This window comes from Triticum aestivum, chromosome 7A (assembly GCF_018294505.1).
Source record: "Triticum aestivum cultivar Chinese Spring chromosome 7A, IWGSC CS RefSeq v2.1, whole genome shotgun sequence".
Classification (NCBI taxonomy): domain Eukaryota; kingdom Viridiplantae; phylum Streptophyta; class Magnoliopsida; order Poales; family Poaceae; genus Triticum; species Triticum aestivum.
This window is the reverse complement of record NC_057812.1, coordinates 67825789-67897225: the sequence shown is the minus strand read 5'-3', so window position 1 is coordinate 67897225 and position 71437 is coordinate 67825789. Positions and strand designations below refer to the sequence as shown.

The 71437-nt window shown below is 47.8% G+C and overlaps 4 protein-coding genes across 4 annotated transcripts; 2 read left to right on the top strand and 2 right to left on the bottom strand.

The window, feature by feature from the left end:
- Positions 1 to 26447: 26447 nt before the first annotated feature.
- On the top strand, positions 26448 to 27989 carry LOC123153030 (phenolic glucoside malonyltransferase 1-like). Its single transcript, XM_044572351.1, has 2 exons — positions 26448 to 27855; positions 27976 to 27989. Exons 1-2 carry the CDS (start codon positions 26448 to 26450, stop codon positions 27987 to 27989), a joined length of 1422 nt encoding a protein of 473 aa, XP_044428286.1.
- A 7841-nt stretch (positions 27990 to 35830) lies between these two features.
- LOC123151096 (uncharacterized) lies at positions 35831 to 40341 on the top strand. The gene is made up of 10 exons (XM_044570872.1): positions 35831 to 36172; positions 36445 to 36507; positions 37305 to 37383; positions 37491 to 37601; positions 38128 to 38206; positions 38360 to 38405; positions 38974 to 39068; positions 39150 to 39219; positions 39708 to 39790; positions 39980 to 40341. The coding sequence occupies exons 1-10, from the start codon at positions 35936 to 35938 to the stop codon at positions 40008 to 40010; spliced, it is 894 nt and encodes a 297-aa protein (XP_044426807.1). The 5' UTR covers positions 35831 to 35935; the 3' UTR covers positions 40011 to 40341.
- Positions 40342 to 40950: 609 nt separating this feature from the next.
- On the bottom strand, positions 40951 to 43031 carry LOC123151095 (NAC domain-containing protein 68). The gene is made up of 3 exons (XM_044570871.1): positions 42745 to 43031; positions 42324 to 42616; positions 40951 to 42199 (listed from the first exon to the last, which is right to left on the bottom strand). Exons 1-3 carry the CDS (start codon positions 42917 to 42919, stop codon positions 41168 to 41170), a joined length of 1500 nt encoding a protein of 499 aa, XP_044426806.1. The 5' UTR covers positions 42920 to 43031; the 3' UTR covers positions 40951 to 41167.
- Positions 43032 to 58652: 15621 nt separating this feature from the next.
- Positions 58653 to 60432, bottom strand: LOC123149942 (coniferyl alcohol acyltransferase-like). The gene has a single exon (XM_044569737.1). The coding sequence runs from the start codon at positions 60234 to 60236 to the stop codon at positions 58803 to 58805; it is 1434 nt and encodes a 477-aa protein (XP_044425672.1). The 5' UTR covers positions 60237 to 60432; the 3' UTR covers positions 58653 to 58802.
- Positions 60433 to 71437: the final 11005 nt, after the last annotated feature.

The following is a 71437-nucleotide window of genomic DNA, read 5'->3' as shown; positions in this document are numbered from 1 at the left end:
GAAAAAAAAGAGGAGAAGAAAGAATAGAGGAGATCTTCTCCTCTATTCTTTCTTCTCCTCTTTTTTTTCTTCTTCTTCCTCTTTTTTATCGGGAACGAGGGTCGTCGAGGGACATAGATGTAGTGTCGTCGTTGTCGATATATACCCCCTCCCTATAGCTTACTATGATTAGGTAGCTAGTTCTATGTTTGGCACTAATATATCCATCTATCATGTTTGAATAATAATTGCCATGTTGTAAATATTTGTAGAAACTATGGACAACGCCCTAGACGAAGCAACAAAAGAAGCATTGTTGAGGGACATAATCGCAGAAGGAAGTGATGCCATCTCGTTGTTTCTCAACGAAACCGATGGTCTGGAAGGAGAGGGTGAACAAGCTGGCTACGGTGACCTAATGCCGGTGCAAGAAGAAGAACATGAGGACGGCTCCGGTGACCCAATGCCGGTGCAAGAAGGAGACCGTGATGACGGCTCCGGTGACCGAACCGAGTCCGGCCAGGTATATATATTAGTTAAGCCTATGCTGACTAGCTGACTGATGCATTCATTGTTTTAGTATGTACACATATTCATTAAGTCTTTGTTCTTTTTTCTAGCCCTCCGAATCGAGCACAACTTCGGTAAAGAGACGAGGTCCGAAGAAAAAGTTGAGCTCGGATGAAAAGTTTGAGATCATAGCAATCGCGCCCGACGGCCAACCTATTGAACCCCTCCGGACAAAGAGCGCATTTGTTTCTCAGTGCGGGGTTCTGGTTAGGGACAAGATCCCGATAAGCATCCATCAATGGTTTAAGCCGGCTACAGAAGACCCTAAGGTGTCTTATGTCAATGATATGTAGAAAATGATCTTTGGACCGAGCTGAAGTCAAATTTCACCCTACCGCCTGAGGATAATCCAGAGAACCCAGTTAAAGAGAAATTAATCAAGTCTTTTGCTCTGAAGAGGATGGCAGAACTATTCAGGAGGTGGAAGAAAGAGCTGAATAAGTTTGTCGAAAATAATGAGACACCAGAATTCAAGGGCGGATATGAGAAGATCAGAGATCACTGGCCCACATTTTTGGCCCACAAGACATCAGAAAAGAGTAAGAAGATGTTGGCGACAAACAAGCAAAATGCTGCGAAGAAGAAGCTTCACCATCGCACGGAGTCAGGTGGCTACCTCGTAGCCCGGCCTAAGTGGTCCAAGACTGAGAATGATCTGGTTCATAAAGGGATCGAACCAGAGACAATTAACTGGCCAGACCGTTGCCGGACTTGGTTCTTCGGGGCTGGCGGAACACTGGACCCTGTAATAGGGAAGTGCATTTGGACGAACAATCAAATGGACATACCAGTCAGTAAGCTTAAGCAGTATATCGAAGCAGCGCAGGAAGGGACGTTCTTTCCAGACAGAGAGAACGATGAGCTCACAATGGCCCTCGGGAATCCTGAGCACCCTGGACGGACACGAGGCACGCCAGGCTCCATTCCGTGGAAGGTTGGGTTTCCGGACGCAGGCGGTTACAAATCCCATGAGAGGAGGAAAAAAGTGCAGCAGACCCAAATACAGGCGCTGCAAGCAAGGGTAGACGCGATAGAGGAACGAGAAGCAAATCGCAGCAAACGTACTGCCAAAGCCTCCCCCGAAGCTACCCCGCCATCTCAGCGCAGAAGCAGCGTGGCTTCCACCGAGCTGCTTCAGCTGGAGCATGCCTTGACGGCTCCTGCCAGCTATCCCGTGGATGCTATAACGGAGTCTCAAAATTGCCACCTTATGACGCAATGGATGAATTTGAAGGTCAAGGCGGCTGTTGGCTCTGTTTATCCTACTGAACCCGGCGCAACTTTTCACTGCCGGCCGATTCCAGAAAGATATGCTAGGGTGATGGTGGATGAGATGACGGAGGGATTTGAGGACCTCTAGCTTGACCACCATACCGGTGAAGGGGAGACTCGGCTGGGGTGTGCTCTGAAGACTCCATGCCTATGGCGGAAGGAGCTCATCAACCTTCCGAACTGGACGCCACCACCTCCTCCTCCACCTCCGGCAAGTCGGGGCACTCCGCCTCCACCGCCTCCTCCTCCGGCGAGTGACGATCAGGGCCCTCGGCCGGCTCCTTCTCCGGCGCGTGGCGGCACTCCGCCTCCTTCTCCGCCTGCGCCGACGCGCCCGAGCAGCCAGCCTCCTCCTTCTCCGCCTCGTCAGCAAGGGCGGAAGAGACCTGCCGCCGCTCCAGCTGCTCCGGCGCATCGTAGTCCTTCTCCTCCGCCTCTTAAGCAAGTATAGAAGACAACCGCTCCGTCTGCTCGGTCGGCGTCTAGCAGTACAACCAGAGGCGGGAGGACATACAGATTCGGTCCTTCTCTGAAGACTCTAGAGAAGTTACCATATGAGAGGACCCTGGAGGAGAACGCCGAGATCGCGTGAGAAGAAGTGAGGAACTTCTTTGAAGGGGTGAAAGCAAAGAAACATCCACCTCCGGAGAAGAAGGTAGATCGGGTGAAAGTGAAGCGCACTCTGGCTGCCCTGACAAAACCACCGAAGTCTGATCCGCCGAAAGGAAACTATGACCGCATTATTGGAAAGGAATTTTCCGAAGCGGAGCGGTCGGGAAGTACTATCAGTGATCAAAGGCTAAAAGAACGACGAGCTGGGAAACAAATTGCCCAGCTCGGTGAACAAGCGAAGCAATCGTGCCCCCCGCTCAAGGTGCCTAGCCACAATGTCGCTAATGATCCGAGGATGGTGCCCGGTTATGGCAATCTTGCAGATTACCTGCCCGACGAAGTACATTATGAACCCATGGACGTGCAGATACAAAGATACGAGTACGGGAAGCCTCTTGTCAAAGATGAAAGATCTCTATCAACGATGATGCGAAGATTGCATGATTGGTACTTGAAAATCTGCAGAGACTCTGGGGGAGGAGTACTTTGTATGTGAAAGTTAAAAAGGAGCATGACCTCGTTGGAATTGATCTGTTGCCTATTCCATTTGAGGAGTTCTATCAGTTTTTCAATCAATTGGCCCTCGATAAAACAACGGTCGCCTGCTACTGTCTGTAAGTAGTACTACTTCTGTCATTAAGTTTCTCTATATAGCTTAGCTCTTTCATTGCATGTATTTATAATCATCCTCACTATATTATGCAGATTGAAGATCGCCGAATTGAAGAAAAGACAAGTCAGTGATATTGGGTTCATTAACACATATCTCATAGATGCAACTCAGGTTAAACTTCATGCCGCAGCTACCGAGACCAACTTGCTAGGATCGTTCGTAATAAATCAAAACAAAGATATAATACTCTTTCCTTACAACTTCAGGTGAGTGTTACTGTCTTGTGCGTATTTGATTTCCCTTATATATTAGTCAAGGTTATAGTAATGTAATTCATGAGTTATGCATGTGTGTGCAGTTTCCACTATATTCTCCTAGAGATTAAGCTTGAGCAGGGAGTAGTAATCGTCTTGGACTCTAAACGAAAAGATCCCAAGGAGTATGCGGACATGACTGAAATCCTCAAGAAGTAAGTTAAATCGATCATTATCCACCATATCAGCAACTTTGTTCATTTCCTGATATTGAGTAATTGTTTTCTTTGTCCGGCAGGGTTTGGAGAAAATTCACCAAAACAGTTCCGGGACTGCCGAAGGAGCTGGAATTTAGACACCCGAAAGTAAGTACTATAGTAGCATGTTCCGCGCATCTCCTAGTGATTCAAGCGCTAGTTTCATCAATACCATTTAGCATTCTTGCTTATCAGTTTGATTGACCTCTATTTCTTGTAAAGTGGTTGTGGCAGGAACAAGGGAATGATTTCTGTGGATACTACATCTGCGAGTCCATCCGCCACACGACCTGTGAGCGGGGCGGGTACTCTAACGAACAATATGAAGTACGTAAATAACAACATTCACAATTTTATTTTATTACCATCATTTGTGTTGAGTTTCATTCATTTATATATATATGTATTGACCCCCTTCTTCAAATTAGATGTTTCGGAAGCGGGATGAACTCCTAGCACCAGCTCGCATGCGAGCAATTCAAGAGGAATTGGCGGCATTCTTTCTTGACCACGTGATCCCTGAAGACGGAGAATTCTATGTGGACCCTGAGTTCGTATGATTATATTTGTAAGAGATAATTATTGTATATATGTAGCCGGTAGTGTCAGATAGATATACGAGAACTTGTTGTTCGACCAATCTCTCGGAGAAGGATAGGTGGTCGATATCACTTCTCTCTGTATGCATATATGTTCATGACGATCTTCTGTTTCCTTCGTTTGCTTACTAGCTAGCTAGCGTGTCTAGTCCTCTCTATACGTATGTATAGTACGTAGCGTCGACCAAGCACGGACATAACAGAGGACACTTCTCTCTATTAATTATAGCTAGCTAACACAATATATGAAACACCTAAATTAACCCCCCAAAACCCCCAAACCCCCCCCCCTTTCAAAAAAAACAAAAACCCCAGCCACAGAAGTGCTGACGCGTGGATGCCTATTAGTCCCGGTTGGTGCCACCAACCGGGACCAAAGGGTCTCCTGACTGGGCTCTGCGCACTGCCCATGTGGAGGGCCTTTAGTCCCGGTTCTGGATTGAACCGGGACTAAAGGGGGGAGGTATTAGTACCGACACTTTAGTCCCGGTTCCGGAACCGGGACTAAAGGCCCTTACGAACCGGGACTATATGCCCTTTTTCTACCAGTGTGAATCCTCGACATCATGGTTCATCCGATAAGATCATCGAGGAGCATGTGGGAGCCAACATGGGTATGTAGATCCCGCTGTTGGTTATTGACTGGAGAGTCGTCTCGGTCATGTCTGCGTGTCTCCTGAACCCGTAGGGTCTATACACTTAAGGTTCGGTGGCGCTAGGGTTGTTGAGATATTAGTATGCGGTAACTCGAAAGTTGTTCGGAGTCCCAGATGAGATCCCGGATGTCACGAGGAGTTCCGGAATGGTCCGGAGGTGAAGAATTGTATATAGGAAGTCTAGTTTCGGCCACCGGGAAAGTTTTGGGGGTCACCGGTATTGTACCGGGACCACTGGAAGGGTCCCGGGGGTCCACCGGGTGGGGCCACCTATTCCGGAGGGCCCCATGGGCTGAAGTGGGGAAGGGAACCAGTCCCTGGTGGGTTGGTGCACCCCCCTTGGGCCTCCCCCTGCGCCTAGGGTTGGAAACCCTAGGGGTGGGGGGCGCCCCACTTGGCTTGGGGGGCAAGCCACCCCCTTGGCCGCCGCCCCCCCTTGGAGATTGGATCTCCTAGGGTCGGCGCCCCCCTAGGGGTCCTATATATAGTGGGGGGAGGGAGGGCGCCTAGGGGGGCGCCGGCCCCTTGCAGATCCCATCTAGGGAGGGGGGCGGCAGCCCTAGGGGTGGCTTGGCCTCCAAGCCAAGTGGAGGCGCCCGCACCCCTTAGGGTTTCCAACCCTATGCGCATGGGAGGCCCAAGGGGGGCGCACCAGCCCACCAGGGGCTGGTTCCCACACCCCTTCAGCCCATGGGGCCCTCCGGGATAGGTGGCCCCACCCGGTGGACCCCCGGGACCCTTCCGGTGGTCCCGGTACAATACCGATGACTTCCGTAACTCTCCCGGTGGCCGAAACTGGACTTCCTATATATAAATCTTTACCTCCGGACCATTCCAGAACTCCTCGTGACGTCCGAGATCTCATTCCAGACTCCGAACAACTTTTGGTTAAACGCGTACTAATATCTCTACAACTCTAGCGTCACCGAACCTTAAGTGTGTAGACCCTACGGGTTCGGGAGACAAGTAGACATGACCGAGACAACTCTTCGGTCAATAACCAACAGCGGGATCTGGATACCCATGTTGGCTCCCACATGCTCCATGATGATCTCATTGGATGAACCACGATGTCGAGGATTCAATCAATCCCGTATTCAATTCCCTTTGTCTATCGGTACGATACTTGCCCGAGATTCGATCGTCGGTATCCCGATACCTCGTTCAATCTCGTTACCGGCAAGTCTCTTTACTCGTTCCGTAACACATCATCCCGTGATCAACTCCTTGGTCACATTGTGCACATTATGATGATGTCCTACCGAGTGGGCCCAGAGATACCTCTTCGTTTACACGGAGTGACAAATCCCAGTCTCGATTCGTGCCAACCCAACAGACACTTTCGGAGATACCCGTAGTTCACCTTTATAGCCACCCAGTTACGTTGTGATGTTTGGTACACCCAAAGCACTTATACGGTATCCGGGAGTTGCACAATCTCATGGTCTAAGGAAATGATACTTGACATTAGAAAAGCTTTTAGCATACGAACTACACGATCTTGTGCTAGGCTTAGGATTGGGTCTTGTCCATCACATCATTCTCCTAATGATGTGATCCCATTATCAACGACATCCAATGTCCGTGGTCAGGAAACTGTAACCATCTATTGATCAACGAGCTAGTCAACTAGAGGCTTACTAGGGACATGGTGTTGTCTATGTATCCACACATGTATCTGAGTTTCCTATCAATACAATTCTAGAATGGACAATAAACGATTATCATGAACAAGGAAATATAATAATAATAACTAATTTATCATTGCCTCTAGGGCATATTTCCAACAGTCTCCCACTTGCACTAGAGTCAATAATCCAGTTCACATCACTATGTGATTAACACTCAAGATCACATCCCCATGTGACTAACACCCAAAGAGTTTACTAGAGTCAATAATCTAGTTCACATTACCATGTGATTAACACTCAATGAGTTCTGGGTTTGATCATGTTATGCTTGTGAGAGATGTTATAGTCAGCGGGTCTGAACCTTTCAGATCCGTGTGTGCTTTACAAATCTCTATGTAATTTTGTAGATGCAGCTATCACGCTATATTTGGAGCTATTCCAAATAACTGTTCCACTATACGAATCCGGTTTACTACTCAGTATCATCCAGATTAGTGCCAAAAATTGCATCGGCGTAACCCTTTACGATGAACTCTTTTACCACCTCCATAATCGAGAAAATTCCTTAGTCCACTAGTTACTAAGGATAACCTTGATCGTTGTCCTGTGATCCATTCCTAGATCACACTTGTACCCCTTGACTGACTCATGGCTTGGCACACTTCAGGTGCGGTACGCAACACAACATACTGTCGAGCCCACGTCTAAAGCATAGGGGACGACCTTCGTCCTTTCTCTCTCTTGTGCCGTGGTCAGGTCTTGAGTCTTACTCAATACTCACACCTTGTAACACAGCCAAGAACTCCTTCTTTGCTGATCTATTTTGAACTCCTTCAAAATCTTGTCACGTTATGTATTTATTTGAAAGTACCATTAAGCATTTTTGATCTATCCTTATAGATCTTGATGCTCAATGTTCAAGTAGCTTAATCCAGGTTTTCCACTGAAAAACACTTTTCAAATAACCCTACATGCTTTCCAGAAATTCTACATCATTTTTGATCAACAATATGTTAACAACATATACTCATCAAAAATTCTATAGTGCTCCCACTCACTCCTTTGGAAATACAAGTTTCTCATAAACTTTGTAGAAACCCAAAATCTTTGATAATCTCATCAAAGCGTACATTCCAATTCCGAGATGCTTACTCCAGTCCTTAGAAGGATTGCTGGAGCTTTGCATACTTGTTAGAATCTCAGGATTGACAAAACCTTCTGGTTGTATCACATACAACCTTTCCTCAAGAAAAACATCGAGAAAACAATGTTTTGACATCCTATCTGCAAGATTTCATAAATAATGCAGTAACTGCTAACATAATTCCAACAGACTCTTAGCATCGCTATGAGTGAGAAAGTCTCATTGTAGTCGACTCCTTAAACTTGTCGGAAAACATCTTAACGACAAGTCGAGCTTTCTTAATGGTGACACTTACCATCATTGTCCGTCTTCCTTTTAAAATCCATATGTACCCAACAGCCTTACGACCATCAAGTAGTTCTTCCAAAGTCTACACTTTGTTTTCATACATGGATCCTCTCTCGGATTTTATGGCCTCGAGCCATTTTTCGGAATCCGGGCCCACCATCGCTTCTCCATAGCTCGTAGGTTCATTGTTGTCTAGCAACATGACTTCCAAGACAGGATTACGTACCTCTCTGAAGTAGTACACATCTTTGTCAACCTATGAGGTTTGGTAGTGACTTGATCCGAAGTTTCATGATCACTATCATAAGCTTCCACTTCAATTGGTGTAGGTGCCATAGGAACAACTTCCTGTGCCCTGCTACACACTAGTTGAAGTGACGGTTCAATAACCTCATCAAGTCTCCACCATCCTCCCACTCAATTCTTTCGAGAGAAACTTTTTCTCGAGAAAGGACCTGTTTCTAGAAACAATCACTTTTGCTTCCGGATCTGAAATAGGAGGTATACCCAACTATTTTTGGGTATTCTATGAAGATGCATTTATACGCTTTGGGTTCAAGCTTATCAGCCTGAAACTTTTTCACATAAGCATCACAGCCCCAAACTTTTGAGAAACGACAGCTTAGGTTTCTCTAAACCATAGTTCATACGGTGTCGTCTCAACGGAATTGTGTGGTGCCCTATTTAAAGTGAGTGCGGTTGTCTCTAATGCCTAACCCATAAACGATAGTGGTAATTCGATAAGAGACATCATGGTATGCACCATATCCAATAGGGTGCAGTTGTGATGTTCGGACACACCATCACACTATGGTGGTCCAGGCGGTATTAGTCGTGAAACAATTTCCATAATGTCTTAATTGTGTGCCAAACTCGTAACTCGGATATTCATCTCTATGATCATATCATAGACATTTTATCCTCTTGTCACGACGATCTTCAACTTCACTCTGAAATTACTTGAACCTTTCAATAATTCAGACTTGTGTTTCATCAAGTAAATATACTCAGCATCTACTCGAATCATCTGTGAAGTAAGAACATAACGATGTCCACTGCATGCCTCAGCACTCATTGGACTGCACACATCAAAATGTATTACTTCCAACAAGTTGCTTTCTTGTTCCATCTTACTGAAAACGAGGCCTTTCAGTCATCTTGCCCATGTGGTATGATTTGCATGTCTTAAGTGATTCAAAATCAAGTGAGTCCAAACGATCCATCTGCATGGAGTTTCTTCATGCATATCTACCAATAGACACGGTCCGCATGTCTCAATCTTTTCAAAACGAGTGAGACCAAAGATCCATCAACATGGAGCTTCTTCATGCGTTTTATACCAACATGACTCAAATGGCAGTGCCACAAGTACATGGTACTATCATTACTATCTTATATCTTTTGGCATGAACATGTGTATCACTACGATCGAGATTCAATGAACCATTCATTTTAGGTGCAAGACCATTGAAGGTATTATTCAAATAAATAGAGTAACCATTATTCTCCTTAAATGAATAACCGTATTGCGATAAACATAATCCAATCATGTCTATGCTCAACGCAAACACCAAATAACAATTTTTAGGTTTAACACCAATCTCGATGGTAGAGGGAGCATGCGATGCTTGATCATATCAACCTTGGAAACACTTCCAACACATATCGTCATCTCACCTTTAGCTAGTCTCCGTTTTATTCCTAGCCTTTTATTTCGAGTTACTAACACTTAGCAACTGAACCGGTATTTTAATACCCTGGTGCTACTTGGAGTACTAGTAAAGTACACATTAATATAACGTATATCCAAAATACTTCTGTCGACCTTGCCAGCCTTCTCATCTACCAAGTATCTAGGGTAGTCCTGCTTCAGTGACCGTTCCCCTTATTATAGAAGCACTTAGTCTCGGGTTTGGTTCAACCTTGGGTTTCTTCACTAGAGCAGCAACTGATTTGTCGTCTCATGAAGTATCCCTTCTTTCCCTTGCCCTTCTTGAAACTAGTGGTTTAACCATCAACAATTGATGCTCCTACTTGATTTCTACTTTCGCGGTGTCAAACATCGCGAGTTGCTCAAGGATCATCATGTCTATCCATGATATGTTATAGTTCATCACGAAGCTCCAATAGCTTGGTGGCAGTGACTATGGAGAATCATCACTATCTCATCTGGAAGATTAACTCCCACTCGATTCAAGAGATTGTAGTACTCAGACAATCTGAGCACATGCTCAACGATTGAGCTTTTCTCCCTTAGTTTGCAGGCTTAAGAAACTTGTCAGAGGTCTCATACCTCTTGACATGGGCACTAGTTTGAAATCCCAATTTCAGTATTTGGAACATCTCATATGTTCTCGACGTTTCAAAAACCGTCTTTGGTGCCACAATTCTAAACCGTTAGCATTACGCACTGAACTATCATGTAGTCATGAAAACGTGTATGTCAGATGTTTCCCAACATCTACAGACAATGCTCGAGGATCAGCACACTGAGCGGTGCATTAAGGACATAATCCTTCTGTGCAGCAATGAGGACAATCCTCAGTTTACGGACCCAGTCCGCATAGTTGCTACCGTCAACTCTCAACTAAATTTTCTCTAGGAACATATCTAAAACAGTAGAACTATAGCGCAAGCTACGACATAATTTGCAAAGACCTTTTGACTATGTTCATGATAATTAAGTTCATCTAATCAAATTATTTAATGAACTCCCACTTAGATAGACATCCCTCTAGTCATCTAAGTGATACATGATCCGAGTCAACTAGGCTGTGTCCGATCATCACGTGAGACGGACTAGTCATCATCGGTGAACATCTTCATGTTGATCGTATCCACTATACGACTCATGTTCGACCTTTCGGTCTTCCGTGTTCCGAGGCCATGTCTGTACATGCTAGGCTCGTCAAGTTAACCTAAGTGTATTGCATGTGTAAATCTGGCTTACACCCGTTGTATGCGAACGTTAGAACCTATCACACCCGATCATCACGTGGTGCTTCGGAACAACGGACCTTAGCAACGGTGCATGGTTAGGGGGAACACTTTCTTGAAATTATTGCGAGGGATCATCTTATTTATGCTACCGTCGTTCTAAGCAAATAAGATGTAAACATGACAAACATCACATGCAAATCATAAAGTGACATGATATGGCCAATATCATCTTGCGCCTTTGATCTCCATCTTCGAGGCGTGGCATGAACACCATCGTCACCGGCATGACACCATGATCTCCATTATCATGATTTCCTTCATCGTGTCTTCATGAAGTTGCCTCGCCAACTATTACTTCTACTACTATGGCTAACGGTTAGCAATAAAGTAAAGTAATTACATGGCGTTTTCATTGACACGCAGGTCATAAATAAATTAAGACAACTCCTATGGCTCCTGCCGGTTGTCATACTCATCGACATGCAAGTCATGATTCCTATTACAAGAACATGATCAATCTCATACATCACATATATCATTCATCAGATCCTTTTGTCCATATCACATCACATAGCATACCCTGCAAAAACAAGTTAGATGTCCTCTAATTGTTGTTGCATGTTTTACGTGGCTGCTATGGGTTTCTAGCAAGAACGTTTCTTACCTACGCAAAACCACAAAGGTGATATGCCAATTGCTATTTACCCTTCATAAGGACCCTTTTCATAGAAATCGATCCAACTAAAGTGGGAGAGACAGACACCCGCTAGCCACCTTATGCAACTAGTGCATGTCAGTCGGTGGAACCTGTCGCACGTAAGAGTACGTGTAAGGTCGGCCCGGGCCGCTTCATCCCACAATGCCTCCGAATCAAGATAAGACTAGTAACGGCAAGCAAATTGAACAAATCATCACCCACAACTACTTTATGTTCTACTCGTGCATAGAATCTATGGATAAACCTGGCTCATGATGCCAGTGTTGGAGAACGTAGCAATAATTAAAAAAAATTCTACGTGTCACCAAGATCAATCTATGGAGTAATCTAGCAACGAGGGGAAGGGGAGTGCATCTACATACCCTTGTAGATCGCTAAGCAGAAGTGTTCAAGAGAACGGGGTTGATGGAGTCGTACTCGTCGTGATCCAAATCACCGATGATCCTAGCGCCAAACGGACGACACCTCCGCGTTCAACACACGTACGGAGCGGAGACGTCTCCTCCTTCTTGATCCAGCAAGGGGGGAGGAGAAGTTGATGGAGATCCAACAGCACGACGGCGTGGTGGTGGAAGTAGCGGGATCCTGGCAGGGCTTCGCCAAGCACAAGCGGGGAGGAAGAGGTGTCACGCGAGGGAGGGAGGCGCCAGGGCTTCAGGTGTGGCTGCTCTCCCTCCCCTCCACTATATATAGGGGCCTAGGGGGCTCCGTCCCCTTGTAGATCCCATCTAGGGAGGGGGCGGCAGCCCTAGGGGTGGCTTGGCCTCCAAGCCAAGTGGAGGCGCCCCCACCCCTTAGGGTTTCCAACCCTAGGTGCATGGGAGGCCTAAGGGGGGCGCACCAGCCCACCAGGGGCTGGTTCCGACGCCCCTTCAGCCCATGGGGACCTCCGGGATAGGTGGCCCCACCCGGTGGACCCCCGGGACCCTTCCGGTGGTCCCGATACAATACCGATGACTTCCGTAACTCTTCCGGTGGCCGAAACTGGACTTCCTATATATAAATCTTTACCTCCGGACCATTCCAGAACTCCTCGTGATGTCCGAGATCTCATCCGAGACTCCGAACAACTTTTGGTTAACCGCATACTAATATCTCTACAACTCTAGTGTCACCGAACCTTAAGTGTGTAGACCCTACGGGTTCGGGAGACAAGTAGACATGACCGAGACAACTCTTCGGTCAATAACCAACAGCGGGATCTGGATACCCATGTTGGCTCCCACATGCTCCACGATGATCTCATTGGATGAACCACGATGTCGAGGATTCAATCAATCCCGTATTCAATTCCCTTTGTCTATCGGTACGATACTTGCCCAAGATTCGATCGTCGGTATCCCGATACCTCGTTCAATCTCGTTACCGGCAAGTCTCTTTACTCGTTCCGTAACACATCATCCCGTGATCAACTCCTTGGTCACATTGTGCACATTATGATGATGTCCTACCGAGTGGGCCCAGAGATACCTCTTCGTTTACACGGAGTGACAAATCCCAGTCTCGATTCATGCCAACCCAACAGACACTTTCGGAGATACCCGTAGTGCACCTTTATAGCCACCCAGTTACGTTGTGACGTTTGGTACACCCAAAGCATTCCTACGGTATCCGGGAGTTGCACAATCTCATGGTCTAAGGAAATGATACTTGACATTAGAAAAGCTTTTAGCATATGAACTACATGATCTTGTGCTAGGCTTAGGATTGGGTCTTGTCCATCACATCATTCTCCTAATGATGTTATCCCGTTATCAACGACATCCAATGTCCATGGTCAGGAAACCGTAACCATCTATTGATCAACGAGCTAGTCAACTAGAGGCTTACTAGGGACATGGTGTTGTCTATGTATCCACACATGTATCTGAGTTTCCTATCAATACAATTCTAGCATGGATAATAAACGATTATCATGAATAAGGAAATATAATAATAATAACTAATTTATTATTTCCTCTAGGGCATATTTCCAACAAAAACTACCATCATTAATCATCCTTCTCCGACGGATAGCATTAATGAACTTGAGGGAGCTAATGTGGAGGCAAATGAGTTTGAGGCCTTTATGGGCAAACTTAAGGGAAAATCCAAGAAGCACTTTGTTGCTCTCTTAGAACAACTTGGTGAAGCCAATGACATGATCGAGGCTCACAAAGACACCATCACTAAGATGGAAGGGCATAGTCGTGACTATGCCGATGAGATTTCGGATCTTTCCAATGCTCTTGAGGAAGAGTGTGGTCTTCATTTAGATCTTGAGGAGTCACACAACGTTGATCATGCTAAGTTAAGGAAAGATTATGATCATGTCCTCATTGTTTCTCATGTGCTAAACTCTGAGAAGGCCGAACTTGAGGTTGATCTTGCTAGACTCAAAGAGGAGTTTGATCTACTTGACAAGTCTCACAAGGTCTTGAAGGGTGCTCATGCTAGCCTGAAAGAGTCTCATGATCAACTTCAAGTAAAGCTAACCAAGGAAAAATCCACTTTTCCTCGTATGATGTTAATTGATAATGCAAATGCTACTAACCCGTGTTGTGAGCATGTGCATCTCGTTGAGGAGAACGCTAAGCTAAAGGGTTAACTTGAGAAAGGTCTTGCGACTTGCATACAAGGCAAGAAGAACCTCAACGACCTCTTGATCAACCAAAAGGGAGTTGTGGCCAAGGAAGGGGTTGGGTACGTGCCCGAGTCCAAGAACAAGAAGAAGAATGACAAGACCAAACGACCTCCTCCTCTCATGCAAACCTTTGTGAAGGAGGGAGAGAGTGCCTCCGAGGAGAAGAAGAAGAACAATGCGAAGGGTGGCGTTGTCAAAAAGGGCAATGCCACTCCTCGCACCAAAGCCGGCGACTTTAATCCTTCTTATGTGTTATGTCATGCTAGTGATGGGCATGTCTATGCCAAATTCGTTGGTTCTCCTCATGAATACATTGAATGGTCTATTTGGGTTCCAAAGACCCTTGTTACTAACATCAAAGGACCCATTACAAAATGGGTACCTAAAACCAAGCATTAATCTCTTGTAGGTGTTTGCTTCCGGTGGGGGGTCATGGTTGCTCGATAGCGGAGCTACAAATCATATGACCGGAAGCAAGGACTTGGTGGTGGACGTGCACAAGATTCCATCTATGCCCACCAATGTCGAGTGGGGTGACACCTCATCCTCTAAGGTATTGGGACTTGGCAAGGTGGTTATCTCTCATGATCTCACGATCGAGAAGGTCATGCTTGTTGAGTCCCTTGCATACAATTTACTTTCTGTTCGTCAACTTGCAATCATGGGCTTTGCCACTTTCTTTGATATCGATACCGTGGCCCTCTTGTGGAGCAAGACTCTTAAAGTAGCCTTTGTTGGACGTGTCAAGAACGGTCTATATGTGATTAACTTTTCGGAGCGACCCACTAAAACCGCGACATGCCTAATGGCTAAAGTTGATGTGGGATGGCTTTGGCATCGCCGTCTAGCCCATGTCAATATGAGATCTTTGCAAAGTCTTCTCAAGGGGGACCATGTCCGTGGACTAATGAATGTTAGTTTTGCTAAAGATCGTGCTTGCAGTGCTTGTATCGAAGGAAAGCTACATGAGAAGGCTCACCCTCCCACGACTATCATTTACTCAAAGAGGCCTTTGGAGCTCCTTCATATGGATCTCTTTGGGCCTCCATCCTTCGATAGTCTTGGGGGTAGGAAGTATTGCTTGGTGATTGTGGATGACTACTCAAGATACACTTGGGTGTATTTCTTCAAGAGGAAGAGCGAGACCCAACAAACCGTCATTGACTTTGCAAATGAAGCACAACGTCAACACAATGCAAAGATATTGACAATAAGAAGTGACAACGGCACCGAGTTCAAGAACTACACCTTGGATGAGTTTCTCAGTGATGAGGGGATCAAGCATCAATATTCCGCACCTTACACCCCTCAACAAAACGGTGTTGCGGAGAGGAAGAACCGGACATTGATGGATGTGGCAAGGACCATGATGGCGAAGTTCAAGTCTCCGTACAACTTTTGGGCCGAAGCCATCAACACCGCGTGTCATGCATCCAATCGGCTCTACCTCCGCAAGGGCTTGAACAAGACTCCATATGATATACTCACCGGTAACAAGCCCAACCTCAAGTACTTTCGGGTGTTTGGGTGTAAGTGTTTCATTCTCAAGAAAGGTGTTTGGTTGTCTAAATTTGAGGCTAGAGCTTATGAGGGCATATTTGTTGGTTATGCTACAAACTCTCATGCTTACCGTGTCCTCAATAAATCCACGGGACTTATTGAGGAGACATGTAACATGGAGTTTGATGAGAATAACGGCTCCCAAGTGGAGAAAAGTGGCACTTGTGATGTAGGTGATGAAATTCCTCCTCAAGCCATAAGAAGAATGGGTGTTGGCTTTATCCTACCCATTGAGGAACCCCTTGTGGCCGAAGAAGAAGGACAATGCTCCACTCAAGTGGAGCCATCACCAACCCAAGGACCACGCTTTCGAAGAACAACATGAAGGCCCTCATCCTCAAGAACATGACCAAGGACAAGATCATTCTCAAGACGATGTTGACACATCAAGTGATGCCCAAGGTCAAGTTCTCTCCTCCAAGCAAGTTCAAGACCAAGAACAAGCTCAAGACGACGCTCAAGATGATCAAGTGACCACTCCTCGTCTCACCCCCGAGGAGGAATTGGAGCATCGTGCCGCCAAGGTTGCTTCCAAGCTCTCCACCAAGGATCATCTCATGACGAATGTGCTTGGAAGCTTAAGAAAGGGGGTAAGCACTCGTAGACAATTAGCAGACTATTGTGAGCATCACGCGTTTGTCTCTTGTGTCGAACCCCACAAGGTCTATGAGGCGCTAGAAGATCCAGATTGGCTCAATGCCATGCATGAATAACTCAACACCTTCGAGCGCAACAAAGTGTGGAGATTGGTGCCAAGACCGACGGGGAACCACAATGTAATTGGAACCAAGTGGATATTTAAGAACAAGCAAGATGCCCATGGGATTATCATTCGCAACAAGGCTCGTTTGGTAGCACAAGGCTACTCCCAAGTCGAGGGTATCGACTACGGTGAAACCTTTGCTCCCGTTGCTCTTCTTGAATCTATTCGCATGTTGATTGCTTATGCTTCTCATCATAACTTTAAGTTACAACAAATGGATGTGAAGAGTGCTTTTCTTAATGGTCCCACTAATGAATTGGTTTATGTCAAGCAACCCCCCGGGGTCGAGGATCCCTACTTTCCCGATCATGTGTATCAACTCGATAAGGCACTCTATGGCCTTAAACAAGCCCCACGTGCGTGGTATGACCACCTTACCGAGTTGTTACAAGACCGTGGTTTTGAAGTTGGGCTAATCGACCCCACTCTTTTTACTTAGAAGGTCAAAGGGGAGTTGGTTGTGTGCCAATTATATGTTGATGATATTATCTTTGGTTCCCCTAACAAAGCTTTCAATAAGGAATTTGCCGCTCTCATGACCTCAAAGTTCGAGATGTATTCCATGGGAGAGTTGAAGTTCTTTCTAGGGTTCGAAGTGAAGCAAAGAAGAGAAGGAACCTTCATCAACCAAGCCAAATATACTCAAGACATGCTCAAGAGATTCAAGCTAAGTGATGTCAAGCCGGCTTCCACCCCAATGCCCACCAAGTGCCAACTTGACATAGATCCTAATGGTAAAGCGGTGGATCAAAAGGTATATCGCTTCATGATAGGCTCCTTGCTCTACCTTTGTGCATCTAGACCGGATATCATGTTGAGTGTGGGAATTTGTGCGCAGTTTCAAGCCGCACCTAAGGAAAGTCACTATGTGGCGGTCAAACGAATCTTTCGATATTTGGCTCATACCCCAAAATTTGGCTTATGGTATCCAAGAGGAGCAAACTTCAAGCTTGTAGGATATTCGGATTCCGATGGGGCGGGAGACAAAGTGGATAGGAAGTCCACTTCCGGAGGGTGACAATTCCTTAGTTGCTCTTTGGTAAGTTGGTCTTCCAAAAAGCAAAGTTGTGTGTCTCTCTCGTCCACCGAAGCGGAGTACGTGGAGGCCGGTAGTTGTTGTGCACAACTCTTATGGATGAGGCAAACTTTAAAGGATTACGGTGTCATTTGTGACAAAGTGCCTCTTTGGTGTGACAATGAAAGTTCCATCAAGATCTCTCTCAACCCGGTGCAACACTTCAAGACGAAGCATATTGAGATCCGGTATCACTTCATCCGGGATCACATTAGGCGAGGAGAGATCGAGCTAAACTATGTCAACACTCATGATAACCTTGCGGATATTGTCACGAAGCCCTTGGATGAAGCAAGATTTCGCGAGTTAATGCATGAGCTAAATATCATTGATTCGAGCAATGTTGCTTGAACCCTTGCACACCTCACCATACTCATCGTGTTGTCTTGTTTAGATGTAGGCATGGACATAGGGGGAGTGTTGTTCTCTCAATGAACTCTCCCTCCCCCCATTATGCATAAATTGATCAAGTCTTTCACTTTAGCCATGTTTGATGGTACTTGTGCTTCAAACACGAGTTTTGGTCATGGACCCAAGGATAATTCTTCGCGGTGCCATACCAATTGACTCAAACATAGGTGGCTACGGCCACCGCCCTCTCTTTGGAGAGGTGGTGTCTCGTGGTTGTTTCATTTTGTCGTTTGCCTTTTGCCTGTGTGTGTAGCGTGGTCTTGTGGTGTCGTGTTGCCTCGGAGTGTTCATGTAAAGACCTCGTTTTTCGTGTGCTTGAAACGTGCATCTTCTTGAGCCCACGGTACTACCGCGGCTTGCCGCGGTACTACCGCTTTGAGAGGCACAATACTACCGCGCCATAGCGCGGTACTACCGCTCAGGTGCGGTACTTCCGCCGAGCAGTACTACGGCGATGTGGCACGGTACTACCGCGCCGTCGAGGGAGCGTCGGGGTTATGACTCGGGCAGGGGAGTTCCAACTCCCCATACCCATTCACTTGTCTCTCTCCCCACGTCTCTCTCTCTCTCTCTCTTGCTCAAGAATGGCGCCGGAGGTCCTCGCCGGATCTCCATCTCCGGCCACTCTCCTCGGATTTCGACCGGTGGGATCGAACCCCACCACTTCCTCTTGCCATGGACCAAGGTTTTTCCCCAAATCCCTCTTTTTCTTGGCTATTCTCTCGCTTCTAGGTTTTTGGGGAGATGCTTGTTGCCTTGAGATTTTAGGCCAAATCTATGCAAGAGTAGGATGTAGGAGAGTCGTGTTGCGTAGGAATCATACTTGATATGTTGTCTTGTGGTAGATTTGTCCAACCGTAGTACCGACGCAGTTTCGCGGGCTTTTCTCAGATTTGAACTTGTTCGAATCTGACGCGGTGCGGTACTACCGCTCGTGCGGTACTACCGCCCATCAGGTGCGGTACTACCGCGTGAGCTTGTGCGGTACTACCGCTCATCAGACACAGTACTACCGCGCTAGCTGAGGCACTAAGCTCGTACTACCGCTCCTAGACCCGGTACTACCGTGACCTTGCACGGTACTACCGCGTCTAAGAGCGGTACTACTATCTTAGTTCCGCAGCACTTGGCAGTACTACCGTAGGGGTCAAATCTCTCTCTAGGCAATTATCTTGTGTGCTTTCTGCATGTTTCTTTTGCTTTGTTGTGGTCTTTGCATTGATCCCTCTTGTTTGTCGTGGGTGTTTTGCATTTTGTGTCTCGGGTGGTGGCTCTCGCTGTTCCAATCCCAGTCGTGACACTGGCTCCAAGCGTCTGTGCAACCCCCAAGATGAAGCCCCAGAGGGCTCCAATGCCCCCAAGCGCAATGTCAAGACCACTGCCAGCAAGCAAAAGGAACCTGCTAAGGGCATGGACGAGATTTCAGTCTCTGAGTATGTCGAACACCGGAGGATCAATCCCTATGTGAATCCTCGGGCTATCCTCAGAGGCACCGAGTTGTTCTGGACCAAGCAACAGGCTCTCATCTATCTAGATGTGATCAAGAGCAAGCAGAATACCTTCGTGGATGTCAAGTGGATAGACATGCATCAAATGCGGAAGGACAAGTTTCGTGACTATTTTAGAGAGGCTCTGGACTTGGTGGAGCAGTTTGCTATTGAGCCGGTGATCTCCTTTCACCTTGACCACGACCCTGAGCTTATCTGCCAGTTCTTTGCCTCCGTTTACTTTCATCCCGGGGAAGAGCGGAGGATGACCTGGATGACCAACGGCCGTCAGCTGTCTGCTACTTGGAAGGAGTTCATGTGGATCTGCTTCACATTCCTGATGACGGGCTTCACACCCCCGTTGGTGTTCGCCCCCACGCCAACTCTGAGTCTGCCAACAAGAACCTGCTTCAGCCATTCCTTGTTGAGAAGGTGCTCCCCAATGGCAAGTCAACTTGGGTGCTGAACTCCTTTCTAGATATCATGCATCGCATCTTCCGGAACACTTTGTTCCCATGCATTGGCGACAAGGACAAGGTTCATTCTTTTCTAGTGGACATGTTGCTCCTGTGTGCAGAGGCACGTTCATCTCAGACTCAACCACTTGATGTCTCACACATCATGTGGTGTGAGCTTCGATTTGCGGTGTTCACTCGCAAGGTACCCATCTATGGACCGTACCTGTTTCTGCTGCTCTCCACCACTTGGGAGAAGATGTACCCTGGTGATGAGTTCCTTGCTCCAGACTGGATTCGCCATGAGTCCATCAGCCTCCGCATCAAGCCCAACTGGGCTAACACCACTACCCGTGATGAGGCCTCTTCTGCTAGGAGGGCTGTTGGTGAGGAGGAGGCTCCTGCTGAGAATATTGCTGAGGACCGTGCTGCTAAGTCCACCACACCTTCCTCTGAGCCGTCGTGGGCCAAGAAGTTAAAGGACAAGATGAAGACTCTCTTCTGCATGCAGGCAAAGGGATAGTACAGGGCGCACGTGGCAGACAAGGAGAGTCGCCGTTGTGACAAGAAGGTTATGAGGCTCTATGGAGAAGATGTGTCTGGCGGGTCTGAGGACATCATCATGCCTGAGGCTGCCTGGATATCGAAGCAGGGATACAAGTGGACCAGTTCAGAGGAAGACATCAAGGAGACCGTCCCCGCCGCTGAGTCTGACGAGGAGCACAAGGAGCAGTGGGACGACTTCTCTGCCTGAGCCACCCCGTGTGTGTAGGTGTCCTCTCTGCCTTTTTGGCGTCTCGATGCCAAAGGGGGAGAGAGTGTAGGGATTTGCGTTGTGTCGTGCTTGGTGTGTTTGTTTGCTTTGTCGTTTGGACCTCATTTGCCTCGTTTGCTTTTGTTTGGTTTGTGCCTTCGAGACCTTTCCTACATATGGTGTAAGACATATGCACTCTATCTATCTTAGTTAACTTATGTTTGTGCTATCTTGTCTAGTGATAGATATGCCTTGTCTCTATAATATAGGGGGAGCTTTGATCCTAGTATGTGTGCCGTGCAGTCCAAAGCACTCATCTAGGTGGCACACATCTAGGGGGAGCCCGTCTATATTCTAGAAAGGAGGGGTTTGCGGTTACTTAATATTATTTCCATTGTGTAAATCCCGTATTGTCATCAATCCACCAAAAAGGGGGAGATTGTAAGGGCATATTTATCCCTAAGGTGTTTTGGTGATTGATGACAACGCGTTTGCGGACTAATCGTGTGCCTTGAGTATCCCAGACATTTCATCGCTAGGCACAAGACGGTTGGGTGCCCCTCGAAGACTGTTGAAGACGGCGTCTTTTCTACGTTTCTTTTTGGTGGATTTGAGTCGTAGGAAAGCCGTACTATTAAGAGGGGGTCCGCGTTGGAAAGGTTTGGGTGGAATCATCACGTACACGTCTCCTTCTTGTCCCCTCCTTTTTCCCTTGGAGCTTCCTCCGCTTTCTCGCCTCCCTGGTTCTGGCTGCTGAGTTGGGTCGCGGTAGTACTGCTCCCAGGAAAGCGGTAGTACCGTAGGCATCAGCGATAGTACCATGCGGTGGCGCGGTAGTACCGCAGGTGCCCACGGCAGTACCGCTCCCCTGGAGCTGCACTACCGCTGCCCACCAGGCTAGTACCGCTCCTTCGCGGTAGTAGGGGCGGATGTAATTTTTTACATCCGCACCTACCGCGGTAGTACCGCTTTCACTCCACAGTAGTACCGCGCTATGCTGTCAGGCAGTAGTACCACCCCTCGGCAGTACTACTATGTCAGGTTTTTGCTTCTTTTGTTTCTTTGCGGAAGTAGGCACTGATGTTTCCTCCCCCTGGCTAGGGGATTTCTGCCTTGCCCTAGTATCGCATGGAGGCACGGTAGTACCGCGCTCGCGGAAGTACCGCCCTCAGATCCTGCGCGTCAGATCTGACATTGCTGTCGCTGGGGTTGCGGCAGTACCGTGAGCCTGTACGGTAGTACCGCATGGCCGTGCGGTAGTACCGCTTGGTAGCAAGCGGTAGTACCGCTGGCTTGGCGCGGTAGTACCGCTGGCCGCGGGCTGGTTGGTGGGTAACGGTTGGATCTTTGTCCTACCTATATAAGGAGTCCCCTTCTTCCCCGTTGACTCAACTCCTCCAACCCTAAGCTCCATTATTGCTCTAAGCTCCATTTTCGCCCGATCTCACTCCCTAGCCAATCAAACTTGTTGATTTGTTCGGGAGTGGTTGAGAAGGCCTCGATCCACACTTCCACCAAGAGAAATTTGATTCCCCCCACTAATCCCTTGCGGATCTTGTTGCTCTTGGGTGTTTGAGAATCCTAGACGGTTGAGGTCACCGCGAAGCCATAGTCCATTGTGGTGAAGCTTCGTGGTGTCGTTGGGAGCCTCCAATTGAGTTGTGGAGATTGCCCCAACCTTGTTTGTAAAGGTTCGGTCGCCGCCTCCAAGGGCACCAATAGTGGAATCATGGCATCTCGCATTGTGTGAGGGCGTGAGGAGAATACGGTGGCCCTAGTGGCTTCTTGGGGAGCATTGTGCCTCCACACCGCTCCAACGGAGACGTACTTCCTCTCAAAGGGAAGGAACTTCGGCAACACATCCTCGTCTCCACCGTCTCCACTCTTGGTTATCTCGTGCCTTTACTTGTGCAAGCTTATTTGTATCATATCTCTTGCTTGCTTGTGTTCCTATCCTTGTTGCATCATATAGGTTGCTCACCTAGTTGCATATCTAGACAACCTACTTTGATGCAAAGTTTAAATTGTTAAAGAAAAGCTAAAAATTGTTAGTTGCCTATTCACCCCCCTCTAGTCAACCATATGGATCCTTTCAGCTATGTTACCGCTTTGCTCAGCCCCCTCTTATAGCGTTGCTAGTTGCAGGTGAAGATTGGAGTTTGTTCCTTGTTGGGAACATCGATATTTGTTGGGATATCACAATATGTCTTATTTAATTATTAATGCATCTATATACTTGGTAAAGGGTGGAAGGCTCGGCCTTATGCCTGGTGTTTTGTTCCACTCTTGCCGCCCTAGTTTCCGTCATACCGGTGTTATGTTCCTTGATTTTGCGTTCCTTACGCGGTTGGGTGTTATGGGAACCCCTTGACAGTTCGCTTTGAATAAAACTCCTCCAGCAAGGCCCGACCTTGGTTTTACCATTTGCCTACCTACCACCATATACCTTCCCTTGGGTTCTGCAGACTCAAGGGTCATCTTATTTTAACCCCCCCCCCCCGGCCAGTGCTCCTCTGAGTGTTGGTCCGAACCGAGCTACCTGCGGGGCCACCTCAGGGAAACTTGAGGGTTGGTTTTACTCGTAGCTAGTCTTATCCGGTGTTGCCCTGAGAACGAGATACGTGCGACTCCTATCGGGATTTGTCGGCACATCAGGTGGCTTTGCTGGTCTTGTTTTACCATTGTCGAAATGTCTTGTAACCGGGATTCCGAGGCTGATCGGGTCTTCCCACTAGAAGGAATATCCTTCGTTGACCGTGAGAGCTTGTGATGGGCTAAGTTGGGACACCCCTGCAGGGTTTTGAACTTTCGAAAGTCGTGTCCGCGGTTATGGGCAGATGGGAATTTGTTAATATCCGGTTGTAGAGAACTTGACTTTTAACTTAATTAAAATGCATCAACCGCGTGTGTAGCCGTGATGGTCTCTTTTCGGCGGAGTCCGAGAAGTGAACACGACTTTGTTGTTATGCTTGAACATAAGTAGTTTCAGGATCACTTCTTGATCACTTCTAGTTCACGACCGTGCCTTGCCTTCTCTTCTCGCTCTCATTTGTGTAAGTTAGCCACCATATATGCTAGTGCTGGCTGTAGCTCCACCTCACATACCTTTTACCTACCCATAAGCTTAAATAGTCTTGATCGCGAGGGTGTGAGATTGCTGAGTCCCCGTGACTCACATGTTACTTCCAAAACCAGTTGCAGGTGCCGTTGATACCATTGCAGATGATGCAGCTGAGTTCAAGTGGGAGCTCGATGAAGATCGTGTTCGTTGTGTTGTTTCGTTTACCTTTCGATCAGTAGTGGAGCCCAGTTGGGGCGATCGGGGATCTATTGCATTAGGGGTGCATGGTCTTCTTTATTTTGGTTCCGTAGTCGGACCTTGATTGTATCTGGATGATGTAATGCTATATTCATGTATTGTGTGAAGTGGCGATTGTAAGCCAACTCTGTACCTCTTTCTTATTCAGTACATGGGATGTGTAAAGATTACCCCTCTTGCGACATGCCTACAATGCGGTTATGCCTCTAAGTCATGCTCCGACACGTGGGAGATATAGCCGCATCGTGGGTGTTACACCCAACCACTTCTACAGTACAGCAATCACACAACCATGTGTGTGGTGACTGTTCTACAAATAGCAGGAGCACCGAAGCAGATCTCGGCAAACAACCACATGTTGCCTAGGAGCGAGGTATATGCAACATCTGCCATGAAGTCAAGCGGGAATGGGTCTGGGAGCCATTTGTCGGGGATTGCAATGTCGAGCGGCGTGGACCATGCTAGGGAAACAGCTCTTGCCATCCCTCGCTCGCCTCCGCAACACCCCTCACACCCGCCTGAGCAGTCGGTGCCATGTTCTTGGCAACAAGCGACATCAACAGGGCCAACTCCTCTTCGCCATCATCCTTGTCATCGTCCGCAGAGGAGACACGCAAGACCGCAAGCGCGAGGGCAACCGTCGGTCGTGGGAAAGCGTGTCTCTCCCAATATGGACTTGGCAAAGCGGAGGGCCGGGGATGACCACAGAGACATTTTTAGCGGGAGGGGATGCCGAAGCCAGAGTGGCATCTGTCGAAGCTGCCTTGGAGGTTTGCATCAATGCCGGGGAGACCGGGGAGACCGGGGTGACGAGGTGACGCTGAGGATGATGGGGGAGAAGTCGCGGAGGGGAGCTCTGATCCTGCCTGGCTGACGACAACGAAGGATGGAGGGCGGAGAGTTGATCAGCCGTGCACCTTCGAGTTTGCGAGAGCCCCATGCTCACCCGCATGCGATCATCCTCCAACTGGTCGCTTGAGAAACTGTCAGGCACCTCACCGGTTGTGGGAGGCCGAGATGACCACACAGGAACTCGGCGTGGCGGCGGAGGAGCACGATGCAAGGGGCCCGCTTGGGAGCGAGGGAGAGAGGGTGGAGCGGGGCTTCCAGATCTAGGCCAGCCAGAGGCATGGGAAGCCATAGCATGGAGATCAGGACGCAATAGTGCGTCGCCCTCACGCATGCGTGTGGGCTGTGGCGACCCATGTGGACTCTCCCTTCAAAATTCATGGATGGGATGAAAGTCCTCTTCTGCTCACAAGCTTAAATTAAGTTGTGATGGATAGTACAATTTGAAAATTATTCAAAACAATTCAAAAAATGCGGATTGTTTTGTGGCAAACTATAGGCGAATGCTTCGAGTACTTGCAAAGTTTCATTATGGAATGTCATTCGTGGAAGTTGTGGCAAAACAAAATTAGCAATAAAAAATACTTTCAAAAATAGCATTTTTGAAGGATCGGTTTTGTTTTTCTATTCGACTTCCACAAATGTCATTCCGTGGTGAAAGTTTGCCAGCACTCAAAACATTTGTCAATATTTACCAAAACAACATAAAAATTAATTGGTTTTCAATTTCCTTTTTGGATTTCTCTATTCACCAAGCTCATTTGAACTCGAGCTAAGAAACATCACGTTCGTCATAGAATTTGTTTATGACTATGTATGTAGTCAGTCATGCTTACCTACATTACTATATATGTTGACTTCTGTTAGGGGTAGTATATGGGAGAGGACCGTTGGAATCAGACTACAACGGAACCCACCTTATAAAACTTAGAAATAAATGTACATATATTTATTTATTTTTGCGAAGGATTTTTTTTGTCTATTCATAATCAATCATCACAGTACAATGAATGTTAGAGATGATAAAAATTACAACCAGGTCCGTGGACCACCTAGCGATGACTACAAGCGCTTGGCGTGCCGAAGACGCACCATCGTCATCGTCTCTCCCTTACCGGAGCCGGGCAAACCTTGTGAAATGTTCTCAAAAATCGTGCATTACAAACTTACACATGTAAGTTTTTGTAAAATAGTATAGGGCCATTTGTGAGCCGGATAAAAACGAGAAAATTATAGTGCCACAATTCAGGTCTTAAATTTAAGTTGTACGTACCATTTTTACTTTCTCATTTTCAACAGGTAAGCAATTCAACCAATTCAAAAAAAAATCATATTAAAGTTTGCGAAATTTCTCATGGGTACATATCGACTCAAACCTATGTGCGTTATTTGATTGGAAATATTCAAAACCCTAAAAATATGTTTTTTACAAAGTTTTAGAAAGTACAGTGGATAGACAAGAATCCTGCATCATCAATCAATCAATGTTTTAGATCGGATCGGATGGATCAATCAGCGTGACACCATCAACCAAAACATTTACTATGAACCAACGCTACGTAGGTAACGTACACTACCCATCGATTTCGCGCGACCAGGCAACATTAGCCAGATGAGCATGGCTCGCGTCCTCCGCACTTCCGTCGTGGCGCCCTCGCCGTCGCCCGGCGGCGCGGCGCTTCCCGAGCGCTCTCTCCCGCTCAACCACATGGACGCCATGTGGCTCCACACCTCCCCCGTAGAGCGGGTCTTCCTCTTCCACCGCGCGGATCAGCACGACGACGCCATGGACGTCCTCCTCTCCAACCTCCAGGACTCGTTGTCAGAGGCGCTCCGCTCCTTCTACCCGCTCGCCGGCCGCCTCCGCATCACCCCCGACACACCCAACCGGCACGAGCTCCACTACCAGCCAGGCGACGGCGTCAGCTTCACCGTGGCGGAGTACGATCACGTTGGCGTGGACAAGCTCGCCACGGACGAGCCGACGGAGCTTGCCAGGATCGCCCCGCTGATGCCGCGGCTGCCGGAGGGCGGCGCGGTGCTGGCTCTGCAGGTCACCCTGCTGCGCCGTGGCGGCCTGGCCGTTGGCGTGACGGTCCACCACGCCGCCTGCGACGGCGCGTGCTCCACGCACTTCCTCCACACTTGGGCGTGGGCGGCAGCGTCCCGTGGCGCCACCATCGCGCCGGAGCTCCCCGTCATCGGCCGCACCTTCATCCGCGACCGCGACGACCTCTACGACGCCTTCGCCGCACCCAGGCCGTACAGGGACCGCGTCGGGAAGCTCCTCAGGTCGCCGGACGCCGTCGTGGACAAGCTCCTCGCCACGTTCGTGCTGTCCGAGGACCTCCTGCGCCGCATCAAGGACACGGTCGCCCGCGAGGCGGCGCGCCGCGGCGTGTCGCCGCTGCCGCCTCCTCCCACGTCCACCGTAGCAACGTACGGCTTCATCTGGCACTGCTACTACCGCTCAAAAGAAAGCAGCGCCGGCGGGGGTAACGACGACCGCGCCTACGCCGTGTTCGCGGCAGACCACCGCGCGCGGCTGGACCCGCCCGTCCCCGCCACGTACCTCGGCAACTGCCTGGGCCTCTGCTTCGCCACGGCAGGCAAGAAGGAGATCACCGCCGCCGGCGCGGGAGGCCTCTTAGCGGCATGCTCGGCGGTGGCCGCGGCCATCGACGAGGCGACGCGCCCGCGCGGCGGCGACGGCGGGCGGGGCAGCTGGGACGCGTGCCTGGAGCGCGTCGTGGAGGCGTACGGCGCCGGGGTCCCGCTGACGCTGGCGGGGTCGCCCAGGTTCCGGGTGTACGACGTGGACTTCGGGTTCGGGAGGCCCGCCAAGGTGGACATCGTGTCCGTGGCGAGGACCGGCGCGATGTCGGTGGCGGAAGGCCGCGGCGGCGCCGGCGGGACGGAGGTGGGCATCTCGCTCCCGCCGGACGGCATGCACAGGTTCCGGAGGTGCTTCGCCGACGCCGTCGCGTGCCTCTCGTCGACGTCGCCCGTGAAGCTGGCTGGCGCAGGTTTGTCGTCACTCGTCAGAACTCCAAAGTCTACTCCCTCTTTTTTTTCTCGACGATGGTCAAGTCTTCCGTCTTCTTACGGTCAAGTCTTCTTCACTTCTTTCTTTCTTTCTCTTGCAGATACTCCTACATAACGGAACGTTGTTAATGGAGTAGCTGTGTTCCATGTATATAAAATAAAAGACGACGTACGAGTACGTATACTCTTTTTGTTGCATCGGCAGGTCTTTGGAGGTGTCATCTTCAGCTGGCAAGAGTGACATTTTCAGGCTAGGGACTATGCTATGCACGTGTCGTTCTGCCCTTGGCCTTTCAAGTTTCAACACTACGTACTATACTCCCTCCATTCTAAATGTAACTTTTTTAATGATTTCAATACAGACTACGTATAAAGTAAAACGAGTGAATCTATATGCTAAAATGCGTTTATATACATCCATATGTAGTTCATATTAAAATCTCTAAAATGTCTTACGCCACGTTTGGATGTCTATATCGGGCCTCCGAATTGGATTTCGTATTGCCTGGCTGCCAATTCAGCTGTTTGGATGCGCACTGAAATGCCAGACTGAAATGAATCTCAATACAGAAGCGAATTTGCTCTCACGCTCGGGGGCCTTCCGCAAACGGAGCTCCACCGCTCCGATTTCGGTTGAATCGACCTACACCCGCAAAAGAAAACAATTGGATCTACGCCCCCGCGGGAAACCTGCCTCTTCTCCCCCACGCGTGACCAAGATCTGGAGGGGCCGCACCCAGGGCAGCACATCGGCGGCGGTGCCGAGGCAAGCTCCTCTCGCTGGCCCTCCTCCTCCTCCTACGCCGGTACAGGCATCCCCACTGCCACAGCTCGTTCCCCTTACTCCCATGGCGTCCCATCTCCTCTGCCATCAAGTCTCCTCTGCCGCTCCATATCCTCCCATGGCCGCCACGGCCGGGACCTAGCTGTCCACCGCCGCTCCTCATCTTCTACCTCTGCTCCTTCATCCTTCGGTCCTTCCATGCCACCGGACACCCTCCTCCTCTGCCGCCGGTTCCCCCATCTCTTCTGCTCATTCCACATGTGCTCTGCCGCCAAATCCCCTCTTCTGCGCCCTCCTTCTTCAGTTAGCTACGTGTCATTTTTCTTCAGTTTGTGCAATCTGTGTACACAGTACAACGATCATGTTTGACCAATGTAATCCTGGTGCACATCTTCAGTTAGCTAGGTGTTGGTTTTGTTCAGTTTCGTCAGATAATAAGTATGCATGCATCGTGAGCCTATACGAGAACGTGATACATGTGGTAAGCAATCCAAACAATTCCAAAAGAAAAAGGAGAGTGAGGCTATCTAGCTGCAATGACAGATCAGGCTGAAGCTGAGCATGCGTCCATTCTTGAGAAATCCCGTCAGGCAGCAAACAGCAAAATGTTATCTAGGTACTGCCATTGCTGAAACTCCCGAGCCTGAAAGTATGGCTGTGAAGCATTTTTTCTGAAGGAAACTATGTGCTGTTGTTGAGAAATTCGGACTTACATATTTGAACTATTGCTATATAATCATTTAATTTATAGTCACACATTTTAGAAATCGTGATTTGATGCATATAGAACAAAGTACTATGCAATTCCATAGTTTACCATCCAAACATGATTTGGTATTGAAACCTCACTAAGATTCCATGAGCCAATACAATGAGCATCCAAAGTTCCAAACAAGCGAATTGGTATTCATGTCCATTACAGTTTCCTTGTTGATTTGGAATTGAAACCAATTCAATACAGAGGCCTCCAATACAGACATCCAAACACAGCGTTATACTCCGTATTTAGAAAGGGAGGCTGTGTTTGTTTATATTTTCTGTAGAATAATTTTTTTTGGTGATTGTGCATAGATTTTATACGGTCTTAATGTTGAGTGTTGCTTCACCTACAACACAAGTTGTACTGGTCCAGTACGACATTGGATATAGACATCGCTGATTCACTAGTAGAAAACTGACCTTTCATCCGGGGCACTAGTCCTGGTCGGTTTTGGGCCCGGGACTAATATTGCAACTTGATGCAACATCGTCACGGGTCTAATGTAACATCGGATGGGTTTCAATTATATGTGAAGTAATTTTGTTTACTATTTCTTAGGTGACCGAACGTAAACATTTCCAAGTCACCATTGGCGTTCATTTATTCAGACTATAGGATATGTGATTGTGTAAAGATGACAAAATCTTGATTTACGATATGAGTTATCGATAGAAAAAAGCCACTTCAGAATACCACGGGTTGTATGCAGATGATAATGTGGAGCCCGCCAAATGAAGGTGAAATTGGTTAGAATAATTTTTGACTAAATCGAATATAAATTCCATAGTGCAGGATATTGGTAAGAAATTCTTGGTACCTGGACACAATTCGATTTGAGTGGGTTTTTGGATATGTTATGGTATTTGCTAATATGTCATGATATAGGATAAAATGATTTTCAAGCCGTATGATCAGACCTTTTAAAATTGCTTTTCCAATTTATTGATAAAAGAAACTTGCAATATTTGGTTGTTATCTTTTGGCTGTGAGCAAGTGCATGTGATTGCTTGGGACACAGCTTCAGTGACTTCATGAAGCTAAGTCTCATCGTAACTTAGCCCCCTCTATCAGCCATCCATTCAAGATCCGACGGACCAGATTGATCCATATTTTGAATATATTTTTAAAAGTGTTCAGAAAAATTTGAACAAATTCCAATAAATCATAAATGTTTCGTTTAGTATTATGTGGAAGTCTCAACCCATTTGGATGTATGGTTTGTGATTAAATAACTTTTTGAGCTCAAATAAATAAAAAATGTGTATTCGCAAACTATACAGCCAAATGGATTGAAATTTTCACAGAGTACTAAACGAAATATTTATGATTTATTGGAATTTTTTCAAATTTTTCTGAACACTTTTAAAAAAATATTCAGAATATGGATCAATCTGGTCCATAGATGTTGAATGGATGGGTGGTAGAGGGGGCTAAGTTACGGTGAGACTTAGCTTCACGAAATCACTGAAGCTGTGTCCGATTAGGTAGTGTGTATCCTACTACGTACCTTATAGTGGCAGAGCATCACACCCTAACAACTATCTTCCTTTTCGCAGAAAATACCGACTATCTTTCTAATACAAATGTACAGTTGCGCCCCAATGTTACCTCAAGTATACCCTAATATTATACTCAATAATCACCATGTGATTTCAGAATTCCCATACTACGATTTATAACATGAACAAGATTTAATCTAAAGTAAAGAAACATACATGCAGAAGCACATCATACAATTCAACACCACTAATAAAGCCCAATATCACAATCGTGCCTGACAACTCATATGACCAGGGGACCACATAGTTAGTACTTACAAACCCATAACCTGAAGGGAGACTACTCACACATCACCATGGAAGTATATATTACAAAGATATTTATGGTAAAGGTTATGGCGACTATGGAGGTGTCCCCGAAGATATCATGTAAGGTCAGATATCGACCAGAGAGGGATAAATGGGAGATATGACAATTGCTTTGAAAATGCAAGTTCTTCGAAGAAAAACACAGCAAGTTAATGAAATTGCATGACATGATAGGGAAAATCTACAAAGATAGCAAAAGTCTTAGAGGGAGTAAACTAGTACAACAGAGACAGAGGCATGAGCAAGCTAGATAAAAGAATTCCTAAGTAGCAGTAAGATACTCGAGTCTAACAAATAAGCATACAACCTTGAGAACAACAAGGGTGGACACAGATCAGAACATGGTATAGGTAGCGGAATAAGGTAGTTCGCAACAAGGTCTTCAAATCAATCACAAAGAAAGAAGATGAGGAAGTTCTTCAAACCACAAACATATTACAAAATGTAAAGTGAAGCGAAAAGATAGAAACCGTAGGCGTGATGAAGACAATGTAGTTGTCCACCCATTTCAAGTTGCTGGCAAAACTATAAGTCTAGCTGGAGGGATTGAGATTAAACTCAGAAGGCAAACTCGTCGCCATCCTATTCTCCTTGAGCTAAGTGTGATGGCCTGGATTATTAGGGATGATAGACTACTCATATAAATAAGGAATTCCTTCTTTTCCGGGAGCCCATTCGGACAGAACTCCAAAGTTAAGCGTGCTCAGCTTGGAGTAGTGTCAGGATGGGTGACCGACCGGGAAGTTGCTCCCGGGTGCGCACGAGTGAGGACAAAGTGCGCAGAAAAGACTAGTATTGATCTGTGGGGCCAGTCTAGATCCCGCCAGGAGTAACGACCACCGGCGGGTGTGTCCGGGGCGTTACCAAGTTTGGTATCAGAGCCGACCCTCACGGTTACACGGATGGTTGCGGATAGGTGCGTGGTCATGTTGTTCATGACGTTTGTGACCCGTCGTGGCACCCGACATGGCACATGTACTGGACTGGAAGCACAGACGTTTGTGCCAAGAGGGAACATTCCTGTGGCCCGACGAGGACGTCGGTTCCTCTGAGTGGGGGTGTATGTGATGGCCTGGCTTATTAGGGATGATAGACTACTCATATAAATAAGGAATTCCTTCTTTTTCCGGGAGCCCATTCGGACAGAACTCCAAAGTTAAGCGTGCTCAGCTTGGAGTAGTGTCAGGATGGGTGACCGACCGGGAAGTTTCTCCCGGGTGCGCACGAGTGAGGACAAAGTGCGCAGAAAAGACTAGTATTGATCTGTGGGGCCAGTCTAGATCCCGCCAGGAGTAACGACCACCGGCAGGTGTGTCCGTGTCCACTTCCCGGACTCCGCCGAGAAGAGGCCATCACGGTAACACACTCAGTTGATTCATTTTAATTAAATTAAGGTTCAAGTTATCTACAACCGGACATTAACAAATTCCCATCTGCCCATAACCGCAGGCACGGCTTTCGAAAGTTCAAATCCCTGCAGGGGAGTCCCAACTTAGCCCATAACAAGCTCTCATGGTCAACGAAGGAATAGACCTCCTCCCAAGACGTTCCGATCAGACTCGGTATCTCGGTAATTCAAGACACTTCGACAGGTTAAAACAAGACCAGCAACACCGCCCGAATGTGCCGACAAATCCCGATAGGAGCTGCACATATCTCTTTTTCAGGGCACACTCAGATTGTCTAAACTTCCGGTAGGCCAGCCCAGAGTTGCCCCTAGTAGCCACCGGCGGCTGACAGTTTGGACCAACACTCAGAAGAGCACTGGCCCCCGGGGGGGGGGGGGGGTTAAAGTAATGATGACCCTTGAGTCTGCAGAACCCAAGGGAAAGAAAAGGCTAGGTGGCAAATGGTAAAACCAAGGTTGGGCATTGCTGGAAAAGCTTTAATCAAGGCGAACTATCAATGGATTCCCATTATAACCCAACGGCGTGAGGAACACAAAATCCAGGAACATAACACCGATATGACGGAAACTAGGGCGGCAAGAGTGGAACAAAACACTAGGCGAGAGGCCAGCCTTCCATCCTTTACCAAATATATAGATGCTTTAAGATAACATAGCAATATAATGATATCCCAACAAGTAAATAAATGTTCCAACAAGGAACGGCCTTCGATCTTCACCTGCAACTAGCAACGCTATAAGAGGGGCTGAGCAAAGCGGTAACATGGCCAATCAACGGTTTGCTAGGACAAGGTGGGTTAGAGATTTGACATGGCAATTTGGGAGGCTTGAAAGCAAGTGGTAGGCATCATAGTATTGGCATAGCAAAAGAGCGAGCAATCTAGCATAGCAAAGATAGTAGTAATTTCGAGGGTATGATCATCTTGCCTGCACAGTTGTCAGAGTTGACTGGATCCTCGAATGCAAACTCAACGGGCTCCTCGGTCGGGGAAGGCTCTGATTACCAACTTGGTAACGCCCCGGACACACCAGCCGGTGGTCGTTACTCCTGGCGGGATCTAGACTGGCCCCACAGATCAATACTAGTCTTTTCTGCACACTTTGTCCTCACTCGTGCGCACCCGGGAGCAACTTCCCGGTCGGTCACCCATCCTGACACTACTCCAAGCTGAGCACGCTTAACTTTGGAGTTCTGTCCGAATGGGCTCCCGAAAAGGAAGGAATTTCTTATTTATATGAGTAGTCTATCATCCCTAATAAGCCAGACCATCACACTAAGATCCCTTAGGCCTCATTCAATCACTCATGGTAGATCTTCGAGGCGATCTTAGGACCTTCACAGACTTGTTCTTTGGCAGTTCACAATTACTCTTGGATGCTCTAGAACAAACACCTAACCGTCTAGAGGATGCATAGTCCTCATAAGTAAAATGTTAAGTTCAACTTCATCAAGTTCATCAATGATGCTCAATCACTTAGCATATTTTAGGCTATGTTTTTTGTCCTCATTTAGGATTCTCTTAATGTCCTCGGAGGATGGGTTGCTCAGATAACACTTGTCAAATCACATGCAATAGCCAACCACCAATGGTTGGTGGTAGGCGGCTATTTATTGCCATGAGCAATTCCGAGGTGAAATTACCATTGGAGGTAGGGCCATGCAACCTACACCGACACATGGGGAAACACTGAAAATTCAAACACAAGCACTAGACTGATTTGCATAACAAGTCATCCAACTCCCTGGCGTGGACATTTTATTAGGGTATCCCAAAGAACAACTTACTCGACACCAAAACTAAATGAACTATTTTGAAGAATATTTTAAAGTATTCACTCAAAAAGTTAGGTTGGATTGAGCACACACACGAAGACTTCAATCTCAGCTTTCACTTATAACCCACCCCCTGAATAGTACGGTTTGCACTATTGACTCTATAGAAAAAAATGTAAACTAGAAAACCAAAGTCTCCAATACATCTTCATATTACTCTCCGTGAACTTCATGTTCCTCAAACGGGCAAACCAAATTCTTCAAAAAAATCGCACAATTTTTAGGGGCCATACACGTCTGTTAAGCTAAATCTCGAGGGACTTTCACCTGTGTATACTCACAAACACATTAATCCTTTAATTTCCTTTTACATTAATCATCACATACCCTCTAGGGGCATTAGATGAACTTACACATTCTGACGCACCCATATGAGGCCCCTCTTAATTGGCCTTCGCCCATGAAAGAGGGGTGTTTCTCCTCTGGTTTTCAAGGCAATGGTGATGGAAGGGCAAGAGTCTCCCCTAGTTGGATCTCCGTTGCAAAGGAGTATTTTATGTATCTTAAAATCAGACACCTTTCACCATTTTATCGGTTGTCCGATCCGTAACTCCAAAAAATATGAAAACTATTACATTTTGATAACTTGGGTGAACAACTACCCTCCAAAGAGAAACCACAAGGGTGAATGTGGGCTCCACACGCCCTTCCATGCGGTTTGGCCCTGGGGCACACTAGGGCGCGTGTGGGCCCCCTATTACCCCCCCCTCTCAATTTTCTGCATGGCTCTATGATCCCTTCAATGTTATCCAAAGTATTTTAATTTATTAAACCTCAGCCAGGATGCAGTTTCTCAATACATATATCCAGTTGGTATATATTTGCTTTGAATAGTTATTTATTGAATGAAGATTTCAGAGGATTTTTTCTTTTGAGGATAGATTTCGGAGGATTTTGATATCACATATTTCTTCTTCTTTCAAGATTTTTCTTATTTGTATTCCTTCAAGATTTTGGTTGTGTGCATTCATTTCATTTTACTATAAAATATGTCGCACCGTTTTCTTTGAGGAAAGAAAGTTGGCCAGCAGGCTGAAGCGGAATCTGACTCTCTAACGGTGATCAACTGTTGCTTCGGTCAGAGTACTTGGTTAGACACAGCGGCAGCGATATTCGCGGAATGTGTGATTGTGTGAACATCTCTACCTTACTTGAGAAGCTCAAGTTTAAGCCTTGTTTTCGATCTGCAAATCAAGCGGATCTCTATTGATTAATCAATAAAAAAAAGTTGCCAGCGGTCTTGGAAAACCAGCCGCGGCAAGAAGCGCTGAAAAACCGGGGTTAAACCAGACAGAGCCCCAACGAGACGTCCAAACGGTCCGCGGTAATCTTCCACATCGCCTCCAGCAGAAAAACCGCACGCAGCGGCGCCGATTCTCCCCTCCGCCGCGCCGCGCGACCGCCGAGATGAGCCTCTCCCACCGCCGCCCCCACCTGCCGCCCGCCGCGCCGCCGGCGGGGGACCCCTACTACCACCTGTACGCGCCGCAGCCGCTCCAGCACCCGGACCCGCGGCAGGGCGTCGTCACGCTCTTCGTCGCCGGCCTCCCCGACGACGTCAAGCCCCGCGAGATCCACAACCTCTTCTCCCGCCGCCCCGGCTTCGACCACTGCCTCCTCGAGTACACCGGCCGCGGCAACCAGGTCCCCACCCCCCTCCCCTACCCCGTGCTCTGCCCTTCACTCAGACTAAACCCTCGCGTAGGTATTTGGGGGAAGAGCCCTTCGATTCGGCCGTCTCGTCTTTGCCATTTAGACTTGACTCTGTATGTGACTAGTGTAGACTAATCCAATTTTCTCTAGTAGAGCGGCAAGATAGAATTTCCATCTCCCCTGTTTGGGTGTATATGTTACATTACCTAGATTTGAGCATACCCCTGTTCTTCTGATGCCGTATCTTAATTCTTGTGCTGCAGGCTGTTGCCTTTGTGTCATTCTTCACCCATCACGCGGCCCTGGCAGCAATGGCTTCGTTAAATGTGAGTTACACTGCGAGTCAAGTTCCTTCTGCGTTTTTCCTGCTTGTCCTGTGTAGAATTTCTCGGTGCTAATGTGGATATGAATTTAGGCAGAGTGTTATACTTAATTCCCTGCTAAGTATCGTGCCGTTGCCGGCATCCTCACTTCAATCGTTGTATTAAAAATTCAGCAGCAGGTCTTAATCATTGTTTATAAGGCTGTAAGGAGACCTAAGGCGAGCACCAACCGCCTTGACGCCTAAGGCGTACGCCTGAAGTGGGCATAATTGTAAGGCGCTGCCAGGGCGCTTTGCCGACTAAGCGTCCAAGCCTTATAAAGAATGGTCTTAATGCAGCGAATTTCCAGGGTAGTAGCTTTAGTCACTATTTAAATCCATATGCTGATTAGCAAACTGACAGTGTCTGTTGTGTAAAAGGTGCTTGATTTGCATCGATAGGTTGATATTGAATGATGAAATCATGTGCCACTTCACAGTAGTACATCATGCCAATGAGAATTGTTAAGAGGAAACTTGACTTGCTCTAGTTACATGGAATCAAAACTCAAAGACTGGATTTCCGTAAATATGATCTAGAAAAACTCTTATGCTTTTACTTGTCAAACCTTGACCATATGAGTAGGCCAAAAGCTCTACACATGCCTCTGATGTATAAAGTGCATTTTTGATGTATGCGGTAGTAGAAAGAAATTACCTACTCCTGCGTCAGAAATCTTACGTTCTGGCCTCATAGCTGTATCAATAGTGTTGATCACTTGATTGTCATTAGCACCGGTCTGACATTGTGTTCCATTTTAGGGGTCTGTTTTTGATCCTGATAACGGTGATTGCTTGCACATTGAGCTAGCTAAGTCGAATTCACGCAAACGCCATGGAGGTACTTTTGTGCACTACTGCTAATTTTCTTAATCATACCAGTTTCCCCAATTAAAATGCCATTGAAAACTTGCACGCCATTCAATGGATTACAATTTTTCATGTTAGGTGGTGGTGAGGTCTACAGAGTAATTGACAAGCGAGTTCGAACAGAGGAAAATTCTGACAATGATAACAACCGTGATGAAGGTGATGATGATGTATCAGGCAATGATGATGGTAATGGTCATACTTATTTGATAATGTCTCACATCTGTAAGGGAGTTGGTCCTCGACTCCACATAGCTAGCAAGCCACTGTAGTGCCATCTAAAAAATCGTATTCAGACTGAACTTGTATAAGAGAAATTAGGAAGGGCTAGAAATTTGCTGTTCAACATGGCTTCCATTCACTTCCTTCTCCTCTTATTTATTTGGTATGTTCCATATCTTGAGGAGCACAATTTGAGTGTTAACACTTAATTTTGATAGTTGATTACTTCGAGGGGTACCTATTCATTTTATTTTCTCTAGAAATATTTGAGTTGATTTCATGAAATAACTAGCAAGTGTATTGGCATGTTAGCAGCAGTAAGAGTTTGCACTTTATTTGCCCCCATTAGGAAACAATTTTGCGGTCTGATGACTTTGCACACACATGTAATAAAAGTAATGCCGGTTGCAGTATGGGTTGTCAACGCACTGTCACTAGAACATAGTGTATCTCACCTGCACATTCTTGTTGTTGTTGGCAACCAAACATTCAGGACAGGGTGGATCTGATGGACAATCGGATGAAGAAAATGATAATTCCAGCGACAAGAACGAGTTACCCACGGACCAAAGGTTGACATGCAGTTTGCATTACTCATAGTTTGAGTTAGTTTTATTTCTTAATTTGGCATTCAACACTAGTGCTAGTGAGCCACTTCTCTTATGTCTGCCAATTGTGCATGGATTTGTTGATGATATTTGATTGATGTTTCCTTTGATGGACAGTGGTGAACCAGGGATCAAGCAGCAGAAGGGGCGTTCTTCTTCAAATGTGAGTTTGTGTTATGGCTTCACTTCATCACACTTTGATCTTATATCGTCTTTGTATAACTAATATACACTGCGGCAGTGTTGTGAAACAATGCAACTGATTCTGCATGTTTTTGTAGCATGCTTTGTCACATTCTATATTGTGGCATGATGTTACTTGTGTTCATGCTCATATTTCTGTTTAGCGATTATTAGAAGAGGCTGACCAAATTACACTTGCAATGTAAATTTTGCATGCCTTGAAGAATCATGTAGTAGCTCGAATTATCTACCAATCTGAAAAGGGGTGTATCTGTACGAACTGGGTTACTTTGAACATGTTTTCCTATAAATGTTTTAAATACGAATATGGCTTGTAAGTGGGACAGTGCACATGCTTTTATCATGTTTCTTCATGTCTTCTTTAACTGCACATATTGTGACACGTTCTGTATATATGTTTTTGGAATTTTGAAGTGTGCAGTTGCAATATTTTAATGATGGATGCATATCAATTTGTAACCCTGAAAGTATATTTGATTTTCCCATGCAGTGTTTCACATTCTTATAATGCGACATTGATTGTACAGGATCAGCCAGACAAAATTCCACCTTGCTCTACTTTATTTCTTTCAAATTTGGGACAAGCATGTACAGAGAAGGAGCTAGAGGAACTTTTGTCTAAGTATGTCGACTAAACTCTACTAATATATTCACTAAAGTGAAGTTGTAGAAGAAAGTGATGATTATTGCTTATTGTTGGCAGGCAACCTGGATTTCATGTGCTTAAAATGCGTCGCCGCGGTGGACTGCCTGCAGCATTTGCTGATTTTACGGTATGTCTACCTTTGTTGTTTACGTTTTAGTGATGTTATTCTACCTGTTGTTCAGAGATGCTACAGATGGTTGATTGTCTTCACTGTAAAAATTAAAATATACGACCAATAGGGCCTTTTGAGTAAATATATGACCAATAGGCACATCACAGGTTGTCGTTGAGTTGCACATGGGTTCTTAACTTACTAACAAGTTTAGGTTTCCGGACATTTGCATTTGTTAGTGATGTAGAATTGGCATAATCAGAGAGATGCCGTACTTTCTTGTACTTATAATTATTAGAAGTACAATCAGACGCAAGTTCAATGTAGGAACAATGTTTGATATGACAAATCACTATATTTCGGTGTATATTAGCGCTTCATGTTCAGAAGGGGTTGTTTACGTGCATTCGGAAAATACATCTAGAATCGAAGAGGGGGTAATATCGCTTCTTCATCCCTGTTTCCATAGCTTTACTTTTCTGAGACATGGCCTTATTTTGCAGGATATCGAATCATCCACAGCTGCTATGGAGAACCTCAAAGGTACCATCCTGTCTTCTTCCGACAGCGATGGCTTGCAAATTGAGTATCCTTTATCTTTTGCTGTTCAAGACATTGCTGGCTCTACTTTAAATGCAATTTTTCTTATAATTTCTCGTGCTTGTCGTTTGTTGACTGGTGTTCATAATGTTTTTATATTATTTTTTACATGAACCCAGCAATTGGTTTTCCCTGGAACTGTTCCTTGGCATTGTTTCCTTAACTCCAGCTGCAGGTACGCCAGGTCAAAGATGAGGAAGAGCTAGCGAGCAGTACCCGCCGTCTTCGACTGGAGTGACTCCCAAGCTATGAATGAGCATCACCTGCACATGTAATTGCCTATAGGCTGTAGCATCTGGAGTTTTAGTTTGTACTCTTTATCGAAGTACATGTGAACCAGGAGCTGTGCATATGTCCTGTGCCAGAGGATTTGGACTATTTATTTACCCATCGCTTAGGAAACTTTCTGTTTTCGGATTTCTGCAGGAATAGTATCTCAGATGATGGTATAGTTTTGAGCTTTTTTTTGAACATATAGTTTTGAGCTTATTCCCTACTGCGATCCTGACTGTTTCGGTGAAAACGTTTATTCCCTCTCGCCCGCAATCTTAATCTATGGTCGAAGCTGGCCATCTGGAAGCTATCCTTCGGCCTATCTACTTCCTTCAGGATAGGACCATAAGCCGCCATTCTGTTGCCTGAGTTAATGTTCTTGATTACACTTAAGCAGTCTGATATAATAAGCAGTCTTCAAACCTGTAGGTCATTACAATAAGCCAACACATGCTAACGGGCCGGGCCAACAATTTTGACGTCCATTTACAATAGCAAGATATAGACATGACCCAACTGCCATGGAGCATTGCTCAGAAAACAAAAACAGAAAACACTGCGATGAAGCATGGTGGTGCCCCCCAGTATATAAGTCGTCCATTGCTAGCTTCCCATACACATGTCATTAATTTATGCCTGAAAAAAAATCATGATTAAGCACAAAGGAGGACATCATTGGGTGATACCAGCTATTCTAACATATAATGAATATATAACCATAGAAAAAGCAGAACAACGTTACAAAATAGAGGAAAAGGATATACACTGAATGTTGATCAGTGGATTGCATCCCTGATTTGATTTGAGCTGGCTTTCCCCTATTATTGCTCATGTTAGAAAAAACTGGAGTGGGCTAGACGTAGGATCCTTTTATTTAAATAACTGTATTTTATTAATTAATTGAATCAGATGAACTTTCAAACTGCTCCCATATGAATATGTTTTGACCAACTATTTCTCCGAACAATCGTAAAGCATACTAAACTACTAATACTTGCCCTAACGGCGAGTTAAAGACAACTAGTGGGTGCTCTCTGCTGCAAACCATCCGACAAATCTATTCTCTAGGCTCCTGCCGTGGGTCTCACAGCTATACCTCTGGCTGCACATCGCTCCCCTGACCAATGCCGCTGCTCATCACTCCCCTGACCAACGCCAACTTGTTGGCTCCCGCGGCGCATGACTGCTGCAGCTGGTAAGTATATGTACTGTTGCTGGCGGCCAAATTGCTAGTTCCATGGGCCTTGTTGGTTCCGGCGGCGTATGAATGCTGCTGCTGGTAAGTACAGTTGCTGCTGGCCAACTTGTTGGTTCCAGCGGCGTGTGCATGCTGCTGCTGGTAAGTATATGTACTACTGCTGGGGGCCAACTTGTTGGTTCCGGCGGCGTGTGAATGCTGCTGCAGGTAAGTGTATGTACTGCTGCCAGCGGCGTAGGAGTGCTGCTGCGGGTAAGTATATGTGCTGTTGCTGGTGCCCAAAAGGCTACCGGGATGACCGCCGGCGTACCCACCATTGTTCAGTTGACCTGCCGGTTGATGTGTAGCGCCGCCATAACCGTAACTGAATGCTCCAAGAGGCGCCGCCGCAGCATCTAGGTAGCTGGTGGCCGGCTGATACGGCGTCGTGCTGTAGTCGTTGTATCCTAGTCCTAGAGGTAGAGGCTCCATCGTCTCATATTCCAGCAGCGACAGCAGCATGGACTCATCAAAGCCGTAGCATGAAGCACCAGGGCAAGATGCTACCATCTCTGAATCTGAGAGCTGCGGCGGCGGTTCCTGCAACGGCGGCGTGGTGCCTGGACCGTAGTCACAATCTTGTGCTGGCATCAATGTCTCTGAGCATGGCGGTGGCGGTTCATCATGCTTCTGCTGCATCATTTGTGGTCTCTTGCTGGGGCGGCTGGCTTGCTCCAACTCAAACATGTCCGTCTCATCAACTTTCTCTGCCACCTCCTGGGTTCCCTGAACCTGGAGGACTTGATCATCAGCTCCCTTCTGGGCCTTGCCCTTCCTCTTCCTGCCGCCCGCCTTGCTTTCCCCCTTCGCCTTGCCCTTGATCGTGTCGTCGGCGCTGCGCTGGCTCTTCTGCCTCTGGATCGTGCACAGCACCCACTCGCCAAGCTGCATGCGATAACAGATTATAGTACAAGTACAGATTAGTATTTTCATCAGTCTGCGATAAATAGATCGCCGAGAAGGAAACAGATTAAGGCGTAGGGCGAAGGGCAATCGAGATGATCATCACCTTGTCGGCGTTCTTGTCGTTGGCCTCTTCCTCGGACGTGAGGTTCTCGTACTCGTACATGGTCCAGGCGGTCATGGCCGCCTCGTCGGGCCCGGTGTAGAACACGAGCGTCCTCCTCCGCCCGACCAGCGGATAAGCCTCCGAGGGCCCGGTGCGGATCAGCCTCTGAGGGCCGGTGGCCTTCCAGTACCCCCTGCCCGGCGTCGTCCGGTCCGGCCGGTTGCCCGTTGCGTACTTGCGGGTCCGCTTGGTGAAGAAGTACCACCGCTCCTCCCCGCAGCCCATGAACACCTCTGCAGCACCATCAAAATTCAAAATCAAGTCAGATCAGATCGATCTCTCCGCCGTCTTGATCAACTCGCGCGCATTCGATATCGACCTAGCTAGCGCAAGGAACAAGGACTCGTCGTCGTGTTCGTACCTGTGATCTGCTCCGGGCGGTAGTCGGTGATGGGCACGTCCTTGAAGATGGGCAGGTGCGGCGGGTGGCCGTCCATCTTCCGGCGGAGGTAGTGGACGATGAGCTCCATGTCCGTCGGCGCGAAGTGGTAGCCGGGAGGCAGGCTCAGCACCAGCCGTTGCTTCCCTTCTTCCATGGTTTCCACGCACGCACGGCCGCCCGACTGCAGGCCCACCCCCTCCCGATCGACGGCGTGCGGCGGTTAGGGCAAGATCCCGAGTCGTCCGCGTAGTTGACACGGCGCCGTACCCAAGTAGTAATCCGCTTTTCCTATTTATAGTAGTGTCGCCCGGGACGGACCGCCTGGTCTCGTGGTGGCCGAGGACTCCTGCGTTGCGGAAAGCTCTCCAAGAAAACTCCCAACCCTAAGATGCGAGAGCAATTAGTTTTTTTTTCTCAACACAGTATGAAACACTCATATATACGCGCATACATTTATCCCTATGAATGCGCATACACACCCAACTCTTATGAGTATTTACAATAGACTGAGCCGTATATCATCTTGAGATTTTACAAAGTCACCGTAGGCGACTCGTAGTTGACGGGAACATCTCCTCCCACTGAACCCACATTGCTAGAAATTTTGAAATAAATTCAGGATAAATGCGAGCACCAGCCACCAGGATTTGAACCCTGATGGGCTGGGATATCACTGTCCTCCTACCCATCCAACCACACGTTGGTTCGCCGAGAACTACCAACTAGCTGATGAGTACTCGTTGCGGGGCTCCTATAAAGGTCACTTTTGGTGGACTGAGAGCTCGTCACTTGACACGTTTTCAGCCACCGTCATGTGTCGCTTGCTGGGCACTCACTTAGGATTTCTTTTTTATTTTTCTTTACGCGTTTTCGGGTTTTAGATTATTTCTTTCGATTTTTTGGCTTTTCAGTTTTTGCCCGGTTTTCCCTATGTTTCGTGTAAGAAAATAAATGCGCGAAATACGTGTTTTTCTTTCTTTCGCGAGAGCGCAAATTTACTTCTCATGAAGACGCAGATTTGCTCCCGCGAGAGTCACCTCTTAGAAAAAGAAAACCCGTGTTTTTTTCCTCCCATGAGAGGCACCTCCCAGAAAAAGGAAAATAAACATGTTTTTTTGCTTCTGCTAGAGGCACAGTTTTACTTAACGTAGAGGCACATATTTGCTTCCTTAAGGGGTATAGGTTGTGCCTCTCGAAAAACAAAAAAAAACATGTTTTCAATTTTTTTCGCGAGGGGTGCAGATTTACTTCTCGTTGAGGCACCGATTTGCTTCCGCAAAAGGCACAATTATGCCTCTCGAAAAATGAAAAAGAAACGTGTGTTTTCTTCTTTCATGAGAAACACATATTTTAAGCTCCCAGATTGCTTTTCTTTCCCTCTCGCAAGGCGACTAGGGAAAGTCTTCCTCCCCTCGATCTTCACAAGCGAGCCCGTGGATTCGGCTCCCCTCTGCCTGCCGCTCTGGCGGCCGGCGGCGGGGAGGGAATTCCTAGTGCCTTTTTTCCGGCTAGTAGATAGGCAGGGTTTTAGTTCTCGCAGGGGCGGCATTTGGACGGATGGCGGCGGCTCTTCTTCGAGTCAATCTTCGGGGCTCCGGTCCTCCTCAAGTTCGTTCGCTGGGACGGATTAGACGAAGCTCTGACGTAGATTCCTGCCAGCTCCTCGGGGCGAGGAGGTTAGGGTTTCTTGCCCTGTGTATGCAACGGCGATATTTGGTGTCAAGTTCTTCAGATCGATTTAAGGATTGAACGGCGACAATTGTAGCTCCAGGACGTTGGTTCGTAGGGGCACGTGCACGAAGATTTCCTAGCTGTTATTGACAAGGTCAAGCCGGCTCCTGTATTGAAGCGGCAACAGCGACGCGTCGGCGGCTCGTTCTGGCTGCGGCGATGGTCGTTCGGTGGTCCATGGACCTTGATGTAGTCTTTATTATGTTTGAGGCATTTTGTACTTCCGGTGAATCTTTATAATAGGTCTGGTCTGTTCAAAAAATAAAAAAGATACATATTTGCTTCTCGTGAAGATACAGATTTGCTTTTGCAAGAGACACATCTTCGAAAAAGAAAAAGAAAGTAGAGAAAACCATATAAAAGAGGTTCGTCGAAACCTATAAACATGAGATCTAGTTTCAAAAATTTTGATGCAAGAAATTCAACGGTGGAGAGGATAAAATGTTTTAAACTTTAAGGTTGCGACAACTGATGCACAGTGCACCACTTGTCGCAATATGAGAAAGTATGAGTGACGTTTACAAAAAGTACTCCTAATTAGTGATTTTGCCAAGATGTTGTAATTAATGAACCGGCATCATTACCTACGGTCATTAGCGAATAGATTTGAGGTGATTAACCAGCCATCATTATCAACTGTCATTAGCGAATAGGCGAGATCAATAGACCAAAAAATTTCTATGGGACTGGTCCTAACGCTTGCCGTCCTAGGGCCCGATTCATTTACTCCAATGAGGAACAAAAAGAAAGAAAAGCTTGAAATTGGCCACAGTTTTCAGCCAACACCTATTTGGCACCTTTTTTTAACTCTCCAAGCCTCTTTATTTATTCAGTGGTAAATAACAAGGTATCTTTTACAATGAAAGGGGCTAAGGTATCTCTATTTATTCGGCACCTTAAGCGAATAACTGCTGCTTAAATGTGTTTTTCATGCGGGACGCCGGTTCGAAGGTAACGCTCCTGGGCCGGCCAACATAACTACGATCGATCACATGGGAATCGAACGAGACGCGAAGTTCACTCGCTCGCTTATAACTAGTTGGCTAGTTGACCAGTTGACTGTTGATTTTTCCAAAGAGTTCAGAAATGTAAAGAAAGGTCTTAAATTTGTAAAAAGTTGTCCATTTTTTGAAAATATTAGCAAAATTTTAAAAGGTTCATTAAAAAACTTCATGAATTTGAAATAGTTAAAAAATAATTAAAAAACTTCATGAATTTGAAAAAGTTCACAAATTTAAAAACAACTTCATAAAATTTGAAAAAAGTTGGTAAAAGTTGAAATTAGTTCACGAATTTTAAAAAAAGTTCAGAGCTAAAAGTTCATGAAATTTTAAAAAGTAAATCACGAATTTTAAAAAGTTCACGAATTTTTTAAAAATTAACACGCCAAAAGAGTAACGGATTTAAAATATTTTTTATGAATTTGAAATTTTTTCATTAAAATTTTAAAAGGAGAAAGATAAATTAAAAAAGAACAAAAAGAAACAGAAAAAAATAAAACACAAAGAAAAAAGCAATATGGAAACTGAAAAACTCCAGGTTGAAAATATAGAAAAAATCAAACCCGAATGAATATGGGTCGGTCTGCTACTACACCTAGTGTACAGGGATGTGTTCACCCCGTACAAAATTATACCTTTAACCGACGCTTGTGGCACCGAATAGACGTTGGCGCACCCCACTCCACCCCGCTATATTCAGTGTCAAATATCATGAAATATTTCACGTGAACTTTTCTCAAATTCACGAACTTTTTTCATTTTTTATGAAGTTTTTTCAATTTGCAATTGTTTCCAAAATGAACTCTTTTCAAATATATGATCTTTTAAACCTTTATGAGGCTTTTTCAAAAGTCAATGGTCAGCTGTGAGACGGTTAACCGATCAACCAGTCAACTGGTCAACAAGCTAATGAGCTAGAAGCAAGTGAGTGAATGACTGTCTCGCTTCGCGTCTCGTTCGAGCTTCTCATTCGATCGATCAAAGATTGTTGGGCTGGGCCGCTAGCGTCGCCTTCAAGCGCCAGTAAGCTAAATCGGTGTTGAGAGCGCCGTTTAGGAGCTCTTCAATTTTCTGTCATCTCTCGGCAGAGGAAAAACGAACACAAGAAGGAACATGCATTGACATCCATGATTAATGGATCAGAAGTCAATACCAAGAACTTCGAGGCGACCCACACATCCGCGCCTCCACACGCGACGGTGGCTGCGCATGCTCCGGTGCGAGATGGCGGTGTCAGATCCCTTGTGTTCTTAACCTCAACGGCCAATTTCTTCAGTTAACACTTGCGTACTGGTTCGGCGCAAGGTACAAAGAATGGAAGGCTCAGATGCACCCTGATCATTCAACGGTACATATCTCGCCGACAACACACATTTCCAGCCAATTCACCTGATGTTGTTATTACCATTTCACTGCCTATAACTGGATTTACTAATTCCCTCTGCTCCTCGATGTATCGCACTACTTAAGTGATGGTTGTGTATGAGAGGGCATCAATCAAGAACTAAAACCCTAGCTTTTATCTTCTTTACTTTCTTTCCAGCTCATAGCTAGGGGGAAATCTTAATCTATCGAGGGTGGTCCAGATCGAGAGTTTTCTGTTTCTCTCTCATGATTACCACCGGGATCTTACAATTGGTATTTATAGCAATAGATCCTCGGAGGCGTTCTCGCGATGGCGACCGAGGTCGATGATGGTGAGAAAAAGTCTATGGCCTTGGCAGCGGTAGACAGTTCGGGTGCAACTCGGTAGCTGAGGCGGCGGTAGACACACAGTTCCAGTCCTAAAATCTGGTGACCCAAGTTGGTTCGTGCACCATTGGCAACGAGATCTCAAGGTTACAAGAGCTCACCATGACTTGGGAGGGTTGCAGACAAGTTCATGTGTAAAGTTCCGGACCACTTGCTAAATTATGCAATGATGTGGATGAGCACTGTACCCAGGGAAATTTGAACCCAATTTTGAATGCTCAAACTCATTATATGCGCATAAAGCAGAAGAATTGTTTGCGATGCACGTGTTTGTTCAAAGTGAATGGTGTCCGATGACACTACGCGCCAAGTTTTCTTCTACCTTTCAATTTTTTTTCCTACTGCTGAAATATCTAACTCTTCCCCTCCCCACCCCCTTTTCTCCCCGATCATGAGCTACATTTCCCCTGTTTCCTCCTTCCTTCCTTCTAAGCTATACCGCTTCCTCGCTTGCTTCCTCATTCTCGCCGTCTCGCATCAGACCGCCATGGACGCCATGGTCTTCTTCAATGACCTCTCCAGCGGTTTCTCCGATGACGACGACTCTGTCACCAGTCGAGTATGCCTCTCTCCTCTCTCTCGTCCCCTAGGCTTAGGGTTATGATTTGACATAAAGGATTTTAACCCGGCGAACGATTTAAGCCATTTCTTCCTTTTGTAGCTCCCTAGGACCATCACTTGCAAGAAATGGAGCGGGCTAGCTGAAGATCTTCCTGCTCGTTGTCACCTTCAATCTCCATACGCGAAGTTAGGGGCTTTTTAATCTGTGGACAGTGAGAGGAAGTTCTGGCATGTGTAAAGAAGATTAGCCTCACTGGATGTGATTAAGACACTGTCACAGTTTCTACCTAGTATCTAAAAATGTTGCCATCTAGGAAAGTGTCTCTGCAAAACCTGGCAGAGGTGGATAAGACGAATTTGGCTGATCATGCATGCATCTACCAACATACATCAGTCGATTAGGGAAATGAATATATCGTTCTAAAATTATGGTCAACATACTTTGTGCTTATGAAGGTGAACTAGCTATATGTTGTAATAAGATGTTGTCACGTAGCTATCATATTGTGGTGTTAAAATATATTTGTGTGCCTGATATGAAAGTGCTGAACAGTTGTTCGATATGAAATGTGAATTTACTTAATACTGAGAGTATTAATAGTAAACTAATAAATCTGCTAAATGGGTCATGACACTTCACAAATGTTTCTAGCAGTAAAAGCATGTGTGGTGGATAGCCCAATGTTATACAGTTCTCTTCATCGGATCATGTGTGATATACTTGAATAACACAAACGGTTAACTGAGGCAGAGCGTTTGTGATCACTACACCTACCACAGACGATGCTATACAGAAAACTATGTGTGATGTGGTATGCCACGCAAACGTTCGTTCCATAATCTGTGTGGGATGTTAAGATGGTCTCCCATGGCTTGGCCTTCGAAAGCGTCTGTGTTAGCTCCCCCGATCGCACACGAGCATATGCGTTAAGTGTGTGGGACCGGGGGAGCTATCGTCGACGATTTCAGGGTCGCGTGGGATGGACCCCCCCCCCCCCCCCCCATCGCGCACACAGGCAAGGCAGCGGTTTAAAACTCTGTCCCGGAAAGGGGTTAAAAATCGTTTGTATATGACGTCGCTGCACCAGTGTAGCGTCATCGGAGGGCGTTTGGAGGTGTGTCTCCAGCGGATCTTGCAGGATTCAATCGGTGTTTGTTTTTGGTGGATCTTTTTGAGGTTGAATCCTTTCTATTTATGCTCCTTTTCATCGACGACTGTTGATGTTCTGGTGCGCTGGTCCTTTCGGGCCTTATCACAATGACTTTCCGACTGTTTACTATAACAAGGATTGCGTCTCTCTGATGATGAGGGAGGGGCGATGACGATGGCACGTCTTATCTCCATGCTACTTAGGCCCTTTGGTTTCTTGTCTGTAGACAGACCATTTGCACTCTTTATTATGGATGACGTAATGTTGGACATAAGTGGTCTCTGGTTGTAATATAGTTAGATCTAGCTCATGTGAGCTTTTACCTTATATCTTATCCTTGTTGCATGATGTAAAGATACTAACGATGTAGATCCCAAAACATCTGCTACCGCATGTAGGATATGAAAGAACATGTTGAGGGTAATGCTGCGGATGTCCATCTATTATGAATTCGGCTAAAAAGCTAATACAGAATAGTTCTACATCAGGCTCTATTATGAATACCGCATGTAGGATCATGAGCTCGCGGTGAGACTGAGAGATAATGCCGCCGAAATCAGCGCGATTGATCGCTCAAATTCAACTACATCCTCAACAACCCTCTGCCTGCTTCCACTATGGTATACAACCATCTCGTCTCACTACCATGGCTGAATACGCTGTTGCACTGGAATTTACTACGACATACAGTACAACCATCTCGTCTTTACCACCATGGCTGAATACGTTGTTGCACCGGAGTTTCCAGAGAACTAGTAGGTTCTGAACCCCTATCTGGTACATGTTCCTAGTCTACCGTATGCGATTTTCCTTGTCAGCAATTTGTGATCACGCTAATCTGGATTAGCCTAAACAAAAACTGTCTAATGTCCTACTTAGATTTGTAACTAAAAGTGCTCTCATTCGATGTATTTTGTGAGCTAATTAAGAGCTGCTCCCTCCATCTATAATACTTGTGATGGTTTTAGTTCAAATTATGGAGCTGAGAGAGTACATCGATGTTAAGATACGGCAAAAGTCTCTTTCATTATTCCTTCGTCCTCCATTCGCTACGATAAGATGTTCCAACTTTTTCTGAATTGGATGTACACAAACGTGTTTTAATGTGTTTGTTCATTTATTTCAGTCCATATGTAGTCCATATTCCCTGAAAAAAAAAAGTAGTCCATATTTGAAATATCCGAAATGTCTTATAATAGTGAACGGAAAGAGTAAATGTGATGTCACGTTAGATTTTTGCTTAAATGGAATGCTTAATTTTAGATCCAAATACGAAGAGATGCCCACAAAAGTCAAGATCCAATGGCCCGGGCCCTGCAATAAGCTCTTTTTAGCACTCGAATCGTATTAATATTAATAATGGCAAGCAACCAGAGACTGACAAAGCATGTATAGACAGCATAGTGCTTGTAGCAAATTGTACTTAACTCGGGCATGTTCACACGCACTCTTGCGCTAGGTTATTCCCGGCCATGCATGCACCGTAAGTACCGACTGAACAAATATATAGCCAACAGAACAGATTGCGACCACACCGTGAAGAGAAGTAGAGAACTGGGCCATCACCCATGCGTCAAGTCTCACCGCGGAAGCGTCGTGGCAGTAGGAGGTGAATGGTGTCCTGGTTCTTAATGCCATAGTCCGCCAGGGTGCGACCGCCCTCCGGTTTCGCCCCGACGCCGACGAAGCCAGAGCTCTGGTCGGCCACGGGTACGCCCTCCTCGCCCTGCCGCAGGTCCAAGTGGAGAGTTGATCTATCTCGGACGTCGTAGTGAGCCAGAGTACGCCCGTCCTCCAGCTCCTCCCCGGCAAAGATGAGGCGCTGCTGGTCCTGGATCTTCGCCTTTGACGACGTAGATGGTGTCCGAAGGATCGGCCTTGATTGTGATGGTCTGGCCCGTGAGGGTCTTGATGGAGATCTCCATCTGTTGGAACGGAGCAGAAAGCATTATCAATCCCAACAGAATATACTACAACGTCAGAGATAACAGTCTTTGTTGCAGGAATAAGAAATGTTGTTCAGATGACAAGGATCAGCAGTGCATATTATCAAGGTATCAGATCGAAGTGTGTGCCTTGACGATCAGCAGTGCTCTCTGGGGATCAAGCAAGGAGGGATGGATCGTTGGGTTGTAATGGGAGGAGGCCAAGGAGACTCCCTGTCAATTTTATAGGGGAGCGGGGTTCTCTTCCTTGTGAAGTTGTAGTGCCGGAATTGATTGTGTGCAACTCTTCACTTTTGGCAGTTCAGAAGACTCTTCGGGATACTGCTCACCAGTTCACATTTATTGTTAGGTAAATTTGATCAAGGTGCACTTAGAAAGATAAGCATGCATAAGTTTTGGGTGATATGATACGAACAAATCAGGCGACTTAACTACCGAACCAGTTTGCCAATAGCTCAAAAAACAAGGGACTGCATATTCTCTCTAAATAAAGGGACTACTATATATAAGTCAGAAGTTGTTATTTTTTTTCTTTCTAAACTTATAGCCAAACATATGAATCACCGGATCCCATTTTATCTATTCTTCCTTGGTCATCCTTTTTCACCTCCCCTTGCCAGCACCACTGCCACAATAAAATCTTGCCTCCATCGGTGCCAATGTCTCCGGCTAGTCTTATCCAATGGTCGACATTGCATGATCAAGCCTTTGCTCTGAACTCACCTATCTTAGTGACCCTAACCACCTCTAACTCTATGGATCCGTGTTCCACAACTTGGAACAATAAATGTGAAATAATAATTATTACTTTCAAACGAATTTATATGGCCTCGTTGAAACTTTGGATTGATCTTTGCTAAAAGTGTCTTTAACTTTGCTCTCCACTCTAGTAAACATCTACCTCCATAGTCTTGGCCACTTTGCCGCTACATGTATCTATCCTGTGCGTGCAACAATGTGATGCAACTGGTGCGAAAATCTCGCTGTAACTTCTAAAAACCGGGTAAGTTGTAAATGTGCTCCATGGCACGTACACCCTCTATCTAGGTCATCTGTGTTTGTGTTGAGATCCATACATGTAAATTTCTCTTTTGTGTTTCTCCCAAAAGGAAAAAAGATTTGAACCTGAAATTTGGAAGTAAATGCCACATGAGTACTGCATTAATGTGTCAATGTGCATAAATGTTTCCTGGTTTTGTTGGTGCATTAGAAATGTCTAAAATGGTTAGTACTACAATAAATTATATCAATTTGGATATTTTTTGTGAAAAATAGAAGCAAATCCTGTACAGTGTTGTATTTTTGTGTAGTTGACTTGAAAGTTTCAACTTCAACTATTGTTTGGGTTGATAGAAACACGGAGAAATCCTATCCTATGTACCTAAATAGTTCATCCTCACTACCTGTATTAGGGCCAGTTCTTTTGGGCGGCTTAAAAAATAGGCTGCCTCTTCCCAGCTTAAAAATAAGCCGTTTCTAAAATTTGTTGAGACTTCCGAATTAGCTATCCCATAACTAGTTTAGAAGCCCCAATGAATAAGAGAAGCGGCTTATGGGATAAGCTGGGGATGAGGCGGCTTATTTTTTAAGCTGCCAAAAGAACTATATTAACATGCACACATGTCACCTCATCAAAGGCCCAACACAACATGCATGAGAATTATTTTTCGTTATTAGTTGATCTCCACTAAATCTATTTATTTCAACATGCGCACATAAGCCATGTACACATGCCACCTCATCAAAGGCTCATCATGCACCGGAAAAAATCAATTATATTATACTACCTATATTCTATAATTATTTTTCAACTATACAATAATCCAATACAATATATAATTAATATGTATGTGTAGTTTCAAATGTACTATTAGTCCAAATGTTTCATGCAACTAAATCTTATTGAAATATGTTGCAACATATTCTCACTGCAGTGCGCGTGTTATCATCTACTCCCTTTGTCCCAAAATATAAGAACATTTTTCACACTACACTAGTGTCAAAAACGTTCTTATATTATGGGACGGAGGGAGTAGTAGTTTCTACGGTGATACAACACGAATCTTAATGCAAAACTAGATTGGCTAGATAGAAGGTGTAGCTACATGGGAGCATCGAGAATCCACACACCAATTTTTTTTAGAAAATAATTGTGCACAAAGATACCATCAAGTGTTAAAATTTGAAACCCACGTTCAAACAAAGCGCAAGAAATAAACACAAAAAACTAAAAAAAAGACACAAAATATAAGTGGTGATGTTAATGGGCCAAATGAAATTTATGATTTGTTGATGTGGTCGAATATAAAACAAAAAAAATGTTCATGATTTTCTCTTTAAAAATTCACAAAGTTCAAAAAACGTCCATGAATTTGAGAAATTATTCCCAAAGTTCCGAAAAGGTCATCGATATAGGAAATGCCAAATAATTCAAAAAATGTTCAAGATTTAAAAAAGTTAATGCATTTTAAAAAATATCCGTCAAAACAAAAAAAAAGTGTTCATGAATTTAAAAACTGTTCCCAAGTTTAACAAAACACATGAATGAAAAAATGTTGGCTATTGAAAAAAATGTTCACGAGTTTAAGAAAATGTTCATGATTTCAAAATATGTTAGAGAATTTGTAGAAAATGTGCGCAAATTTGAAACATATTCACAGTATCAAAAAAACGTTCATGATTTTAAAAAAACTCCGGGGATTCAAAAAACTATGTTTTTTTTAGTTTTGAATAAATATTCATCCATTTCAAAGGGGTCAGCAAATTGAAAAAAGGAAAATAAAAAAGGAAGAAGAAATAAAAAGAAAAGGAAAAAGGAAAAGAAAAACAAAATAAAAGAAAAACTGAAAAGGGGGGAAATGCTTAAGATGAAAGAAAGAAAATGTCAAAGGAAAAAAATGGTGGGAAAAATCTAAATGGACGGACCCATATATACACTGGACAGGCGTGTGGGGGAGCAGGTGGTGTGGGTACAAAGCACGAGGAGTCGGTAACCTAGAGATCCCCATTATACACCCTATGCCAAATATTTGCCGAAAAAGGGTTTCCCCCCGCTTTATAAATAAAGCACCAACACTTACATCCAAGTAACCGATACAAACGCACGCCACACAACCCAAGGCAAGAAACAAGAATGCCGGGCATCGACACACAACTTCAACGACTACTCGTCCGGGAAGAAGTGCAACGGACCACGCCGGACCGAGGGTTCCAAGACGATGCCTCCAAGAAGGGCACGACCACGGACCGTCGCCATCGTCCGATCCAAAGATCAGGTTTTCACCCGGAACACGACGGGAGGAGTGAGAGCACCACGACGGAGCCTACAGGGAGGAACACGACATCCGCGGACGCCGCCACCGTCGACCCATGTACGGACAGGTAAGTGATGAACCCCGGTGCTCCACCCTTCCGCTGCATCCCCGGTCGGCCAACCACCTGCAACCATGCCACCCAAGCGGTCGTGGTTGCACGCCCGCATCCGAGTCGCGCAGTCCGCCTACGACCGACGCGACTCCCACCGCCAGGGCCGCCGCCCCGCCACCGGACCACCCCGAGAAGCCCCAAAGGTCACGTCTTGAACAAGATCCATGAGCCCAACCACCTCAGAACCGCCGCGCGACCACACCCTCAAGGGGACCCGAGCCCAGATGGCTGGGGGAAGGGGGAGGAGGAGGAGCCCCCGAGGCCGAATGCCCAGATCCGCAAGAGAGCGCCGGCCACCGCCCGCTGCCGAGGAGGAGGGCGCACGGAACCGCCGAGCTGCATCCATGAGAGGCCACCGGGGAGGCCTTCCCGCGCCGAGTGCCGCCGTCTAGCCGCAGGGGCCCGGCTGGACAAGGGCCGCCCACCTCCACCGCTGCCGCGCCGCCCCGCCACCTGAGATCCACGGCGAGAAGGGCCGCCCGCGGCCCGCAGCGCCAGGCGAGGCGCCGAGGCGCTGCTGCGAAGCAGCCGCCTCCGCCACCACCCGCCGGCCTGCACCACCACCATGCCGCCTGTCGCCGGACGCCACGCCGCCGTCGCTGGCCTACTCCAGAGCGCCGCCGCACCGCTACGCCCGGCACGAGCGCAGCATCCCCACCGGCGAGATCCGGCCCGCGCCGCACCCCCCGCGCAAGGAGACGAGATGGCCCCGCCGCCGCCGGCGACGACCGGGCTTCGCCCGCTCGTGCCCCTTGGCGGCGGCGAGGGAGGAGAGAGAGAAGGGGAGGGTGGCGGCGGCGGCGCTAGGGTTGCCCCCCGGACGCCCGCGGGAGCGTCGCGGGAGGGGAGGGGAGGGGAGGGGAAAGGGAGCCTCGAGAGAGAAAGGGAGCCATGTTTGTTTTTTCATAAAACATCCCGAAGGGCATTGTAGTATATCCAAGCATCTATTCCAGGCTAGGTTTTTGCCGTGAGGTTTAGCCACTTGGGTGAAAATGATGTATGATGAATTCCGCATGTGACACGTGCTATTAGTTTGGTACCTGGTTGGGTACGAATGCGCTGTGACTTTGGTTTGCCGTTTCAATTTTTTTGAACTGCCATACGACTTATTTAGGTAGATTTAGCGTATGTTTAGCGTTTCTTCCTATGCTTGCGTTCAGTCCACGGTGGCGCCGTCTCGATCGCTCATCTGGTTCTGTATTGGTTCCTGTCACTATCGTTTCCTGCAATTTGATTCATGGTCAAACTTTTCAGTCTGCCGGGCGGTGGCCTGCTCCCTCTCGAGCCGCCCGCCGCTTATCCCGTCTGCTGCCGCTCGCCGCCTGCCGCCCGCCGCTTATCCCATCTCCTGCCGCTCTACCGCCGCCCCAGCGCCTCTATAAGATGGCCCCCGGCCTCGCTTATCCACAAGCGGCCGCGGAGGGGCTCGGCTGCCGAGCCGCCACCAGGGGGCGTACCGGCGAGGGGCTGCGTCCACCTTGCCGTCGAGTGCCTCCTCCCCTCCGGCCGCCCCGATTCCCTCTTCATCCTCCAGCTCCAGCCCAACCCCGACACCCCGGACGTCAGGCGGGTCTTCCGTCGCCTAGCCAACCTCCTGGCCCCTCGGCGCGATCCCCATCCCCGGCTGACACCGCCCTTCGCGCCGTTGAAGAGGCCTTCTCCCACCTCTTGGAGAGCACCTCCACCAGCGCCGGTTTCGCTCCTGCTGCTCCCGGCGGCGTTTCCGTCTCAGAGATGTGCTCTGGACGGTCTGCCCCCACTGCTGCCATGTGCATGAGTACGAGCGCATGCTGGTGGGGTGTTTGTTTGGGTGCTCGAACCCCTGGTTCATGTGCGTGTTCGTGGCTACCTAGCCCGCGCGGCTGCCCTCTCCCTGCTCGCCGGTCGCCGCCGCTCGGGTTGTTCGCGCAGGCTAAGCCACGGATTGTGTACGAAATATTCACAACAAAGCAACGGTAAGCGGCGGGCGGCTTATGTATCCTATTGAAATTGAATAGATCAAACAGAGATCCAGTTACAGCAAAGATGCGAAAATTGAGTAGTCAATATAGCAGGTGCAGTGTGAACTCCTGTTTTCCCGTAGTAACTTCAGGTGGGTTTGGTGCATTCACCAATCAAATTAGTTCATTTTTATCTCTAATGTTGTTTTATGCATCTTTCGGTTGTTGCAGAAAAAAGTCTCTCTACCTGGGTTAAGAAATTCAGAACTTTACAGTGAGCAGGTGTGTAAAATTATATCTCGAATCAAATAAAGTTTTCTATGCATATTGTCATGCCACCATACTTGAACTGTTATATTTTTTTCCAAGCAGAATGTGGACCTTATAAGGTCTACACATGCAAGATTCAGTAATTGGAAACGGAAGTAACACGGCAGAAGTTCTCCACTGGGCTCAAGGGGATGAATTGGTTAACTACAGAGAGCTTCAACATGGTGGCAACCTGGGTGAGCTACCTTTTGTTGATCCTTGCTGCTTGCTGATATTGTGGTATCTCTAGCCTGATTTTAGTGCGCTAGCGACAATTAGCACTGCTAAACTTGAAACCAAAATGAAGCTATGAGTTACCATAAGTTGTGTAGAAAACGATGATTCATCTTCAAATCATGTCATGTTTATTCTTATTGTTCCAAGGAACATCCTGCTGTTGTTTTTACCTCCTGAATTGTCAAGTATTAAAATGTACAAATATAAAAATTCACTGAATTAAGAACTTCCATATCGTTTTCTATTTTACCAGTTTGGAATCCATTGATCACCGATTGTGTATATGTTCTGATCCAAGAAGCAATTTTTTCTGTTCAATCCTTTTGTTGAGGCTTGCAGAAAAACAGGTTAATCTATCTTTTGTTCACATGCCTTGCTACATAATTTTACATGAGCTTTCTTCACGGCATGTTTCCTAGTACTATTGTGGTACTGTACTCTACCCTACCACATGCAGTGCAGCCACGGGAGGATGCAGGTCTTGATTGGGCAGACGTGTTGTATGACCCACGCGTCAGCAATGGCGGTCATTTTTTTTAAGCCGGGCATGCGGCGGGGCCATCTTCATCCACTGCCACTCGCCCCTGTCCTCATCTGGCCACCCTTGCCCCCACACCGGCGACAACCCTAGCCATCGTCATCAGCATTGGCTTCTTCTCCGGCATCAGCAGCAGCGGCAAGGGTAAGGCCCCCGCCCGCCATTCCCCCTCCCTTCCCGCCCTCCCCGCGCCGCCGCGCGCTCCCCGACAGAGGCAACGCATCAATGTGCCGGTGCACCAGGCCGGGTACCACTGGCACCGCGTTCAGCTGGCCGAGGAGCGCCTGCAGATGCTCGAGCGCGAGGTCGAAGAGGAGGCGTGCCAGGCTCAGGCAGCGACGGCGCAGCCCGGCATCGCCGCCCTCTAGAACACGACGTTCCCCTGGGCCGGCCCTGCGTCGACGCTGATCGACCTCACCGGCCCCGACGCAGACGCCGCCACCGACGAGGACGCCTAGGGCAGCGCGTCGTCTAGTTTTTACCTTTTTATGTTAATTAATGTAATATGGACTTTCGCCGGCCTTCGTGGCCGGTTTTTATGTTTAATTAAATACATGTGTTTATTTTTAAAATGTTTTTAAACTTTTTTTGGGGCGCCCATAAAATGGGTCGGACAAGCGTTGGGCGCTCGCGCCGACGCAAACACAGCTCCGGACATTTATGTCCGCCGGGCCGACCCAAACAGATAAAAGAATGGACAAAAGCGCCGTCCGTTTGGGTCGGCCCGTTGGAGTTGCTCTTACGGACATCCGCGGCGCCTCACTTTGTCCTCCCTTGACTCGTCTGTAGGTGCCAACAGGCCATTCCTCCCATCCCGTCGAGTTCGACCTCCATAACCTCTTCGTCCTCGCTGTCGCCACCTAGTTTCTGGCCTCTTGGCCACCCTGGTACACAAAATCATTTCGCATGGTCCATAAGCTCCACAAAGAGATATCATTCAAACCAACATTGTTCAAAACAACATTTCGTTTACACGATTCCATTGTTTCGATAGGTCATCCAAGGAATGTGGAACAATAATACCAGAAAATCGTCAATTATCTTTCAAAAATTAGAAGAAACAGAACATTCAAAGAACACATGTTAGATGCATTCATCCCCAACACAGAAGACACAAATAGTTGCACGGTAGCGCCCGCCGGCCGCGGGTGGTGGAGGCCAGCGGTTGGGATGGGTAAGTTGGAGGCGTGAGGAAGAAGAGAGGTGTAGGTTGAAGATGAATAGTGCAATCTGTTTTGGGCCGTTTGATCAAGATCAGACGGTCCATGAGGAAAGTGAAAACGTTTTCACGCATCTGACAAATAGAGAGTTCCAATATTTTATTTAAAAATGAAAAGGTTAAAAATAGATACTCTAGTACTGAGAGAGAGAGAGAGAGAGAGAGAGGCTCTGACGATATTTGTAGGCAGCAGTACATCTATTTTAACTACAGTCGTCCACGCAGCTCACATGCGGCTCACGGCGTGCTGCGCCGTCTCGGTGGCCGCCAGCTCGCCGCGGCGGCGCGTGACGAAACTGAGCCGCTCGGCGGTGGCCGGTTTGAACACGGCCTCCGGGTCGGCGTCCACGGCGTCGGCGAGCCGCGGCCACATCCTGGCGGTGACCAGCCACGACCCGTCTCCCGCGGGGCTCCGGATCACTGTCATGGCCGCCGACCCGAGCCTCCCCGGCCGCACCCACGGCATCACCAGCCGCGGCGGGCCGAACCCAAAGTCGCCCTCCACCCTGAACGGCACGAACGCCGACACCACCAGCGCCGGGCTGCCCGTGCCCAGCCCCACCGCCTCCGTCCACTTGCCGCCCTCCGCGAACACCCCCTTGTGCGCTTCCATCCAGTCCACCAGCTCCTCGTACCGCTCCTGCCGGAACACCTCCGCGATGGCCGCGGCGGCCATCGTCGCCACGTCGGCGAGCGGGGAGGAGCGCACCGTCTCCACGACCGCCTCCCGGGACGCGTAGGTGACAACGTTGCCGAGGTAGTTGTTGACGTGGGTCTTGTTGTACTTGGCGGGGTCGAGGCGCCGGCGGCCGTCGACGAGCCACGCCATGCGGCAGTGCGTGTCGGAGCCGCCCACGGCCGCGGCGAGCAGCTTCCAGACGTGCGCGGAGAGGGCCTCGAGCCGCGTGACCCGGCGGGCGGGGCCGCTGGCCGCCCCGCGGAGGCGGTCGACGTCTGCGGCGTCCACGACGTAGTTGCGGCGCACGAGGGCCGCGGCAAGGAGGGCGTTGGGGAGGGTGCCGGGGTCGTAGCGCACGAACTCGGCGTCCAGCGACGGGCCGTACCGCGGCGGCGAGCGGGGCCGGAAGAGGGAGGCGCGGTCGTGGTGGGGCTCCCACGAGAGGCCGCCCGCGACGAGCATCTCGGCCCAGGCGTTGGGCAGCGTGGTGAGCCCGTGGCCGTCGACGAGCAGGTGGTCGGTGCCCCAGGCGAGCGAGAACCCACCGCACGCGAACCGGACGAGCTGCAGCGACAGCGCGAGCCCCCGCTCGAACGGCAGCTGGATGCGCCCCAGCGAGGCGCCGGCGTCGGCGAAGTCCACGTCCGCGAGCGCCGCGTCGGCGTACGCGACCACGAGCTCGGCCCCTTCGTTGCCGCAGACGACGTCCGGCACGCCGGTGGAGGCGCTGGGCACGACGCGGCCGGCGAAGGGGTAGAAGCGGGAGAGGAAGGCCGGGAGCGCGGCGCGCGCGGCCGCGGCCACGGCCGGGAAGCCCGCGGCGGGCGCCGGGTAGACGGCGATGAAGAAGACGTGGAAGGAGCCGAGGACGAGGTCCAGGTTGGAGACCGGGAGCACCGCCGGGAATCCCCGCGGCGGGTCGGAGGCCTGGACGAGCGACCGCGAGAGGACCTCGACGGCGAAACTCTCGGCCGGCGGCATCCCGGGTGCGCACGGCCGGACGCGGCGCAGGGAGGAGCAACACGTAGGTAGGAGCTCGCGAGCGGTGGAGAGAGCACGAGGCGTTATGACAGTGATCAAACCGCAGTCGGACTCGTCTCGTTTTGGCACGCGGCACGTTGCGTGGCGTTGCGATCGAGCAACATCAACACGGCGGTTTGCTTCAACTTTGGAATGGCAAGCAGCACTTTTCCTTCTTGCTTTGGCGATTTTTCAATGCGAAGCAGACTCACGGATCTGACAAGCCATCCAATACAATGCATTTGGCCATCTTCCCCGATGCGGAATTACAGGTGAAGGGAGTGCCCATTGTTTAGCTCGGAGGCACGCCGGCTGAGGTCAGTCCAGTCCAAGAAGAGCGGCGGCCATTGCGAGCTAGCTTCTCCTCGTTTTTAACCTGACGTACCAGCAGCTGGAGTCCAAAACCAGGTGCTATGTAAATGTAGGTGTCAAAACAAAGAATATGGCAAAAACAGGTAAACAGAGATTTTTTTTTCTTTTCCACTTGACAATAATAGGCATAACAGCCCTATCCCCATAATAACCAGAACAAAATGCAGCAGACCGTCCCCTCCAAAAAAAATGTTAATATTGACACACGAACACGTCACGTGTATCTTCGACGTCGAGGGTGATGCACCGTAGCTCACGTCGAAGGAGACCCGACCGACAGCGCGATACGCAAGACAGTCGACGGGCGCTTTTGTAGACCTGAAAACCCCACACCCTCGGGAGGGATCCCGTCAGGGAGTGCGGCGGCTATGGGCTGCCCTAGGTCGATTCGCTCGCCCCTAGAGCCTCGGAATTCGCAGCTCTCAAACACGAAGAACAGCGAAGAACGAGAGAGAAAAACGGTGGAGAGATAAAACGTAGATGAAAAAGTACTATATTGATTAGTTCGATTGTGTGTTGTTCAATCGGCCGTCATCCCTTAGGTATATAAGAGGCGGCTGGACTTCCCGGTCAAGAAAAAGGCTTGGATTCACGTCCAAAATCCTAGTCAAATTCGGATTGGTTTTATCCGAACTTTTCAAAACTGTTCGGTTTAAACTGGCTGCACTTTGCGTGTCTTTTTTGTGGTTGTAAATGACTCCGGATGGAAACGAGTCCAAAAGCAATCTTGACCGTTTTGATGAGACGAACAATTTTCATGTTGAACGTTTTTTCATCAGAGGTTATCTTGAAGGTCAAATCGCTCACGCAAAATAGCTAATTATTCACGCAGCTCATCAGAAACATACCCATGTATGTGTCTCGTTCTGGGCGTCATATTTTGCTCACTGGAGGGTCGCGCTGTGCGAGCTCTAACTTTTGCATACGACCTTGGATTGGGACGATCTTTATATCAAAATTGATCGTTTCGACGAGACGCATAACTTCCGTGTAGAACATTTTTCCATCCGAGATCATCTGAATAACTTTTTGAGCTGATCTTCAACTTCTCGTCCGATTGACTATCACAGCCTCCAACCCGGCAAGTTTTCCATCCAAGTAAGCTTTCCACATAGGCAATGTTTCTACCCGGCAAGCTTTCACACCGGCAAGGTTTCACTCCGGCAAGGTTTGTACTCCGGCAAGGGTTCCTCCCTGACAAGGTTTCTCCCCCGGCAATATTTCACACCGGCAAGCTTCCACACCGGCGATTTTTCTGTGCCGGCAAGCTTTCACACCGGCAAGATTTTATCCCGGCAAGGTTTTCGCCCCAGCATGCTGCTTTATGATCGTGCCACTTTTGAGCGTCAACACATGCCCCCCCTGTTTTTCGGTAAAGCTAGCGTGCCGAAAAATACTTGTACCAAGTTTGTTCTAAAAACGATGTCAACACTCCATCGGCCATTTATATGTTCTTAGGACGATAATTATATATCGGCCATGTCTTGTGTGAACTTTCTGATGCAAACTTGGGTGAAACCTTCTCAGCTTCATTAACAATCCGGTGATAAAGTTCCATAGATATGTATCTCAATGTCATCCTCTGTTGGGGATATCACTACTGGGCGTAAACCGGCCTATCTGGGCCGGGTTAACTTCGTCAGTAGTTAAGTATGTTAAAGCCCAAGAAGGCAGATGAGGGCTCAAGGCCCATAGTCGGTTCAAGGCCTGTAGCCGTAAACCGGTGTTGGTATTTAACTTGTACTGTAAGTTAGGAATAATTAGAGACCAAACCGGACACATCTATGAGCCGGCATTGGGACTCTGTGAACCGACGGGCGTCACCCGTGTATATAAGGGGACGACCCGGCGGCGGTTCAAGGACAACAGACAACAACTCGAGACCTAGGCGAAGCTTGTTTGCTCCCTAGTCATCGAAACCCCATCAATTCCATCACAACTAGACGTAGACTTTTACCTTCATCGAAGGGGCCGAACTAGTATAAACTCTCTTGCGTCCCTGTGTCCGCTTTAACCCCTTCAAGCTAACCCCACGCGATGGCTCCACGACTAAGTCCTTTCATGAGGACATCTGCCGTGACAAAATCACGACAGTTGGCGCCCACCGTGGGGCTATCGCACGATGGTTTCAAGTTCTTGGAGGGCCGCTTTGAAGGACTCGAGGGCTACGCTGTGGGCCGGATGACTAAGAGTCGTCGCGGCAAGCTCTACATCGATGATGCAGGCTGGGGCCCCGAGGCCGGCTCAGTTGAGTACGGGTACCGGATCCCCTTTGGTGGCATACACGTTTTCATCGGCAAGATCGGTGAACCGGGCCCTGAGCCGGACATCTGCACCGACCTCGTCGAAACGGCTCAGCGTGCGCGGTCCGCCCGGGTTAAACCGGCCGTGAAGCGTGCCTTCGTGGGAGTCATCCATGGAGGAAGTTACGAGGATGGATCGGAATCTCACGGCGAGATCGTCGTTTATTCCGGTGACGAGTCATCAACCGGAGAAACTGAATCTCTATATCAGCTACAAGATGGCCGGATTGGGGGCTGTTCCGATGGCGACAGTATTCTGGACCTCTCTGATCAACCCAACCGAGTTGGAATATTCATGGCCGGCACACAAGCAGCGCTTCATTCTTCGACCGCTGCGCCAATAACCTCCGGTTCAGCAGCGGCGACAGCTGCCGGGGCAGGAAGCTCTGCATGCCCGCCGGCTCAAGTTCTATCAGATCTATTTGATGCATTGGCTGCGCTTATGGCAGAAGCTAATCCGGCAGATCAAGAAGTCCACAATGCGGAGATTGCAAAGGTGAAGGAACAGATCACCTAGGCCAAGGCGGACCTGGCAGCTGAGAATGCCAGGATGACCACAGAGCGGGCCGCTTTGGACGCACAAGCCTACAGGCTCATGTTGGACCAGAACGTGTCGCATGAAGTCATGAAGAGGAAGTACCGATCCTATTTTCCTTCGATTTTCGAGGCCAGAGACCTTTTCAACACCCCAGGAGCAGGAACCAGTAATCCGCGGGAGGGAAACCAGCCGGAAGCTCCGGGGACCAGTGCGCCGGTTCAGCCCCGTCTGATGAATCCGCCTCGTCAAAACACTGTCATACCTTAGGCTGTTTCAACACCTCCGGGTCACTACTCCAACCCAATGGACAATCTCGTTGCCGCTGCTGCACGGCTGGAGGCCATTCCAATTGAAGGCGACTCACCGCAGGCGATAGAGACGCGACGGGTCAAGGAGCTTCTTAGGACAGCTTTGGACCAATAGGAAGCATACTCTTACAGCCGTGACCGGATCCACTCGACCCCTCGCCCAAGCCGGAGCTATAGCAGGCGGATGGATGAACCGGCAGTGTCAAGCAATGAATGACGTGGAGCACCCCGCGGAAACAACCCGGCGGGCGGTGTTGATAACGCTCAGGAAGTGGTGGACCGGGCCCGAGCGCGCAGGGAGGCTGAGTTAGCCGCACAGTATCAGGCTCGGCAGCTTACGCCGGTTCGTCCAACTATTTCGGTCGAACCCGGTGTTACTTCTAGCTCTTTGGGGGTGCCTTGCCTTGTCCCCGCTTTATGCAATGTGCGCCTGCCCAAGGATTTCAAGGGCCCGCGCAAGGTACCAAATTACACGGCGGATCAACCCCCAGAGACATGGGTGGAGAGCTATGAGATGGCCATGGAGATGTTGGATGTGGATGATGCGGCATGTGCGAAGTACTTCACCATGATGCTTGAAGGAACGGCCCGCACTTGGTTAAAAAGCATACCGGCCAATTCTATCAGTTCATGGGCCCAATTACGAGCCCGGTTTATCAGTAATTTCAAGGATACATGTAAGCAGCCTATGTCGATAGTGGACTTAGCTGCCTGTGTCCAGGAGGAAGGAGAATCGACGACTCATTGGGTGCGCCGGGTCTCACAAGTGTTGCATTCATCAGACCGCATCAACGCTGACACCGCAGTCTTAACCCTAGAAGGCAACTGCCGGTTTGGGCCCCTAAAGCTGAAGTTGGGACGGATGAAGCGCCATTGCACTGACATGGGGACCCTCATGGCTGCTTTGGTAAAGTATGCTGATTCTGATAGTACCAAGGATCCCGAATCTGATGATGACAAGGCAGGGAAGGGAAAGAGGAACAACAACTCCAAAGGTCAGCAGCATCACTTGGCAGGCAATGGTGGTGGAGGCAAGCGTAAAGCGGATGGTAACATGGACTTTGTGGCTAATACCAACGCGCAGGACAAGGGCCAGCGACGCAAGGGTAAACCGCCAAATCGCAGTGGGGCACCCAACCCTAACCCGGACCGCCTAAATTATCTACTGAGCCAGCCCTGTCCAAGACATGGGACGAAGGAGGTGCCAGCAAACCACCTTTGGAAGGATTGCTTCATTATGCAGGAGTTCAAGAATTCTAATGCTTTCCGGTATGATCACGGCTCCGGCGGTGGCTCAGGATCCGGGCCGGGTTACGGTGGAGGAAATTCCGGTTCAGGATTTAATGGTAATCCGGGCGGACATAATAATCAAAATAATCAGAACAACCAGGGTGGTTACAACCAGCAGCAGCAACAGTCAGGTTACCAGAGCAACCCAAAGCAGTTGAATAGTGGGCAGTACCATGTCTTCACCACTAGCTTGGACAAGCGAGACCGGAAGGTTCAGAGGCGGGCAGTCAACTCTGTTGAACCGGCCGTGCCCCGTTATCTACGCTGGTCTGAACAGCCAATCATATGGAGCAGAGAGGATCACCCTCCCCAGGTTGATAATCCGGGTCAGTTGGCTCTGGTGGTGGCGCCTCAGGTGGGAGGTTACAAGTTCACCAAAGTGCTCATGGATGGAGGGAGCAGCATTAATATCTTGTACTATGAGACCTTCCGTCGTATGGGACTAACAGATAAAAATCTCAAACCGTCTAATACGGTGTTCCACGGTGTGGTACCTGGCAAGTCAGCATATCCTGTTGGTAAGATAGCTCTGGAAGTGGCCTTTGGAGATGATCATGATTCCAGGTCGGAGACATTGACGTTTGAAGTGGTGAAAATCCAAAGTCCATATCACGCCCTGTTTGGGCGACCGGCCTACGCCAAGTTTATGGCACGGCCCTGTTATGTGTATTTGCAGCTCAAGATGCCGGGTCACAAGGGGACAATAACGGTTCACGGAAGCCGTAAAATCGCTTTGGAGTGCGAGGAAGGAGATGCGGCCTACGCAGAGTCGGTTTGTGCCACCGAGGAGCTGAAGTATTATAAGGACAATGTTGATCCGGCGGACATGACTCCATTAAAGAAGCCAACTACGGAGCATGATCCGGCCCTGAAGTTCAAATCGGCAGCAGAAACTAAGCTTGTTGACTTCGTACCTGGCGATTCGTCCAAGCAGTTCAGCATCAGTGCCAACTTGGATCCGAAATAGGAAAGCGCGCTCATCGAGTTCATCCGTGAGAATCGGGACATTTTTGCATGGAAGCCCTCTGACATGCCAGGTGTACCGAGGCAACTCGCTGAGCACACCCTTAATGTGGATCCTAAATACAAACCGGTGAAACAGTTCCTCCGCCGGTTTAACGAAGAAAGACGCAAGGCGATTGGAGAAGAGGTAGCCAGGCTCTTAGCAGCTGGCTTTATTGTTGAAGTTTTTCACCCTGAGTGGCTTGCCAATCCGGTGCTGGTCCTTAAGAAAAACGGCACCTGGCGCATGTGTGTGGATTACACAGATCTTAATAAGGCTTGTCCAGCAGATCCTTTTGCCCTCCCCCGTATTGATCAAATTATTGATGCTACGGCGGGTTGTGAGCGTTTAAGTTTTTTGGATGCATATTCTGGCTATCATCAGATCAAAATGGCAGTTAAGGACCAGGAGAAGACGGCATTCATAACTCCCTTTGGAGCCTTCTGCTATGTGTCTATGCCCTTTGGGCTCAAGAGTGCCCAGGCAACTTATCAACGGTGTGTACAAAATTGTCTTCACAAGCAGATTGGCCGTAATGTACATGCTTACGTGGATGATATCGTGGTTAAGTCCAGGGAGAAGGAGACTCTGGTTGACGATTTGAAGGAAACCTTTGATAACCTGAGGACGTACAAGATGATGCTTAATCCGGCCAAGTGTGTCTTTGGTGTACCGGCAGGCAAGTTATTGGGTTTTCTGGTGTCCAACAGGGGAATTGAGGCTAATCCGGAGAAGATCACAGCCATCACCTCCCTGGCTAAACCGAAGTGTATCAATGATGTTCAACGCCTGGCAGGCCGGATTGCCGCGTTAAGCCGGTTTATCAGCCCCTTGGTGAGAAGGCAATCCCTTTGTATCAGATGTTGAAGAAGACGGATCAGTTCGTCTGGAGTTCCGCTGCTGATGAAGCATTTGAGGACTTAAAGCGGCAATTGGCCAATCCGCCTGTGCTCGCCGCTCCCATTGACAAGGAGCCGTTACTGCTATATGTTGCTGCTAATGCTCGTGCAGTCAGCGTGGCTATTGTGGTGGAGCGAAAGGAGGCAGGTAAGGAGCATCCGGTTCAATGTCCGGTCTATTATATCAGCGAGGTACTCATTGAGTCCAAGCAAAGGTATCCGCATTGGCAGAAGCTGGTGTACGGAGTTTTTATGGCAAGCCGGAAGCTTAAGCAATACTTCCAAGGGCACCCAATTACGGTGGTCAGTTCTGCTCCTTTGGGGGATATCATCCAGAACCGGGAAGCGACTGGCCGGATTGCCAAGTGGGCTATAGAGCTTGGGCCGCACGGATTGAAGTATGTGCCTCAGACGGCGGTTAAGTCTCAAGCACTTGTTGATTTCATCAATGATTGGATAGAAATGCAAGCACCTGAAGAAAAGCCGGATCACACATATTGGACCATCCATTTTGACGGATCCAGGCAATTGGAAGGCTCGGGGGCTGGAGTCGTATTAACTTCCCCACGAGGTGATAAGTTTTGTTACGTTCTCCGCTTAATGTTCCCTTGTACTAACAATGCAGCTGAGTATGAAGCCTTGCTCCATGGTCTCCGGATGGCTAAGGAGATGAATCTAAGTCGAGTTAAGTGCTTCGGTGACTCGGACCTCGTGGCTCAACAAGTATCTGGCACTTGGGACTCCAAGGACCCACTCATGGCAGCATATCGTCGTGAGGTGGATATTGTTGCAGGTCACTTTAAAGGCTATCAGGTGGACCACATGGACCAACGGAAGAATGAAGCAGCGGACGCTGTAAGCCGGCTGGGCTCTCAGTGCAAACTGATCCCGCCCAATGTTTTTCTGGATGTGCTGCACAACCCGTCGGTCAAGCTCCCTGCTGAAGCAGATTTGGCTATTCCTGATCCGGAGGCTCAATTGGTGGCAGCTCTTCATGTCATTCCGGATTGGACGCTTCCTTACCTGGCGTACATGAACCGGGGCGAGTTACCAGAGGATGAGATTCTGGCCCGACAGATAATCCGGCGGTCCAAGTCCATGACTATTGTCAATGGCGAGTTACATCATTGCAGTGTATCAGGGGCGTTTCAATGCTGTGTATCTCCTGAAGAAGGCTGTGAAATTTTGCGTGAGATCCACGAAGGAGATTGTGGTCACCACGCCGGTTCAAAATCTTTGGTAGCTAAAGCGTTTCGCCATGGCTTCTATTGGTTAACTGCTCATGCTGATGCGGAGGATCTGGTCAGACGATGTGACGGTTGCCAAAAGTTTTCAAGACGTGCTCATGTGCCGGCTCAAGAATTGAGAATGATTCCAATTACTTGGCCGTTTGCGACTTGGGGGCTGGATATGGTTGGGCCTTTCAAAAGGTCCAAAGATAAGAAGACCCACCTCCTGGTGGCGGTTGACAAGTTTACAAAGTGGGTGGAAGCAGAACCTGTTAGCAAGTGTGATGTGGCCACGGCGGTTCAGTTCATCAAAAAAGTGATTTTCCGGTTTGGCTTTCCACACAGTATCATCACAGATAATGGTACCAAGTTGTTCAAAGGTTCCATGAAGGAGTTCTGCGAACGGGAGCACATCCGGCTTGACGTTTCATCAGTGGGACACCCACAGTCCAATGGTCAAGCAGAAAGGGCTAATCAAGAGATCTTGAGAGGTATCAAGCCCCGGCTTATGGTTCCTTTGCAGAGAATGCCGGGTTGTTGGGTAGAAGAGTTACCATCTGTGTTATGCAGCATAAATACTACACCCAACAGATCAACAGGATACACGCCGTTCTTCATGGTCTACGGAGCGGAGGCGGTTCTCCCAAGTGATATTCGTCATGACTCACCTTGCGTGGCGGCTTATGTTGAAGCGGACAACGAGACAGCACGGCGAGACGCTTTGGACCTGTTGGATGAAGAACATGACATAGCAGTCGCCCGCTCGGCGATTTACCAACAGGATCTTCGTCGTTATCACAGTCGCCGAGTCAGAACCAGAGCCTTTCAAGAAGGAGATTTGGTGCTTCGGCTCATCCAAGACCAGACTGATATGCATAAGCTATCCCACCTTGGGAGGGACCTTTCGTGGCCAGCAAGAATCTGCACAACGGGTCATACTATCTGATCGATATTTGAGAGCATAAAGACTCACGTACATCAGAGGAAGAGACCAACAGGCCGTGGAACATAGCTCATCTTCGGCCTTACTATACCTGAGCCATTGGCTCTACTTATGTACATATTACGATGATGTATATATTATGATTAAATATAATAAACCGGAACCTCAGCTAAAGCGGGGTATCTGTTCTTTTACATCATGTGTGGTTACACGGAGTTGTTCTAAAGCGGCCTTCGGTTTACCCCTTGAGTTAGCTTTTCAAAAGCATCATGTTATATCACTTGGGGGCTTGGTCGTGTCCGAACCAATGCAACACCTCTTGATAGGTGAGAGCCACCAGATCACTTGGGGACTTGGTCACGTCTGAACCAGTCACGCCTCTTGATCGGCCTAAGGCCACAGAATCACTTGGGGGCTTGGTCGAACCCGAACCATTGCCACGCCTCTTGATCGACATAAATGCCACGGTTTCATTTGGGGACCTGGCTGACTTGAACCATAGCTACTCCTATCGGGAGCTTGGTCGTGTCCGACCATGGTAACGCCATCTGATCGGCTCAAATAAGCCTCTTTTTGCAAACGTTTTTATCATTGCCTTTGTTTCACAATTTTCTTTGATAGATATTTCTTTCTTTTTGTTGTGTTTTTTAAACCGACAAAATTTTAAACCGGTTCACACTGTCAATTGACAGAACACGGTCCATTTTTAATCCGGAGACTATTTGCTCGGTTTGATTTTTTGTTAACATCCTATTACGGAGTAACACGGTGTTTTATTATAACCCGGCATGGTTTACAAGGTAAACCGGCATTATATATATACAGGAGCTGCTATCTCCTCCAACAGTGTGGGTTTATGAAACCTCCACTTCAGGATTGGTTAAACCAACTTCATGCCCAACGATGGCAGGTATCATGTATCTCAAAGATTTGATCATATGTTTAAATTTCAAATATTTTGATTTTATATATGCAGACATCATACTCCGCCTGACGGTACAACCGCGGTGGCACTTTAAGATTTTTTATGTTGCAGAAAATACTTTGGAAAGTTCATCACCCAAAGGAAGCACAAGTTGCAGTGGTTATGCACGAAGGCATATTAAGATCGAGATTATCAGCTAGCCTATTACAAGGCAACACGGTGCCCAAAACAAGATCATTGTTTTTTTCAAAGGAGAAGTAGTTTAAACCGGCTTCCGGTTCAAGCTTGATCACCAGCCTGGCCTGATGGTTGTGGGTCATTCCGTGCCGCTTCAACTTCAGTTTCTCTACCCAGTGGCAGGAAATCAACAGTTGTCCAGTTGATTCCCATTAATGCTCGAAAGACAACTTCATCATGGATCAACAACGACGGTTCAATATCGGGAGCGTAAGTATGCTTACGGATTGGAGGGATAAGATTTACCGCTTCATGAATTGGTGCAACTACTCGCTTGTTTTGATTGTCATATTGGGCTTGATAATGAGACAAGTCTGCTTCTTCAGCCAATTGACAAGCTAGCGGACGCACCTCCCGGTTTATTGCTCGCAGATCCGCTTCACTAAATTCTGACCCATCTTCCTTCAAGCTGGGATAGCTCTGAGCCACTTCAATAGGATCAAAATCCGGCACCCAAGCTTTTGCCCGGATTAAGGCATTGATCGCACCGGTTCGAGCAGCAGATTTCTTCAGCTCTTCAACCCGGGCAGGAAGCACCGACAGTTTCTGCAGAGTGTCCTGAATCAAAGTGGCCGGCTTGTTGTGGGATGCAGTACAGATGATCCGCTGTGCACCAGTGTACAGTTGTTCGACCAACGTATAGGCGGCTTTCAATTTCTTCCGCACATCTGACCCCAAATGACCAATGCGTGTCCCTAAAATATCACAAAGGGTTAACAAACCGGCAGCTCTGTAAGACGGCATAATCAATTCAGAAATCAAACCGGCTTACCAAAGATAGCAGTGGTCATGGCATGCACGTGCCGCTTTATGCTGGTCAATTCGTCCACCACCGGTTTTAGTGCAGCCTCGGCGTCTTCTGCTCGTTTGGTTAAAGCGGATTTTTCAGTAGCCCAATCCGCCCGCTCCTTCTTGAAATCCTTCTTAAGCTGTTCCATGACGCTTAAGGCGCTGGTCAACTCCTCTTTTGCTTTTGAGGTTTCAGTCTGTTGGGACTTCAGATTTTCTTGGAGATCGGCAATTTGGGTCTCTTTGTCTTCAGCTCAGCCTGCATACAGACAGTTATATGATTCAGCAAGCAGTGCAAGAATTGAAGCACCAACCACATAACAAGT

Excerpts from the sequence above, each read along its gene's own strand:
- LOC123151096 (XM_044570872.1), top strand. The coding sequence starts at position 35,936 with ATGAGCCTCTCCCACCGCCGCCCCCACCTGCCGCCCGCCGCGCCGCCG. Across the intron at positions 36,508-37,304 it reads CAGCAATGGCTTCGTTAAAT|GGGTCTGTTTTTGATCCTGA; the intron begins GTGAGTTACACT and ends GTTCCATTTTAG. Across the intron at positions 37,384-37,490 it reads TTCACGCAAACGCCATGGAG|GTGGTGGTGAGGTCTACAGA; the intron begins GTACTTTTGTGC and ends TTTTCATGTTAG.
- LOC123153030 (XM_044572351.1), top strand. The coding sequence starts at position 26,448 with ATGGCTCGCGTCCTCCGCACTTCCGTCGTGGCGCCCTCGCCGTCGCCC.
- LOC123149942 (XM_044569737.1), bottom strand. The coding sequence starts at position 60,236 with ATGCCGCCGGCCGAGAGTTTCGCCGTCGAGGTCCTCTCGCGGTCGCTC.
- LOC123151095 (XM_044570871.1), bottom strand. The coding sequence starts at position 42,919 with ATGGAAGAAGGGAAGCAACGGCTGGTGCTGAGCCTGCCTCCCGGCTAC. Across the intron at positions 42,617-42,744 it reads CCGCCCGGAGCAGATCACAG|AGGTGTTCATGGGCTGCGGG; the intron begins GTACGAACACGA and ends ATGGTGCTGCAG. Across the intron at positions 42,200-42,323 it reads ACGACAAGAACGCCGACAAG|CTTGGCGAGTGGGTGCTGTG; the intron begins GTGATGATCATC and ends TATCGCATGCAG.